Genomic DNA, 70327 nt, shown 5'->3' on the forward strand with positions numbered 1-70327 from the left:
AGTGTGATTTCCATGATATGGATGCATTGAAATGTATTTATCTAATCTCCGTTCCCAGATATGTAGGAAGTTTGCCATCTTTGCTTGGCAAACAGTGCTGCAATTTTGTGAGATATGCGTGGCCTCCCGGAGCTGGCGTGCAAGATTTCTCTAGAAGGGGGATCACAGAGCCACAGGTGTGTCTGTCTTTCACCTCCTGGTCCACACCCTCACTCGCAATTGGTCTTGTAAGGCTTGGACACCTCATTGTGGGTTTATTTACATTAACTTATCCCTGGTGATGTTGAGAATCTTGGTATGTATTTATTGGACACTTGGGTTTCTTTTTCCATAAATTGTCCTTGTCAACGTTTTGTCCATTTCTCTAGTCGCATATTTACTTGAAGTCCTTTGTATATTCTGATTTCCAAACTTAAATTGCTATATGTACTGCAAATAGGTTTTCCAGCCTTTGCGATGTCTTGGATCAGTTGTGATTTTTAATAAACAGAATTTTTATTTGAATGTAGTTTAATTTCCTCTCTAGGGATGTGCTTTTGGAGTGAGTCCTGCTTACAAAGCGGTTGTTCCTGGCTCCTAAGTCCATACATTTTCTTCTAAAGCTTTTAAAGCTCTGCTGTTGATAGTCAGGCCTTCGCACACGTGGGGTGGATCCTGGTTGTGGTGAGATATGGATTCCACTTAGCCCTCTCCACGCCCGGGAATACGGCGCATCTACTGGGGAGCTCGGCCTGCTCCCCCGGGAGCTGCGCTCCAGCTTCCCTGCCCCTCGGTCGCTGCCTTAACTGCCGGAATCCTGTGCCAGGTCCTTAAATCAAGCAGGGCAAGTTCTCTCCCGAACATTTTCAAAACTGTTCATGTTCGCTGACCATTCCCTCTTCCATATAAATTTTAGAATAAGCTTGTCAAGTTCCAAGAAAAACTATGCCAGGTTGTAATTAGAATTCTGTTCAATTTGTAGGGGAATTTGGGGACAACTGACTTCTTTATAAACTCAGCCTTCCTACCCACGAATACATTCCATTTCTTCTTTATATCTTTCTATAAGGTTTTATCATTTCCCTCCAGGAAGGTCATGCACATTTTTTCACAAGATTTATTTCTTGATGCCGAATCACATCCAGTGTCATTGTAACACACACTTTTTAAAATTGCATTTTCTGTTGGTTGCTTACACGTAGGGAAAATGTCAAATTTTGCATAATGGACTTATACATATGGCAGTTCTCATTATATAATGTGAAAATTCTTATCCGGAGATTTTGGTGCTAACAAGCCCACGACTGTCTTTGTAGACAGCCTTATCATTTGTAAAAAATGGCAGTTTTATTTCTTCCTTCCCGATTTTTATAACATTAATTCCCTGGGCTGCCTGGAGCCTTTACTGCCTCGTTGAAAGGCATCAGGGATGGCGGGCACTTTGCCTTGTCTCTGATTTCAAAGAACGCTCCGTGCCCGCCAGGGCCCGCGCTGTGAGCTGTGGCCGGCGCATTCCCAGTTAGAGAAGGTTCCTCGCTATTCTTAGTAACAGTTTGTTTTGTTTTTATCTTAAGTGTTTAATCTCAGTGAATGCTTTTTTCTGTATCTATGGAGATGTTGTGAATAACACTGGTACGTTCTCTAATGTTCAATGGCCCGTCCTTCCCGCAGAAGCCTGACTGAGTCACTCCGGGGCTGAAGGGCATATTTCTGCCCCCCTTGAAGCGAGGTGCGGCCCATGATTAAGTCGGGGGGCGGGGGGGGGGATGGAGGAGATGTGCACAAAGCCTGAGTCATCATCTCCCTGGAAGCTAAGCCACTGGTCCTGTGCATCCTTTGTCCCTCTCCGAGGCTGGCTAGGAAATAGAAATGCTGGGGGGAGGGGGGGTCAGGACCACTCACCTCGGACGGAAGAGCGAGATCCACTGTGCTGTGAGGTCTTTCTGTTAAAACGGCTTCAAGTCCACCCTGACGAATGCAGCCATGATGATTGTCTCACAAATCGCTGGCTCCAAATGGCTAAAATGGGGCGGGAGGCCCGGGGGGGGGGGGGGGGTCCCATGTCCATCGGTGAAAATGGCCAGCAATTTCCCTTTCTCATAGTGCCTTTGTCTTGGTTTTTTTTTGGGGGGGGGGGTGTATAAAGTTTCATTAAATGAGCTGGCAATATTATCTCTTTTTCTATTTTTAGAGAAGTTAGGATAATACAGATTTAGCTCTTTCTCGAATATTTTATAGCATTTGTAAAACCATCTGGGCCTGGTTTTGAAATTATGTGGGAGCAGGAAGAGGTAGATTTTAAACGAATTCAATTTCTTTAAAGGATATAGGACCATTTGGATTCTATTACTTCTCAGTCATCCTTTATATATTCTTCTACAAATATTTTATATATTTTTCTCTTTTGCTTGGGCTTTTAAATTTGTTGCTGTGAAGCTGTTCACAGTACTATCACACATCTTGTTAAGCTCTCCTTTTTTATTTTTGTTCTACTCTTCCTTTTCATCCTACGTTAATTCTTTTTGCTTCCAGCATTTGTTTTTAGTTGCTCTTTAGTTTATTAATTGTACTAATCTTTTCAAAGAACCCACTTTTGGCCTTGTTAATTCTTTCTACTATACCATTTTATTCCATGTATTTAAATTCTGTTCTTCTCTTTATTATTTCCTTTTTCTTTGGGTTTCTTCTATTGTTTTACTGTACTTCTCAGTTTTGAATTCTTAGTTCATGAATTTGAAACATTGTTTTGTTCCTAATATAAGCTCTTAAGGCTATAAATTTTCCTCAAATACTACTTTAGCTGCAACCAACTTTTTAAAAACTGTGGTAAAATATACATAACATAAAACTTACCACAACCTATGATTTTGATATGCAATATTTTATTATGTTTTTATTCTAAGTATTTTAAAATTTTATTATAATTTTCTTTTTGATCAATGAGTTATTTGAAAGTGTGTTATTAATTTTCAAATGTTGGGAAATGGGATTATCTTTTTGCTATTGTTTTTTTAATGCTATTGTGGTTAAAGAATTTGGCCTGATTCTTTTAAATTTGTTGAGATTTGCTTTATGTATGATCTAGTATGGGATTCATTTTTTTCTTAAATGTATAGATATTCAGCGTTCCATAAATGTCTAATAAATCAAGATGTTAACTGTGCTGCTTAAGTCTTTTATATCATTACAAATAGTTTTCATTTGTTTCACTTGATCTATCAGCTATTGAGAAAAGTTTATTAACTCTCCCACCTTGACAGTGAATTTGTCAATTCTCCCTTTAACTCAGTCACTTTTTATTTTTGCTTCATAAATCTTTAGGCTCTATCATCAAATGCACACAACTTTCGAATGATTATATCTTCCTAAAAATGTTAACATTTTATTAAAATAGCAGCCAACATTTTTTAAGTCTTTACTATAGTCTAAGATCTGACACAGAGGGGCACTTACTAAACTGTTATAGAAATAAGAGCTTTAAAAAACAAAAACAAAAACAAAAACAAAAGCGAAGCCCCTGGGGGGTGGGGTTGCCTTTAGGGTCTCTGGCAGGTCCCCTGAAGGCAGCACTGGGAAGCCCTTTGAATAGAGGTCCATTCTGCCTTTGGTCAGTCCTGCTAAGCATTACAACCAAGGTCAGAGCAGAGAGGGGTGGTCAGCTCGGCAGTCCCCAGTGGCTGGAGTTTGGTCCCCAGCCTGATAGGGTCCTCCCAGAGTCCAAATCAGCTGAGCTCTGGGGTTAAATTCCTGGGGGGCTGATTTGGACAGACCCAGTGATGATTCCCTGCCCCACCCCCACCCACTCCCTGGGCTGATGGCCTCAGGCCACCCTTTAGTTCAGTAACCTTTCTCCTTATGAGCCATACTGTGTCCAAAGGCTCCATGGGGCAAATTCAGGATTCAGGGAGGGGATTTTCTCCTAGGAAATCCCCATGAAGCCCTGGATACAGAGCGCAGGCACTTCCTAGTCATCATGGGGCTTTCCTTCTGCCCCTGGATCAGGTGCTGTGCCCCAGACACACCCAGAGACCATGCACAACCCGGTTCCTATTGCCCCACTTTCAGACCCCAAGGATCCTTCCCTGCGGCCCCCGCAGGCTACCCTCCATGCAGGTCCCCACCCAGGTGCACCTTCTCCCCCTCTCCTTCACACACCTGCCCCTCAGGATGCTGTCTTGGCCTTTCTCTTGACACCCTCAGTGGCCACCCCAGCCATGCACGGCTCCTATCCCCAGGCCAGGCTTCCCGGAGACGCCCCTCACCCCCACCCCAATGCCCATTGGCCCCTTGGGCTCATCATTCTTCCCCACCTCCCATCCCAATACGACACAACTGTCCCTCTCCCCTAAATTGGGACCTAAACAGCAATCTTTTTTTTGAAGTTTTTTTGGTTACATTTTAATATTATCTTTGAATGAGTCCAAAATTTGAAAGGTACGGAAAAGCCTATCACACCCTGGCCGGTTTGGTTCAGTGGCTGGAGCATTGGCCTGCAGACCAAAACGTCTCAGGTTCGATTCCCAGTTAAGGGCACGTACCTCGGTTGCAGGTTCGATCCCCGGCCAAGTTGGGGCTCCTGCGGGAGGCAACCAGTCGATGTGTGTCTCTCTCATGTTAATTTTTTTTCTCTCTCTCTCCTTCCCTTCCACTCTCTAAAAATCAATGGAAAAAATATCTTTGGGTAAGGATTTTTTTAAAAAGCCTATCACAATAAATTAGCCTTCCAGCCCTCCTCCCAGCGCCCCAGCCCCTCAGAGGAGGCGTCTCCTTTGCCTGTCCCTTGCGTGTCCTTCCAGAGACATTCCAGCAGAAGAAAAGCTTCTTGACTTCCTTCCTCTCACCCCGCAGGGAGCAGGTGCCAGGGCCCCGCGCTGCTGACTCCCACCTACTCTTTGCCGCATGTTGCTTCTGTTCCGCTCACAAGGAGCTTCCTCAGTCACTGCTGCAGCGGAGCAGAGCTCCCTGTCCAGGCGGGTGACAGCCCAGCTCCGTCCTACTGAAAAAAGGTTGGGCTCGCCCCACCTTTTGCTGCTCCAGCTGCGCGGCCCTGAGTAACGGGGTGCACACGCTGCTTTGAGGGGGCGGGGATCTGGAGGCTGCCTCCCTCGGGGAGGATCCCTGGGTGACAGGGTGCACCACTGGTGCCAGATACCCTCCCCGGGGGCTCACCCGCTCACCCTCCCAGCAGCAATGCGTGGAAGCTGTTTCCCGCCTTCTCACCAACACAGTCTTGGGATAACTTCTCAATGTTGCTACTCCAGCAGACAGGGAACAAAGAGATACGCCATGGGATTGAATTTGCATTTCTTTTCATCTGAGTTAGCGGTTTTTTTTCAGAGTTAAAAGCCATCTGTATTTCCCTTTCCTGTGAACTGCGATTTCTTTGGTGAGGGTGTTTTTCATTGATTTCCGTATGAGGCAAATTAGCTTTTGTCTGTTTCACGAGGTACAACCATGTTTGCCCAGAATGTCACCGGCCTTACTCACAGTGGCTGCAGGCGCTCAGACTTCACACTTACGTCCCTTAGTGCTCCGGGCTTTCCTCTTATGGCTCCTGGGTTCTTCGTGATTCTTGGGCCCCTGTCACACTCACATTTTAAAAACGTTCTTCTATGGTTTCTCCTTGCAGTGTTATGGTTTCATTGTCTTATATTTGGTTATCTGACACCTCCCATCTTACCTCCTTGTACAATGTGAGGTATGGATCCTACTTTATTTTTCTCCAGATGGCTGCCCAGCGACCAACCCCATTTATTTTAATAATGTATTTTCTCTCCACTGACTGAAAAGCTACCTTGATCTCATACTAAATTTGTACATGTCTTAAAAGTTATTCCAGGACTGGGCATTTGCCATTCCCTCCACACAGAAGTCCCTGTCGTCCCGAAAGGTTGCAGGTTCGATTCCTGGTCAGGGCACATGCCCAGTTTCAGGCTTGATCCTGGGTAGGTGATGTGTAGGATGCAACCGATTGATGCTTCCCTCTCACATCAATGTTTCTCTCTCTCCTTAAAAAAAAAAAAAAATCAATAAAAAAATCTTAAAAAAAAAAAAGACTCCGTAGCCCAGCCCCTATCCTTACCATGGAGGGGAGGAGCAGAGACCCCAACCCTAGCTACTTGTCAGCCTTCAGACGTGCACATGAACCGCACAGAACAAGCCAAACTGCACAGAACTAGCCAGACAGAGGCAAGGAGCCTCTGGGCATCATCTCCACTCCCTCCAGGGCCCCCCCCCACCTCCAAAGGAAGGGTCTTGGGTTTTGACTCTCAACGTCTACTCCCTCCTCCATGGACCCCCCAGGCCCTCTAACTTCTTCACTCTGGCCTTTCTCCTTGTGCCCTGGCCGTGGGCGCTGGTCCTCTGGCTCTGCCGGCTCTGATGTTGGATGCGCCAGCAGCTCCTGATGCTGAGCAGGGTGGAGAAGACACCTTCAATGGGTCCTGGCCCAGGGGGGGGGAGGATGGCCTCCCGCCTGCCATGTTAGGCTGACATGCACAGTTCATCGTTTAACTCATATTTAACAAGTTAGGCTTGGGTGCCAGGCCCTGGCGAAATGGCAGCAGACCAAGTGAAGTCCCTGTCCCCAGAGAGCTCACATGCCAACAGGGACAGAGACAATAAACAAAATAATGACTGGAATGATGATATAGGCGGTGAAAAGTGCCATGAAAAAATCACAAAGGGGGCTGAGAGGAAGGAATGGTGGAGAAGGGAAGAGGCAGACCAGACTGAGCTCTGCAAAGATCGGGGAAGAGCACTGCCGGAGAAGGACCTGCCAAGGGTAAATAAAGGTGAGAAGGAGCCTGGAGCGTTTTCAGGAGCAGCAAGAAGGCCCGTGGGGCAAGAAGTGCCGGAGGCAGAGTGGCGGTGAGGGCCTGGAGAGAGGAGGAACGACCTTGCATTGGTTCTGTGAGCCTGGAGATCAGCATCTCGGCGCCCTCTGGTGGCCATGTGAGAAACAGACCGCACTGGACACGGGCAGGAACCGGGAGAGAGCCCTTGCGGAGGTGCCCCTGCGAGAGGGGACCCAGGAGATGACAGTTGAGGATGTGAGAAGTTGCCAGACCCAGGGTATGTTTTATAGAGTCTGTAGGATCTGATGGAGTCAAAGATGGTGCCAATTTCCTTCTTAGCTCCTTGGCAGGTGGAAGTTCCATTTAACCAGGATGGCAGTGACCAGCGGGGAAACCAAAGCTCCCACTTGGACATTTTGGTGAGAAGCCTGTTGGACAACTGTGCGGTCTGGTGATAAATCCAAGGGGAAGGGTCCAGGGTGGAGGCAAAAGTGAGGAGTTGTCCAGATGTAGACAGTATCTAAAGCAGCAGAAGGCCCCCCTGGGAAGGACCAGGCCATGTTCTTAGAGGGAACCAATAGGGCTCCAAAACGGATGGCCGCTCACCACAGGCAGGACCAAGCCCGGGGCCCTGCCTCCTTCTCTGCCTTGAGCACATGACCAGAACTTCCACTGACAGCTTCTCCATACCAGACCGGAGAAACTGAGGGGGGGACAGAAGGCCGACAACCTCTTTCTACCACATATCTGGGGGCATATCTACCCCCCTGCGGGTTTCCCGGCCTTGCCGTCAGCCCCACCCCTGCTTCTTGCACTTGCTTTAGCCACATGCTCAGGTTCCCCATCCCCCTCCTCCCTCTGCACCCACACCCAGCAGCTCCATCTCAGATCACCTTTCCTGCACAAGTTACCCAAAGCACCCTTAATTCCTCCTTCACTGGGACCCACACCCCAGATCTACCCCTTTGAACTCCACCTTCAGCTCAGCCAGGCGGTCGTTCTCAGCCACCCCCTTGCGGGCGCCTAGAGGGCGCTGTTTGCACCCACCCCTTGCCCCAGACACTAGGTTCTGGAACCACCAGTCCTGTTCTTCAGGAGATGACCTCAGCTTCCGTGCGGCCCAAACCCGTCTAGAGATGGCCCAGGCCCCTCTCCAGCTTCCTTTCTCCCCGACTCAGTTGTGTGTTCACACCCTGCCTCCTCCACTAGCTGGAGAGCCGTGAGCAGGAGAGTGACCCTTGTAATGCACCTGGCCCTTGACTGGCGCGGGGCAAACCCGGGGCGATGCTGCCGTAACTGCAGCTGCAGGGCTGGCTCCCCCTGGCCATCCCGCTCCCTTTCCCCAGTACTCTGTCCTGCTTTCTCAGGTATCTTCTTTCTCACACGGACTCCTTCCTACGTGGAGCCTCTCCCATCCTGGAAAGAAACAGACTGGGGCCTGGTCTTCACATTACACGCAGGGCCACCCGCCCACGCTCCCCTCCCAGCCCACACCATCTCCTAGCCCTCGGCTCCCAGGAACCCCCTCACCCACTGCAATCTGGTACCCTGCATTGCAAAACCAGAGCCAGACTTTAATACACAAAGATGGGAGTCTAGGCACTGGACCTAAAGGACTGGGGACCAGGGACCCCAGCGAGCCAAGGACACATTTGGGAGCTAAATCCATATATCTGGTTCCAGGGCTCAGCCAATTTAGTGGATTAGCCATGCTCTTAGAAGGCACCGATAGGGCTCCAAGATTGATGGCCCCTGGCCGTCACCCCACTGAAACCACTTCCTCCAAGGTCACCTGTGACTTCCGGATTCCCAGATCCAAAGGCCACCTCGTGATCCTGTGTCAGACACATTTCAGCGTGGGAACTAACAACCCCTCTGGGAATCTTAAGCAGAAAGGGATTTAACATGGGGAATTAGGTGCTTATAAAATCCCAGGACATGAGCTCTGAGCGAGTGGGTCCCCAGGACCCCGCAGAACTGACCAGGGGGAGCTGCTGCCAGGGCCACACGCAGGACACTGAAGAGTCAGAGGCCACCCCCAGATGCCCGACTGTGGCTGCCGCCTGGGCTTAGGAAGCCTCTGCCCCCACTGCTCCTGTCTCTGGCCCGTAGGAAGCAGGCGAGGGGACACTATGGCACAGAGTCCAGCCATCACTTCCTCGACACCCACACCCGCCAGGAGAGGCAGGAAGACAGCCACCTTCCAAACCTCACATGAGCAGGTCTCACTGGCAGAACCCAGTTCACATCCAGAACCACAGCTGCAGGGACCTGGGGGCGACGGTAGGTTTTAGCTTCCAGGCTCCGAAGTGCACGGAGGCACCGCGGAGGGGGTTAGAATGGAGGTGGGTGAGCCAGCCCCTGGCCTTCCGCAGGCCCATTCTCCCAGCTCCCCGAATCACTCGCCTGCGGCCAACTCCCCCTTTTAAGTACTTCGTGAACACTGCCTTGCATCGGTTTGGGCGGTTGCCTGGCTCTGTGTCAGGGACTCCACTCCGCCGCAGGCAGGAGAAGCCAGCAGCAGGGCCTCGGACAGGCCGGGGTTTGCCGCCTCGTTCAGCAAGGCTCATCTGGTCTCACATCCCTGCACCCACAGACCGTGCGACCCCGGACAAGACACCTTACTCTCTGGGCCTTGGTTCCTCATATCTGTTTCACTAAATGTGTCGAAATTAGAGAGCAATAAATACTTATTAGAAAGCAATAAATGTTTTTTAAGCAATATATTCAAGTATTATTTGAATAACTTTTCTGTGCGATACTCTACCAAACGGAAAGTGTGGGTGTTGAATGGATGTCACGGGTCACCCAGGATGGGCCGCCAGGATGCGAACTCAGGCCATCTAAATGCAGAGGCAAGTTCTTAACACTGTGGCAGATGGACCGACGGACAGGTGATGCAGGGAGGGATGGAAGCATGGATGGTGGGAGGTGGAGGGAGGCCCAGACAGTGGACCAGTGAACAGCCACTGGGTGGTCGGGAGGATTCCATGGGCGGCTTTCCCCACACTCCCCACCTTTCCCCCCAAAAGGGCTGGGCTGGGCAGGGCTGAGGCAAGCAATGTGCTCACCTCAGGCGCAGAATCTAAGGGGAAGCTAAAAATTCACTCATCAAGACAAATAATACTTTATGGGCTATCTTTTTAAATCAAAATCAATGTAAAAATATCATGATGAACAAAATATCAAAAATAAAGTTAAATTTATTCATTGAAATTTGAATCAAGATTAAATCTAATCCAGCAGTTGCACAGCTCATCCGCCCCACCTGGCCCGGGCCCCACCTACCACCCCAGCACTGCCCTGCTGCCCCCACCCATCGCCCCCAGCCCACTTCGCACCCCCACCTCCACCCTGAGGCCACCGTGGAGAGTCTGGAGGGTTCCCTGAAGAACGAAGAGGAGGCAGGGAGACAGACCGGGCTGCCGGGGACCCCTGGGGGGGTGAAGGGCCCTCGGACGCCCAGGCACACAGGGAGCCCAGGCGGAGGTTTCCTGAGTGGCGTCCCCGAGGCCACCACAGGGAGGAGCCCGTGGGCTGGTGTTTGGTCTCAGGAAACAGACTGGGGAGGGAAGGGGCCAGACCCTCCTGGGCCACCCTGTCTGACCAGGACCCACCCCTCCTACTCTGCCCGTGGCCACGCTCTGTGCCAACTGCCTTCCGTGGGCTCTGTCAGGAAATCCCTCACACCTCCCCTCGTGGGAGGTGCCATCATGATCCTATTCTTGCAGAAAAGGAAACCAAGACCCAGAGAGGGTAAGTCCCTTTGGGTGGCAACTGGTGGCAAGGGGAAGGACCTCTCTAACGTCCGCACTGACACCCACTGGGTGCCCTGAGCCCCTGCGTGGGTGTCCATGGCTCCTGGACCTCGCAGGGAGCATCCTGAGCAGGTCTCAGGAATAAATGAGCCAACGGTACCCTTTGGCAGAGTTGGAGATGAAGGCCCAGAGTGGTTGAGTACTTTAGCTCCAGTCACACAGCTGGAGGGACAGAGGCAGTGAGAGAGGCCTGGGTCTGCCCAGCGTGACCCCCACTGAGGCCCCACGGCCTGGCCTGCAGACCCAATGGGGCCCAGATAGGGACTCTAGCAGGGGGGAGTCAGGAGTCCTCTGTCCCTCGCCCTTGGCGCAGACTCTGCACGTTGCACCCCCTGTCTGTGCCTGGGGTTAAGTGGAGGACCACCATGCCGGTGTGGGAAGAAAGTCAGGGCCCGAGGGGCAGCGTGGGGACAGAAAGGACAGTAGGCAATGAGAATGAAAACCAGACACAGGGCGCTTAGGCCCGCCTCCCCACCCACACCCCCCGTGGATTTCTCCTCTGTAACCATGGGGAGAGCTCTCAAACATGCTAAAGGTTCTTTACGCCCAGGGCTCAGGGGTTGCAAGCTCACTGCAGTCACCAGCTGCTCCATTTCACCGTCTCCGGACCTGACTGCGCGCCCAGCCTGCCCAAGGCTTCCAGATAACTGAGGGTTCAGGTTAATGGAGTTGCCATGGCTTATGGAGATGACCAAGCTCAGAGCAAGGGCGAGGAGCCCAGGCTGCACGCTAGACAATGGGCGGAATGGCTGGTGGGCTCAGCTCTCACTTTATCCCAGGTGACACTGGGAATAAGTGTCACCATCTCCGAAACTGGGGCTAGTGGGTGGGGAAGAGATACCAACTTCTGTGGCCACTGGTCATGTGCCTTTAAGGTAGACAGAAAATGACTGTTGGAAGGCGTAGAAAGACAGGGGTTAAAAGGCCCTTAGAGTCGATTTGGTCAAATCCTGGGCCCTGGCCCCCTCAGCCATTTATTCATTCAACAAACACTCAGCACCCCCGTGTGCCACTGGCTAACCAGATAGACCTGGCCCCATTCCTCACAGAGTTTATGATCCAAATAATGAAAACAAATACTGAGCAAGCAATTACGGTGCTGGGTCCTAGAGCGCTGGGAAGGTGCCAGGAGCCAGGAGCACTTAGTTTAGGAAAAACTGCTCAGAGAAAACAGTTAAGCCAAGACCTGAAGCGCCAGCAGCAGCTGGCCAGAGACGGTGAGGAGACAGCGTTCCAGGTGGAGGGAGCGGCACGGACACAGGGGGTAAGTGGAGGGCGTGAGGGGCCGTGGCCTCGTCAAGATAAGGAAAGGTGGCCCGAAATGCTGTCGCTTAGACTGGCAGGGAGAGGGGGCTAGAGCGGCAGGCGGCGCCCGGCTCCGGGGGCCTCGGGGTCACGTTTTGGAGAGGCAGTGCCACCCAGGGGACAGTGCGAGCCACTGAAGGTTTGTAAGCAGAAGAAAAATGTGATTAGACTCACGTCTTAGAAAAACCAGTCTGGATACTACGAGGAGAAGAGTCTGGCTGGAAGTGGGGCAAGACGGGAGGCCACAGGAACAGGGGCTGTCACGCGAAAGGTGATGGTGCCCATATAGGGAGGTGACAGCAAGGGGGCCTAAGGAGTCCGTGGCTTTGAGAGGCATCGGGAGCATCAGGCTCTAACGGGCATTGGCTCTCTAGGCAGGGAGCAGGGAGGGGTCTCAGTTGGTTCCCAGGGTCCCGCCGGGTGAGGGGTGGGGCGCTGGGGACAGTGCTGCGTTGCTCAGCCGGAGAACACAGGAGAGAAATGACAGGCCGGTTTGGGACCTACTGAGCTGAGGACCACTAAGGCAGGAAACTGGAAATACGGGTCAGGAGGTGGAGGAAGGCAAGGATGTGGGGGTGTCTGTGTGGAGTTGTGGGCCCTGAACAATAAAGAAAGGTCCTGTGACAGGCCTGGGGGACCCCAGCATCCTACACACTATTGTGTCCGTGTGCCCACAACCTGGCATGTTGCTTGGCATGAGGAAGAATGGCAGGCAGTGTTTTCTAAAGATGGCAGCACCAACATCTCCCATGCCACATGCTCTTCTTACAGTGTGGCCCTGTGACTGCAGCGGAAGTGACACTGAGAGACTTCTGAGGCCAAATCACACAAGGCGACACAGTTTCCCCTGGGCTGTCTCTCTTGGGGTGTGACCCTTGGCTCCCAAGGCCAGCGGTTACCCTGGAGCTGCTGGAGGGACCACGTGCAGAGGCCGCAGAGAGCAAGAGAGGGGCGCCTGAGGAGCTCCGGGTGTGGAGCCCCAGCTGCTAGTCTCCCAGACCCGCCACCAAACGTGCGAGAGCGCGAGCCTGTAGAGTCCAGGCCCAGCCGACACCAAGAGGAGCAGAGACCAGCTGTCCCCACTGAGCCCTGCCTAGCCTTCAGGTCCATGAGCAAAAGAAATGTTAAGCCCACTAAGAAGTTTCTGGGTGGTTTGTTACACAGCAGGAGAAATAGGGAGGTACTATAAATATGTGGTGAGTGACCATTTCAGGACAGGAGGAGAAAGGGGAGCCTGCAGAGGAGGCTGAGAAGCGGTCAGGAGGAGGGGGTTGCGGGGAATCAGAGAGTGTGCGTGAGTGGTCTAAGGACACACAGCAGGCTGGTGTTGAAAACCTCCCTCCTCAGCCCAAACTTTAACTCAAGTTAATCGCTCCCTTCCTTAAAAACCCCCTCCTCAGCCCAAACTTTAAGTCTGGTCTCCCCTAGCCACTGCACTTGTATTTTGCCTGAGGTTTTCTTCCTTCCTTCTTCCCTCTCTCCCTTCCTTCCTTCCTCCCTTCCTTCCTTTCATATTGAGAATTGTATCTCCCAGACCATCGCACATATACATTAAAAGCTAGGAACATAAAGGTAGAAAATCAAGACCAAGGAGGGAAAAAAGCAAATATGCCAAATGATGGGTTAGAATAGCTGAGCTTCAAATTTGCCTGAGTTTCCCGGCACTGGGAGTGAAAAGGGAAACAAGGCAAATGAATCAGTTCTCCTTACCAGAAAAAGGGAAACACTCCAGTTCCCTGGTGAGCTGGGTTTTTCTGACACCAAGCTGCAAGCAAGCTCTCATGTCCTCTTAGTGTAAGGGGCACTGAGTGACATCAGGCCCTCGCCAGCACAGAGGCAGCACAGATGCAGTTTGTTTCTTGTGGTAACCTGTGTGCCAAAGGCTGATCGCAGAGCTCTGAAGCCCAGGGTGGGTCCGGACATTCTGACAGAGAGGAGAAGAGAGCTCTCTTGGGGGGTCACAAGCACCTGAGAATATGTTCAAGCAAAGGTCTCAGGCCTCTCCTTCAGAGAAGGGGCTCAGGAGTCAGAGGCCAGTGGTTTGTCTCCTAACAGTCGCCCAGGGTGACGCAGGTGCATGTCCAGATTTAGGGTTTCCTGCCTAAGACCATGTTTCCTAAATCTCAGGAAAACAGACAGTAAAGCAAGGCCCTGCTGTCCACCAGATCCCAGAGCACTTTGAAAACCAGCCGAGCAGCACAGGGACTGACAAGGGACCAGTGGCGGCCACCACCGAGGCCCTCTCCAGGCCAGACAGTTTACCACTGCGCCCTCTGGTCTTCGCAGAGGTGAGACACAGCGCAGTATGTCCTGTTACAGATACGAATGCTGAGCCCGGGAGGAGGCTGAGCCCCAGAGGATGCGGCCACGGCTCACAGGTGTAGGCGCTGGGGCTCAAAGCCAGTGAGCTACAGGCTGACACGGAGAAGAAGCCAGTCCTCCCAGCTGTGACACACATCTGCTCTTCACAAAACACAGCTTGGGCCTCACAGGTGACAGTGTAACATTCATTCCTTCGAGAAGAATGTATTGAGCATCTACTATGTGCCAAGTCTGTTCTAGGTGCCTGGGGTGCCCCAGAGAACCACACCAACCATACCAATATATTTAACCATATATTAACCATAGTTCATTATTTTCTGTATTCTTGACACTCAGGCACCTGAGGTCTTTCTGCTGTGGAGCGTCTGCCCCGCCCAGGGTGAGCTGATTTCTAGAGGTGGTCAGTGATTGGCCTGCCAACATGCCTTTCAAATGCAAACCAACCGGTCTGGAATCTGTACCCCCAACTTGCTTCCTCTGTCTGGCTTTACACTTCAGGAGGCAATATAACCCCAGGGCCCTAATTCCAGGGCCATGCACCAGGCAACTAGAGACCACCCCTATAGTCCAAAGCCCCCCAAGTTATTCCAACTAGCCAATCCTAAGCCTGCTCAGCTGCTTACCCTGCCTTGCCTATTCCTTCCCTGGAAAACCAGAGTGAAGACTTTTGTCCATGCTTCCCCCCCACTCTTCTCCCTCCTGACCGACCCTGGTGCTTCCCCATGTGGCCCTGCATAGCCTGCCATGCCTGATGCTCTTGGGAACTGGGAGTAACAAACTATCTTTTCGGGGGCAGTCATTTGTTCTGTAGGCCCCGAGATACCTGGATAAAACCCAAATCCCAGGGAACATTTTAGAACACCTAACCCTCCCCCTCTTAGCCCACAGAAATGATTCTGACAAATTGATTTTTTAAAACAAGTGTCCCAGGGAGCCACAGCACAGCCCTAGGGTGGGAGCGATCCTAGATGGTGTGGCAACCCCGGCACCAGCAGCTGGGTAGCCCTCATCTTCATGCATATCACAGGGCCCATGAACGTGGCCACAGGGGCTGAAGAGATGGAACCAAAATGATGGCAAAGGGGACCGGGGGATCCAAGACAACATGTGGGAAAAGGAAAATTAGTTCAAGCTCTATAATCACACTTTTGAGCAAAACATGAGACTCCACAGTAGCCCCAAACTAACACAAGTTTAGATACTGAAGAATCAGATTTCAGTCTTTTGAAGGACTGCCAAACTCTGGAGGAGTGGCCTGCACAATACCAAGAACTGATGTCCCAGAAAAGTGACTCAACCATAACCACAATAATGCAAAAGTCAAGGCCAAGCTCCAGGCCGGAATCCCTGCCTCCTGGCAGCGTGTGCGAACAGCCTGTGCAGCCCTCCCAGCCTCAGTTTCCTGCTCCGTGCAATGGGGAGTGGAGAAACCCTCGGGCCCTTCCCCCAGGCTGCCCCACCCTGGGCCCTCCTCCCCTCCTGCCAGGGACCCTCTCCAGCCACAGACACCCTGGGTCTCTGATGCTTTAACTCAAGTCAGTTGGTCCCTTCTTTAAGACCCCCTCCTCAGCCTGCCCCCTCCACCCAGCGGACCCCACTTCTGGTTTCTTCTCAGTGCCTCCCCATTGCCTCCACTTCCCCAGCCCTCCCACCTGATGCCCCCGCCTCACCGCCTCCCACACCCAAAGGCCCATTTGCTAACACACTGGCTGCACAGAGACCTTCGCCTCCCCCCGAAAGGGGACGCTGCTGATCACTTCTTGAAGGACCCTCTTCTCGGGGTCTCTGACCACGCCTGGGTTTCCTTCTGTATCTCTGGCTGCTCCCCATGGAGGCATCTCCCTTGAGGGCCCCACACACTGCCTTGGTTCCTACCAGTGGCCCCCTCCCTGGCTGGGGAGCCTACCTCCCATCTAGATGGGACAAATGCCAGGTGCACTGTTTCCCAGGATCCTTTGCACCCCGGTGTGAGCATGGACCCTGGACAAAGGAGGTGAATGGAGCCCTCGTGAGCTTGGTCAAATAATTGTAAGACTCCTGGAACTGTGCAGACAACTGGAGACCATGAGGGAGGTGTGACTCAGGAAGACACTGCCCCTGGCTTGTCTCAGACCTCAGCCCATCCCACCCCACGGCCCAGCCACCTGGACCCGCTAGAAACCTGCTTCCTCTAGGCCCCTGCTCAGTGAGCTTGGGAGGGGGGCAGAGCCTGGAGCCACCTCCTTCCTGCACATGACATACACACACGCTCTTGGTGGGCAAGGGTGTATTTCTGTCCCCAGCAGAAACTGTTGTCCCAAAACTGCTGCAGCTTGGTCTGGAAAGGGGAAGTGGGAGTCAGGGAGCAGCTGAGTGGAGGGTGGAGGCTCAGGAATGGGGGGAGGGGAGGGAGAGACCCCAGACAGAACTAGATCCAGGCCTGGACTCATCCCAGTGCCACCTTCGTCCCACCTCAAGCAGCAGCCTTTGCTGGTGCTGTTTCTTCAACCTAGACGCCCTCCCCTCCCTGCTCCAAAGCACGGACTCCTGCCTGGCCGTCGGCAGAGTTCTTCCCTTCCTTGTAAGAATATCCAAGACTCCAGACGGGCATCCACTCCGTGCAGCCCTCACTGAACGGGCCAAGAGCCCCTCCACCACCCAGGCTTATCGCCGACTGTTGGTGGTAGCTGTTTAGTTTTCTGTCCCCAGCATCCAGCACTCTGCTTGGGACAAAGCTTGCACTCAGGACCTCCTGGCTATCTACTCAGCGTGAAATGGCAGCGTTCACCTGAAATCTCCCCTCCCCTCGAAATGCCACCATGCACGGCCCGCACATGAGTAGAAACACTTGGGCATTGGAGAGCATGCACGCAAGCATCTCCGGCACTGAGGGGCCAGTACCTAGATGCTGAGCTGGGCGGCATGCCTGTGATCCTGCCCACCTGTGATCCTGCACACCTGTGTTCCTGCACATCTGTGATCCTGCACACCTGTGATCCTGCACACTTGTGATCCTGCACACCTATGATCCTGCACACCTGTGATCACTTGCGATCCTGCACACCTGCAGTCCTGCACACTGGGCTATGGTATTCGCATGTCTGTGCTGCAGCCTCTCCTCCACAGAGAAAAGGAAGTGTCCTTATCTTCCTTTTGCGGGTAAGAAGTAGACTCACCGGGTAAAGTCATGTGCCCCAGGCCATACAGGGATCTGAGCCCAAGTCCAGGGCTCCTCAGGCCAGAGAGGAGTTCACCTGCACCGGCCACCGGGCCACCATTATTGAGAATACAGCTTTGGTCACACCCTGCTCAGCCCAAGCACACCCACCCGGCTGATATCCTCACTACCATACCTTCCCACTTGCCCCTACGCAGTTCCTTGCAGCTCCTGCTATCTCTTTGCTCCTGTTGATGTTGTTGGATGAAACAGTCAAATACATAGAAAATAGGAAGAAAGTTCAATCCACCTTAAATCCCACGACACCATCTGTTAGCATTTTGGTGATCATTCTTCTGTCCTGCATTTACATCTGAGGCATCAAGTGAGTGAGCCAGGAGCCAGACCCACCCATTTTGTTGGCTTACACCTGTTCTTCAGCTCAGCATTTGCAATTTTTAAAAACCTAATTGATTATTAATATCACACAAAAATTTATAACTTTACCTATTCTTGGAAAACTGAGCTCCTCTATCTTCATGGTGACAGTCAGCTAGAGCTGAGGACCAGCTGCCCACTTTATGTGGAACAAGCCACTTCATTTTGCCACAGTCCCCACCATTCCCTGTTGTTCCCCAAGTATGTCCACTTCCTTCATTTACTTACCTGCCTGACCCCCGTGAGAGTTCACACCCTGCTCAGCCCCAGCACACCCACCCGACTGATATCCTCACTGCATTAGGTAGGCACCTACAATAGCTAACATTTATCAAAAACCTACTCCATGTCAACCACCATTCAGACATGCTTGATATGGGTTAACTTGCTTAACTCATAGGAATGATATGAAGTAGGCACTGTTATTATGCCCATTTTACAGATGAGGACACTGAGGCTCAGGGAGGTTATGTCAACTGCCCAAGACCATGGTGAGAAAGTGGCAATGTTGGGATTCGAACCCAGGCAGTCTGGTTCGAGTCTGCCACTGGTCCCCATGCCATAGACACATACACTCAACTATATGTTGAGAATAATTTTCCATATCAATAAATATAGTCTAGGGTCACCTGTATAATAAAAACAAAAGACATGAACTTACCCAGAAACAGCAAGAGTGAGTATCTGCTGCTCTTGTCTGCCCAGTTTCCCTTCCCTTAAGGAGCCATCCATCTCCTGGTGATTCTGGTAGGGCTGTCCTCCCCTCACCTCCCTTCTGCCAGCTGGGCTGGGCGTGTGACCCAGGCCTGACCGATCACCGTATTCCTTCCATGCTGTTGCTGTGATTGCTCCAGAGATGGGCACATGCCCCAGGCCCAGCCAATCAGAGTCTTCCCTGAGAATTCTTCTCTAGCCCTTTCCAAAGTCACAGGAGATTTGACATGAGCCTAGAGCTGTCTGTGGCCAGGCTGACTGCCCCATGGAGAAAGTCCATCTAAAGAAACAGCTAAGACAGACTGAGGGACTGAGATAAAAAGAAGGGGGGAGACAGAGAGACAGAGAAAGCACAAGGATATCCCCAAGGCCAACCCCATCCATGACTCTCCAGGAACTGAGCCAGTAAATTCCAGTTTAAGCTAGACTGAGTTATGTCCATTTGAAACCAAAAGATGTTTGAATTCTGCATCATCATAATTCTTTTTAATGACTCGCACTGGCCCATCATCTGAATGCTGCATAATTTATTAACCAGCCCCTGATGAGCATTTGACTCTTACCCAATTCCCTGGCCATCAATGACACTGGGAGGGGCAATTATCTCATTGGGGGAATATTCTGTGAACTTGAACATCAAAGTGTGTTCCACTGCCCTTGACCCTGATCCCTGCCTTTGGCTTCCTGAATTATGGACCCGCCCTAGGTCTAGCCTCCTTCTGTGTCTCTGTGCTACAGGCCCCCAGTAAGGCTTGTGACCAAACCCAGACAAGGAAGACAGGTCTGGGGGAAAACAGGCACATTTTAAAAGCCCCTGGGTTCTGAAGCCCTGCTTGCTACTCGGGTCTCACAGGCCAGATGCAGGAACACTGGGAAGTTCAAGATGCAGAAATGCTCCATCTGCCAGACAAAGGCTGTCTCCAGTTCTGAGTCACTAGGAAAAATGAGAAATCCGAGAAAATTATGAAGGGGAAGGACTCTGAGATTATTCACCCCAGACACACACTCTGCCAGCAGCCTGCCACGTCCTACCCAGCTCAAATGCCTCAACCATGTGCTCCATGAGGGGTGCCGGCCAGTGTCACTCAGTGGTTGAGCACCAAACCATAAACCAAGAGGTCACCAGATCAGTTCTCAGCCAGGGCACATACCAGGTTGCAGGCCGATCCCCAGTAGGGAGCATGCAGGAGGCAGCCAATCAATGTTTCTCTCTCTCATTGGTGTTTCTTTCTATCCCTCTCCCTTCCTCTCTCTCTAAAATCAATAAAAAACATTTTTTTAAAATGCCTAGGTGAAAGCCAGAGGAAGCCAGGTGCGAATGTGGTCCTCTCCCAGTGGAGTCACCCGGCAGGCACTTCATTCCTCCAGCAACAAACTGTGAAAACACATGAAAGGTGTTGTCAACCAAGGATCTCAGCAGAGATCCAGTGCCCACGGTTTTTACTGGGCACCAGCCACGTAGGCCGAGTTTGTACCAAAATCCCAGACTTCCAGGTGGAAAGCAGGTATCTAACATAGACCACATCATTCACACGAGCAACATAAGCACAGTGAGCCTCTTACCAGGGGGTGGCAGGAACCCTTCTACATCCCAGTTCCCAGATGCCAGCCGAGGGCCGCACTTGCAAGCAGGCCTCTCTAAGCCAGACCTGCTATTCTAACACCTTTCTGCACAGGGATTACACCTTTCTCCCCACTTCTCTTTCTGAAACGACCTGGGAAATGTTTTTTCTTGCCTCAAGCCCAGATTTGTTGAGAAAAACTTAGCTTGCCATGGAAATAATTTCAACAAGTTTCCTAGAAAATACGCTTGAGTTACGCAAGGACCAGAAATGGGCGGGTTTGAGGAGTCCCGAGAGCACCAGGCTGCAGTTAGTAGGCCTGGCTTCTAGTCCTAAGCTGGCCACTAACTCAAGTTCCTTCTTGGCCAAGCATGTCCCAGAAATGAGCCTCAGCCTTCTCTTCAATGAAATGAGGGCTCTGGATTTCATCTGTATCAGTGAGCTTTTGCTGCATAACAAACAACCCCAAAAGTTGAAGCTTGATACCACAAATGTTTATTATTTCTCACAGTTCTATGGGATAGGAATCTGGGTTGGGCTCAGTTTAGTGGCTCTTCTAGCATTGCCTGGGCTCACTCAGATGGCACTGAGGACAGCTGGGCCTTCCTCCATGTGGTCTCCCATCCTCCAGCAGGCTAGCCCAGTCTGGTTCCCATGGCAGCTGGGCAGGGGTCCAAGAACAAGGATGGGAGCTACAAAACTGCTTAAGGCCCAGTCTCAAAAGTCACATTTTAGTGGTCCAAGGACACAGCCCAGTCCAGATTCAAAGGGTGGAGAACTAGCCTCCACATCCTGATGGGAGGAATGGCAGGGTCACAGTGTGAAGGGGTGTGGGTACAGGGAGGGGGGAAATTGTAGCTACCTTTTGCATTGACCGCCCCATTTCCCCTGTGCTCCTTTCATTCTCTTACCCATTGTTTGCACACTTGAACACCCTCTGTCCCCAGCATTTGCCAGACACAGGCTGATGGGGAAACAGATGAATAAATCAATATGTGCCACAAAGTTATAAGGAAAGAGCATTTATTTTATAGATATTTCTTTACACCATACTTTTTTCCACAAAGGATTTGAATCAAACTGCCAGAGAAAATTCAAGCAATAAAACTGAATTTTAACCAAAGAAGAAAACACAAACCAAAAGGGGAGAGAAGGTAGTGTTTACTGAGCAGCTACTATGTCCCAACTTCTTTCACATATTATCTCCCCCCCATCTTTTCCACAGCCCCTTCCAGGTAAGCAAACTGAGGTTCACCACAGATAAGTGACTTGCCCAAGTTCAAACAGGGCTGAGTGGCAGAGCTAAAAGCCACACACCTGAGTTTGGCCCCAAAATCCATATGCTGCCCTAGAACAGCTGCAAAGGAGCTTCCGATTTCACTGTGAGTTTCCCAGCATCCCAAGGGAAGAGGGAAACTGAACATCTTGCCCAAGAGGTCACTAGACAGGAAAAAGCGAAACATTTCAGTGAGGGGAAGCAAAGCCCTTCCTAGCACTGAATTAACTTTCTCTCCTCAAGGGAGAATTGACGAAAGAGCTTGTGGGGTGGAATCGGGGCTCAGCTTAGACTCCAAGTGGAGTGGCCCTTCATTTTATATGTGAGGAGGCTGCTGAGTGCATGCCCACTGTCCCCCAGAGAAGGTCCTGTCTTCGGGTGACCATCTTCCTGTGTGTGTGTGTGTGTGTGTGTGTGTGTGTGTGTGTGTGTCCCATTGTCTTTCTCTTTTCCTCCCCACCTCTCCCTCTCTCTTTGGCCTCTGTCCCTCCCTTGCTCACACCCACAAGGTAAAGAGAGCCTGCGACTTGAAACTCTGTTTTTTAGGAAGTGCTGCTGCTACGTCAAGAGCCTACGCACAGACCCCGCAGGACAGGACTTCCTCCCCACAGGAGGCGGGGCAGGGCTAGCGGGAAGGGGCCTGTTGTAGCAGAGGTGACACATCTCTGGCTGCCAGGCTGAGCAGCAGCTGGGTCAGCAGTTCACGGGAGCAGTGCTCACCTTCCCTGGAGGCTTCAGCATGGACCTGTGCCACCCAGGTAAGCACCCGGTGCCAATCTCTCGGGCCTCAGTTTCCTCTTCTGTAGAATGGGGCTAATAGTGTCTGTGTCTCAGGATCCTGGCAGGAATCAGTGTGCAAACAGATGTAACACAGGCGGGACATGCAGAAGCATGCAACCCATGTTTATGGGCTCAGGCCAGCTGCCAAGCCGTGCCCCAGGCTGGGAATGCAGGGAACAAATCAGGCACCGCCCCTACCCCCAGGAACTTACATTCCAGAGGAGAGACAGGCAGTAAACACATTCATGTCCTAGGTCAGGTGGCAGCAAGCAGAATGAAGGAAGTAAAGTAGGGTAGGGAGGGTGGGAGAGGGTAGTGGAGAGGCCTCAGGAGCAGAGACCTAAAGAAAGACGGAACGGACCGTGCAAAGGCCCGGGACTGAGAAAGGTTGCTTGTGTTGAAGGTGATGGTGTTGGTCACTGTGACCCTGTCTGGGTGGGACTAAGTCCCTGAAGCCCCTGTTTGGCCTTTGGGAGGGGCCAGGAACAGGCAGCTGAGACCATCCCCAGCAAGCAGGACCGTGTGCTCAGGGAAAGAGGGAGGGAGGATGCGCACTGGGAATGGAAGAGATGAACAGCTCTGTGTTTCTGTGAGACAGAGAAGAGGGGCCGAGCCTCTGCCCCCAGTCGCAGAATGTTCCGGCACTGCCCGGAGGTCCCGGAGACCAGGGCTGCCTGGAGCTGTCCAGATCCCCAGGCCCCGACGGTGCCGGCCTGTTAGCAACAGAGCCCTTTCTTCAAACCAAACCTAGCATGAAGCAGCCTGACCTGCGCCTGGGGACCCCTCGCCCCACAGCCAGAGAACCACAGATCCATTGCAAACCCCGCCCCTCCCCGTTTACGATGGAGCAAGGAGGCCCAGAGAGGGAGACAGCCCTGCAGGTCACTCCCTGCCTCTGACTCCCTGCCCAGTGCTCTCTCCCTGACCCCTGGCTTCTCCTGGGAGCTTTCGGGGCAGGGGGCTCACAGACAGCACGGGTCAGTAAACACATCTTGGGCAAGAGGAGACCCAGCCAGGAGCAGCGCCTGGCTCAGGGTCACCCGGCAGGTGCGAGGGCAGATGAGACAGTGAAGCCATTCCCCCCATACCTGCCTTTCCGTCATTATCACTTCATTCTTGGGAGTCTTCACCTACACAGGTCCTTAGCTACAGGGATGCCTGTCCCCATGATCAAATGAGGAGCACGAGGCTCATCAGGGTAAACCGGAGAGGGCGCTGACTTGCCCAAACTCAGGTGCCAATAAACGGCAGAATAGGGACAAGTCCCTGAGAGGAGAGAGAGCCCAGGTTACCTTGGGCTGGGGACGGGGGCAAGTGGCACAAGGATGCCAGCCCGGGAAAGAAATGGATTCACTGAGGTCAATGAAAGCAGGCTGCTGGCGGGTTTGAGGCCTCCACTGATTGGTCCTTCTATCTGCTCATTCATTCTATAAACAGTCCTCCGGTGGGCAGGCCCTGTGCTGGGCAGTGCTGGGGACAGCCCTGGGGAGCTGCTGATGGTGGAGAGGGGGACATGTCTGCAGGGCAATGACCCAGGACAGATGTGCAAATGGGCTCAGACCTGGAGCATGGGAGGAAGCCACTCTTTCCACCTGAGCAAGGGAAATCTGAGAAGACTTCCTGGAGGAAGCAGAAGGAGAAAGGAAAGATCATTCCTCTGTTACCCAGACTGGGTCTTAACCAAAGCATCTCCATGGCTAGGTGATTACGTCTCTGAGCTCAGGTTGGTCCCCTACCCTGCCTGACCTAAACTAAAAGGGGATTTGGAGTCAGCCAGTTCCCGGCTCTGTACCAACCTGCCAGTGGTCATGATAGGCCTCAGTTTTCCCACCTGTACAATGGGCAGGACAGTGGTTAAAGTCCCCCTGGGGCTGCCTTTCCTCCTCTAACCATGGATGTGTGACATGCAGAAGCAGGTCAGGCCCCTTCCCCACGGCCTGCCAGAGAGGTGAGAGGCCCAGGCAACAAACCCCCAACCTGACCAATGACAGCACGGGGTTGGTGCATGGAGGCCGGTGCAGTTAAAAATAGAGTAGAGGCAGCTCAGCTGTGGGTAGGAAGCCACACGCTGCAGGCACCCACAGGGCTGGCGGGGGCAGGAGCAGCTCCCCCAGGCAGCCCCTCCTGCCCCAGGGGCCTCCCACCAGCCTCTGGGATGCTCTGCCCTTCAGGCCCCAGGACAGCAGCCTCCCTCTGCCCTGGAAAAGGGGAAGCCAGGCCAGCTGTCCTGGAAGCAGGGCTGCAAGCAGAATGGTTTCTAAAAATACAATGGGAAAGAGGAAGGACAAAGGGGAAGTGGGAGGAGTGGGGCAGATGGCGGGCAAGGGCCACACACAGCCGCTGGGCAGGGGGTGCAGAGGGCAGCCCCAGCCCGGGCGTGGGTGTGGTCAGAGCCTAAAAGTGGCCTTGGGGAGCTGCGGAAAGCACAGAGCCAAGTGGGGAGTAAACAGAGCTTCTAGGGGTGATGGTTGTTATTGTCATGTTGTTAATTTTTGTGTTTTATTACTGTTTATTATTATTATTATTATTATTAAAAACCTACCCCTTGTGAGCCACACCAGTGTCTGAAACAGGCCTGGAATCAGAGGCTGCCACGCTCAGGCTCTGTCCTTCTCACACTCCCTGAGCCTCAGTGTCCTCGACTCTAAAATGGGAAGAAACCCCCACTTTTTAACAACTAGGTGAAAGGTGAGAGGCGCCTGTACACCACGCGCTGGGTGCTGCAGTCTAGGGGCTGTCAGCACTGTCCCGTGGGTTCAAATGCACTTGGCCAGCTGCCACCTGCTGGGGGCAGGGCCCGACAGAGGGGACAGAGGACCGAGAGGAGAGTGGACCGAGGGGACTGTGGACCAAGGGGATCCCTGAATCTACCTGTCAAACAACAAAGGAGCTGTATGGAGAGAAATGCAAAGAGCCCCCCACTCCCTCCGCGTGGTCCCACTGTCCTGGGAAAGCTGCTTCCATCCACACCCGTGCCTCAGTGTCCCCAGCTCTGTGCTGTTGGCTTTGTTTTATTTCTTAACCAGAAAGGGAAAGGGGCTCAGACTGTAGGCGACATCCTGAGCCTTATCTTCATTCTCAAACACAGGCACGGCCCCCACTACCGTGCCAGAGAACCCGGGTTAGCATCTGAGGGGGTTTTGATGGTTTGCATACTGATATCTGGCTTTGGGTGATTAACGTCAGCATTGAGGCCTCAGAGCCCCAGAGGGGCCTGGGTGTGAACTGCAGCTCCACCACCTTCCAGCTGTGTCATGTTGGGCAGGTGATTTAACTGCTCTGAGCCTCGGGTGTCTCGTCTGCAGAATGAGATTAGAAATGCCTTCCTTCTTCCAGAGCTGTTGTCTGGTTCAAAGGAGACAGTGGATGGGAAGAACCTAGGGCACACAGGGCTTGGCACATAGTAGGTGCTCAACTAGCATGCCTTTCCTTCACCAATGGCTTCGCTTGGTCACTGAGCGGTGACACGATCCCAGACCTGCTGCAGAGTGGGAAGGAGGCGGGGAGAGGACGATGCCCAGAGGAGCACAGGAGGCACCGAGAGGGGCTGGAGAGGAAGAGGAGGAGTTCCTGGGCAGAGAGGGGGAGGAAGGTTATCCTAGGCACGGGGGAACAGCATATGCGAAGGCCTGCGAGGGAGAGAGCACATGAGAGCCAATGAAGGGTAGCCAGAGAGGCCTCAAGTCTAGGGCAGGGGGCTGGGTACAGTGTGAAGTGAGGATGGGGGTGCATCAGCAGGACTACTGGGCCCAGTAAAATGTGGAGTCTTTATCCCCAGGACAGTGGGGTGCCATGGGAGACTGAATTGGATGGGCAGAGTAGAGGCAGGGAGCCATGGGGAGGCCCTGCATCACCCAAAGGCAGGAGCCAGTGGTCGAGTGAGGGTGAGGGCTGTGCAAACAGAAAGGAGACTCATGGGGCCGGGATATCTTAGGGACCATCCCAGACCCAGGGAACTCAGGAAGAACTGAAGGGAAATTCTAAGACTTCCTTCAAAATGACAAACAAGATGATGGCCAGTGCCCAGGGGGATAGCTGGGTCTGAAACTCCTGGGGGGGTTGGAGCTGAGGGGGTGTGTGTGGCCATGGGAGCCCATGGCTCACCCCTTGACCGTCTACATTGGTGATTGTCTATAGAAATGCCAAAACCCAGCCTGGACTCTCTCCAAGCAGTCCCTCTGGAATCACATGGCCTCCACCAGCAGGTGTACCCAGCCAGGAACCTACTTCAAAACACAACCCAGCTGACAGGAAGACAATAGGAAGTAAATAAACAAAACAAAGTCTGATCTTTCACCCCAAAGTCAACTAGAGGTGGCTGGGTTTTTCCACGATGGCACTCAGTCCCCCTCCCACTCCTGACAGGAGTTCCAGCCTGCAGTGCTGCCTCCCTGCCGTGTCCCTGCTCCTGTCTCCACATGGATGGCCCCTCATTCCTTCCATCCCCACATGTCTCCCCCAGCTGCAGAATCCTGGGACATAGTCTTGGGTACCTGCAAATCAGAGTTCTGATCCTAGCACTGTCATTTCTTGGCTGTGTGACTTAGGGCAAGTCACTTCACCTCTCTGAGCCTCAGTGTCTTAAACTAAAAAAATATCCACTTCACAGAGTTGTCAGGATTAAGTGACACAATTTATATGAAGCATGAAGTGGGTGTGTTTGAGCTTAAAGTTTAAAGGAACTCTTGCTTTATCCCCTGGTGTAAGGGCCACCTCCCCCACCTCCTAAAAACCAGGAACTCTAGGCCTGCAGAGCTCAGAGCTGCAGGAACAGAAAGGAAAACTTCCAAGTGAGTCACTAGGGGATGGCTGTGGAGCCCCTCCCCCTCCTTGTTCCTGGATCTGTGTAGATTACCCACTGGGGCCAAAGCACCATCTAATGGTCATTGATTTAGGGTGTGGAGGGCGGTGCCTATCCAAGCAGGCCATCGTCTCCAAGCTGACACCTCAGCGGCACCTTCAAGCAGGCCAGCATCCACCAGGCCAGCATCTTCTTGTGGTGGAATGTTGAGAGGACCAGCAGGACCCATGCCACATGCTCCTCCCACACCTCCTTTACTGCAAAGAGAGCCCCTCGGTCTAATGCGACGCCATGCGGTGTCCTGCGTCAGAGGACCAAGCCCTCTGGATGCCCTTGGACACTGATGCTGGCCGAGGCTCTGCGGCAGGAAAGGCCACCAAACACAGAACGTGTGTGGATTCCGGCCCAGACAGATTGCCGGCCTCTGCAGAATAGATGGGATCCAAGATAGTCAACTTGCTACCAAGTTGCTGGGAGGTTTTCTCAAGAAACAATGGGTCTCTGTTGCTGGCAAGTCAGATATTGGCAGTGGCAGGAGCTCAGGAAGCCTGGGCGATGGGTCTCCCCATAGCCTCTGCCCAGGCCACCCGGCCACTTCATTCATGTGCCATTGTACCAGCGCTGGGCTGGCCATCAGAGACCGGCCATCCACTGGCCGAGTCACTCTGTCTGCTTGGTGATTTAGTGCCTCTCCTGTGATGGGGCCTGCTGGGGGACATTAGGGTGCTTTACAAAAACCTTCCCACTCTGTGCCCACTCCCACAGGGCCGTCCATTTGCCTCTCCGCAGATCTATCTGCTCCCAACCTTCTAATCTTTCTTCTTTTTAGCCCCCGACCAAGAAGTGAAGCTGCCCTCTACTGCCCACGAATGCATGTATATTCTTACTTCCAACGCTTCTCTTTCCACATGAAATGGATGCCCTGCCCAAAGCCCTGTCCCCTGGGAGAAATTCTCACCACTGTCTTTCCAGAACACCTTTGAGCAGGGCTATAGTTCCATAGCTATCCAGTTTTCACTTGTACCTAAACACCAAGCCACCCATCCTGGAACCAAGCTCAGGCATTTTTCTCCTTTGTCAGAAGGTCACAAGGGACCCACCCATGCAGACATGGTGTGAGCCGAGGGACACGGCTTGGTGCAATAGCAGTGGATGGCACAATGGTCTAGGCCATTTGTCCATGGAGCTTACTGGAGTCCTCTGGTTCTGCTCACACTTGTTCCTAGGTGAACCACTTACAAAGAATTGCTCTTGGGCTCACTTGACTTTATGACTTGAAGGGTCAGATGGACACATCTAAGCTGCTTGGCCAAGGAGATCATTATCATATACTATACTTGCCACAGTGTTGCAAGACCCTTCCCTCTGGGGACACAGCCTCTTCTTCAGTCAATAGATTTTGGGTCTGCAAACGGGTTCAGGTCCAGAAACAAGGCAAGGGGTCTTGACTTTTTCTGCTGTGGCTGACCTTTGGGAGGGACATATCCTTAGGTGAGGCAGCTCCATTTGACTGAGGTAGTTTTCTGGGGAGGCATTCAGCTTTGAGCAATCCCCAGAAGCTTAGAGAATGAGCACCTTGGACCTGAAGAGGAGAGCTGTATGGCACAGCATAGCATCCATTATATACATGTTGGACCCTTAACATATGTCAGATACTTGCTGGGTATTTAACAAACTTCAGTTCTTTTAATCCTGACAACCACACTCTAGGTAAGGGTTATGAGTCATGATTCCCAGATAAGGACACTGTATTGGTTAAGTTTCAGGTTTGATTGCTGTAACAAAGAGAATGACGGTGACTGAGACATTCTCAAACCTTATTTCTCTCTCATTGAAAAGTCCAAGAGGGTAGCTGCTGGTCGAGGTAAATATGATGACTTTTCTCCACACAGTTGCCCAGGGCCCAGGCTCCTTCTAGCTTGCTGTCCTGCCATCTCAATACCCAGCTTCCATCTCAAAGTCCAAGATAGCTTCTCAGTCAACAGGACGGATAAGTAGAGAAATAGACTTGATATTCTCTCTGCATTCATTCAGGACAGATCCTATCTATCTGTGTAAGGCCTTTAGTTAACGTGACCAGACATTTCCCAAAGCTGGGACTTGAAAGTCAGGGAGGATTTGGATAGGCAAGCAGGAGAAGGCATGTGGGCGGAGCAGCTGCACAGGCAAAGGTGGGGCAGTGAGACTGAGAGTTAGACAAAGGGGACAGTGAGCAGCTGGCAGGCTGGACTGGCAGGCTCTGGTTGAGAATGGTGGGGAGAAGCCTGGCTGGAGAGACCAAGGAAACTGTGGGGGATCAGGATGAGGACTTCTTCAAACAATGGGGAGTCCATGGGGATTTTGACTAGGAGAGTGTTGGGGATGGAACAGGAAGCACAGTGGGGGACAGAGATAGGCCAGCTGACCCAGTGTGGGAATCATCATAGCACCTTGCACAGAATTCTGACCAACACACACTTATCTCCTTGAATTCATTTTCAGGTGAAGTGGAAAGGGCTTTTAGAGTCAGCTCAATCCAAGGTCAGCCCTGGTTCAAGAACTTGTCTTTGTGGGACCTGAGCCAGGTCACCTCACCTCTCTGAGCCTCAGCGTCTGGGCAGAAATTCAGATGTCCCCCAAAATCTAGTCTCCCTGTCTCACCATAGTAAGGATGTCAGGACCACCCTACTACAGGCTCATTTCCCAGCCTCCCTTGCAGCTAGGTGTGGCAATGTGACTACATCTGGCCAGTGGGGTATGAGGCAAAATGATATACCACTTCCTAGTTGTGCAAGTAAATAAGTGAATAAATAAGTGATCCAGTAAAAGAATAAACGAAAGTTCCAGGGAAGAATGAATGCCTCCAGCAGGTATTTTATTGAGTTCCTGCTGTGCGTCAGGCTCTTCTTAGCTGCTGAGGATGCCGCAGTGAACAAAACAGTTGAAGTACTTGCTTTTATGGAGTGTAATGAATGCAATAGAAAAGATGTGAGTACACAAGATAATTTCAGGACATCTGTGCTGGGAGGGTAGGAGAAACAAAAAGCTGGGTAGGAGGGAAAGGTGGGGAGGGGCTGACTTAGATAGAGTGGTCAAGGGAAGGCCTCTTGGAGGTGGTGACACCTGATCCCAGGCTTGAGTGAAAAAGGCTAGCAAGTCATGGGTTTCTGGAGGGAAGAGTGCCCTGAGAGCTAGCCAGTGTGGCAGGAGCTGAGTGACAGGGGGGTGGGCAGTGAGTGGGACAGTGACCACTGGTTCTCTCTCCAGACCCAGGGGAGCTGAGCACTGGGGAAACTGAGGAGCTGCAGCGGATCAAATGGCACCGGAAGCAGCTTCTGGAGGACATCCAGGTGAGTGCACGCTCACACACTCACAAATACACATGTGAGTCCACACACACGTTCACAGCAACACACCCTGAAACCCTACTGTGTGCAGAACCCCTGCGGCTCTATGCAACTCATCCCATGGTGGCCTCTACTCCCACTTCAGTGGCTCCAATCAGCTCTCGCCCCCGTGCCAAGCCTCAGCTTCATCCCCCCTAAAATGGGGATCATTTGGTCAACATAATACCAATATGTGCCCGGAATTTGCCAGTTCACCAGCTTTTCCGACGTCAGCACATCTGATTCTCAACAGCCTTCTGAGGCAGGCCCTGGTTCTGCTCCTGGAGTCTGAGCAGAGCAGGGCAGGCACCAGTGTGCTTCAGAGAGATGGCCGCTGGTAGACGAGGGCTGGCAGGGGGGCTTGGCTAGAGGGCAGGAGACTTTACAGCTGCACAGGGGGGAGATGGGAAGGCCGGGAATAGGGTGGGGGCTTGGGGACTGTCCCCCAAGTCAGGAGATGGTGGAAGAAAAGTAGAGACAGAAGCAATAGTCTGGTCTGGGGCTGGGAGGCTATGAGAGATCTGGGGAGGGGGTCTGTCAGGAAAGATCAGTTTGGGAATCATGCCCAGGGTGGGAGTGGGGGTGGGAGAGGATTGTGAAACTCTTTCTATCCCAGCTTCTGCCCCCCCCCCCACTCACCCTAGTCGTGCCCCTCCTCCCGCCACCCCACAGAAGCTGAAGGATGAGATCGAAGATGTGTTTGCCCAAATCGACTGCTTCGAGACCACAGAGGAGAGGTGAGGGCCTGGCCAGGGGGCCCCGGGAGGCTGCCATGGCATCTTCCTAAGGATGTCACACATCATGAATTAGCAGGGCCTGGTCCGGAGCCCTGGTGAAGTCAGGGCTGGGGCCCGGGAGGAGCAGGGGGCAGCGGCCTTGAGAGAGGAGCAGGGCGGGCTGCTCCTTGCTCCCGGAGCTCTCTCCTGAGAGGCAACCCTGTCCCTCCACCTTCTTCACCCAAAGTCTCTTCAACACGCCCTGACCCGCCCCTTGACCAACTGCTACCCAGGAGCATCCTGGGATGGGCGGGGGGACGGATGGGACAGGGAAGCCACAGGCCTTAGGGGAGCAGGAGCCTGGCCTGTGGCAGGGCTGAGGCTGGTCCCCTTCACTCCGTGCTCAGGGTGCCATTCACCTGCCCCTTCTATGGGAAGACTCCACTGGCTCTGTGACCTGGGGTTGCTCCCCTCCCCTCTGTGGGCCTCAGTTTCCCCACTTGTGAGATGAGAAGGTTGGTCCTTACATAATCCCCAAGGGCCCCGGGGCACTGACTCCTATATTCAGTGTCCCAGGAAGTGCCCACCCTGCCACTGCCACCCCTAGCCCTCTGCCGCCTTGATCTCCGCCTGTCTAGCCCCCGCACAAAAGTGCTCACAGGCACACGCCCACAAACTCCCACGAGGTCTCTCTCCAGATTCCCTAGTCAGGCCCCAACAATAACGCATGGCATTTCCAGAGCACCTACCTCCAGCTATTTTCAGGGCTTTAACCTCCCAACAGTGCTGGGACGCAGGTAGCGATGTCGCCCCATTTTACAGATGAGGAAACTGGGTTCCAGAGAGATGAAGCGACTCTCTCTAAGTGGCTCTGACGCAAGGGGTGGGGCGGGTTTGCACCAGGAGGCTGGCTCCACCTGTGCTCTCACCCCCAGCCTTCCGGTCATCTTGCCCACACTCCAAGCACAGGCCCCCAAGTGCTCCCGGAGGGCTCTCAAGGCCATGCTGCTGGGCCCTTGGGAAAGTCTGGTGAGGTGGCTCTTGGGGAGCCCAGGCCCTGCATTTCTCACACTCACAAGGCTTGGGGCAGCCCCCCCTTGGAGGCCCCTAGGGAATACTGGCTCTAGCTGAGGGGAATCCTCAAGGTGTCTGAGGTCCTTGGAGGCTGGAAGAGGGTGCCCCGGTCCTGGGGCAGCCGCACTGACATCTTCCTGCCCACAGCCGGCTGGCCCAGAAGGAGAAGGAGCTGTGCACTGGGCGCAAGAAGTTCAACATGGACCCTGTGAAGGTGGGCAGTGGGGGGCTCGGGCCATGGGGCCGGGGTTGCTGCATGCCAGGCACCTTCATAGTGTCCTCTTGTTCCCTCAACTGACACAACTACCCACCCTACAGACGAGGACACTGGGACCCAGCAGGGCTCGGCATCCTGTCCAGTCAGGGCTGGGGGCTCTGTCACCCCCAGCACAGCAGCCCCAGACATGAGGTGGGAGCCAGGAAGTGGGGTGGGGTCTGTGATGTCCATGGACTTGGAGTCCCTGGGCACTAGGCCTGTTTCCTCCCCTTAGATTCTGGGGCTCCGTCTCCAGAAGTGTCTTCTAGTCACTGGGCCCAGGGAACCAGATCTGGGGTGTGGGCACAGAGCACTGAGGGTTCACCTACCCTCTCCCCATCCCGGCACCCTCCCCAACCCCACTGGTCTCAGAGCAACTCCGGCCCCCAGGCCGCCAGCCCTGCCCCCACTAGGTGCTGTGGGCTCCTCTCCTGCAGGAGCACAGACAGAGGAAGCCACGGCTGACACACAAAGGAGCCAGGGCAGGGCAGCCAAGGGGGCCTGGAAATTTACTGCTCTGGCTTCAACAGCTGCCTCCCTTCCCTGTCACAGGTCCACAGTATCACACACCCACTCACCTCCCACCGCCCCAGAAATCAGACCCCTTCCCCCATCCTGGGGACCACACACAGAGACTAACTCACCGCCCCTGCCCCAGCACCTGCAAAGGGCCACTCACTGAGGGGTCCCCAGGACCCTCTGCCTGTCCTTCAGAGCCCCCCTCAAACTGTCCCCCATCTTCCAGAAGCTTCTTTCTCCAAAAGGAACAAGGACATGAAGGAACCATCATAGAAAACCAGGGGCCAACCTTTCAAATTCCTGTCTACCTCCAAGTGGTAGGACTTGGGCAATTTCTTCTTTTGATTTTGCTATTTTTTCTAATTTTTATGAGATGGACACAGATTACTTGTATGGAAAAAAAAAAAGAAACACTATTTTTAAATAATGTGAACTTTAAGGGGACAAAAGGAATGGCTGAATCATTGAATCTTAAAATTTTAAATCAATAGAATCATTGAAGCATATAATCAGAGAATCAGACTGAAGGGAACCCTGGGGAGTACCTGGCATAAACCTGGTTCATTGCAGAAAGCATATCTTTCTTCGCACGCCTCCAGTGATGGGAAACTCACCACCTTACAAAGACAGTTTTTATTTAGGAGCGACATGCCCTGGTCAGTGTGATTCAATTGGTTGAGCACTGTCCAGTGCACCGAAAGGTTGCTGGTTCAACTCCAGGTCAGGGCACATGCCCAGGCTGCAGGCTCGATCACCAGTAGGGGCCATGCAGGAGGCAGCCGATTGATGTTCCACTCTTACATCGATGTTTGTCTCTCTCCCTCCCTCTCCCTTCCTCTCTCTCTAAAAATCAATAAAAATTTTTTTTAAAGAAAGGAGGGGCACAACTTCCCAGAAGAGTGTGTGCCAATGCCAGAATGCTAGGCCACAGGGCTCTGGCCGCAGGGGCTCCCTCCCTTCCTCCTGCCAGGCTGGCTGCTCGCGGGGGCTGCTCACGGCTCTGTTCCACTTCCAGGGCATCCAGTACCTCATTGAGCACAAGCTGCTGACCTCCAATGCCCAAGACATTGCCCGGTTCCTGTACAAGGGCGAGGGCCTCAACAAGACGGCCATTGGCACCTACTTGGGGGAGAGGTAAGGGGCCGGGGCCTTAGGGAGGCAGGGAATGAGGGTGCTCGGGGTGCTCGGTTAGTGTATATGCGCGTGTGCAGGTGAGTGAAGGAGTGCCTTCCCTCTTTCCCTCCTTCCTTCATCAACAAGTAGATATTTGTTAGTATCTACCCTATGCCAGGCACTGTTCTAGGCCTTGGATTTACACCAGCGATCAAGACAGATGAAACTCCTGCCCTCAGGGAGGTGCATTCCAGTGGGGAAGACAGATTCCCAAATATGTAAAACGTGTTAGAAAATGATAAATTCTTTGGAGTACAAATAAAGCAGTGAAAGGAGGTGAGAGCGCTGGGGACCGCAGGTCAAGGGCTGTGGCTTCAGTGTGGACAGGAATGGCCTCACGGAGAGGTGATACTTGACTGAAATTTCAAGGAGAGCAGAGTAGACATCTAGGGGAAGAGCATTCCAGGCAGAGGGAACAGCACGTGCAAAGGCCCCAGGGCAGAAGCATGCACAAAGCACAGTAGGCTGATGAGACTGGAAGAGAGCAAGGGAAGGAGGGAGGAGGCAGGAGGCGGCGAGGTGGGGATCCGCAGCAGGGTTCTGGGCAGAGGAGTGCTCTGAGAAGACCCCTCCAGACGCTGGGTTGGGGTCTTGGGCTGTAAGGGACCAGGGTGGAGCTGGGCCAGCGAGCTAGCAGCCCTCCTCCCAGGCTCCCCAGAGGACACATCTCTTCTCCCGAGTGAGCAGGGAACATAGGTGGCAAGAAGGGCAGCACCTCCCGTCTAAGAGCTGGGAAGAGGGAGCAGCATGGTTGGCACAGTTGTCTCCATTGTGCAGATCAGGACACTAGGGCTTGGGGAGGTCAAGTGGCTTGAGTGGTGTCACCAGGCAGGCAGTGACAGAGGAAGGATTTGACTCAGGGGAAGTCCCTCCCAAGCCAGATTCCTGTCCCGGGTGAGAGCGGTGCTGGTGAGCCGGGAGGGAGGGGTGCTCATGTGTGGGAGGGCATGCTGTGCACATGGGGGGGATTTGCTGTGGGGTCAGATAGCTGTGAGCAGGCCAGATAGTGACTGGATCCAGAAGGAGGACATCTGTCCCCTCCTGTTCTTCCCCCACCTCAATCCCCTCCAGGAGGTAGGTACCAGCAAGTTCCCCAGTGCATCCCTCCCTCCCTTCTGCCCCCTCCCCAGGGACCCCATCAATCTGCAGGTCCTCCAGGCCTTTGTGGACTGCCACGAGTTCGCCAACCTCAACCTCGTCCAGGCCCTCAGGTGAGTGAGTGGTCCAGGGCCCGGCCCTCGATGGTGGCACAGCCAGGGTGGGGGATGTTGGAGGCATCACAAGCCACATGGCTGATAGCACAAAGCGTCGGGAGCAAAGATGAATGAATGACAGTGCCTGCCCCACACTGGGTTGGGCGAGACCATTGGCGTGGACTGCCTGGACAGCAACTGTTCATTATTGCTGCTACCCCTGGAATCAGTATACGGCAACATCGCTATAATAACATTTCATCATTGTAATCATTGTCACTGTTATTACTGCCATTGCCACTACTTTCCAGAATAGTGCTTATGCTATTTATTTTATTAACACAGCTTAGCATGCATTGCATCATTATTATTTTCTAATTCGAATATTATTGTTCCTACTCATATTTACAACTATGGGAGGCATTGTAGTGTATCGGTTAAGAGCACAAGCTCTGGAGCCAGACTGCTAAGTTCATATCCCAGTTCTGCCATTTGTCCCCTGTGTGGCCTTGGGCAAGTCACACACACACACACACACAAAAAAAAAACCTCTCTGTGCCTCAGTTTCTTCATCTGTAAAATGGGGATAATAATAGTACCAACTTCATACAGTCATGAGAACTAAGTGAGAAAGTGCTTGGAGTTGGGCCCACAGTAAGTGTTTAGGAAATCTTGAGAAACTGGCTCCCAAAAGGGGGCATTTGAGCTGGGCTTTAAAGGGTGAATAGGAGTTTTCAAGGCAGAGAAGAAAGAAGCCACCACTATCCGGGTAATGTGGCCTTCCCTCCGACTACCATGCTCTTTGGGGGAGAGGGCGAGTTTCCAGTATTCATTCATTCATTCACTCATTCAACAAGCCTTTTTGGAGCAGTACCTGGGCGTCTATGCGAGGCCCAGAAAGAGATGTGGCAGGAACAGGAACAGCCCTTGCCCTCAAGATGTGGAATTTAAAGCTGTGGAAATCCTCGCCTTCCAGAGCTGGAAGCTTAGGTTCCAAGAAAGGGAGTCCCAGCCAGGGGAAGGCACTGGCCCAGGGTCCCACAGTCAAATCATAGGACCTGACAGCGAGGCAGGAGGTGCTGTAGAACCTGGGGCCTGCAGAGGCTCCAGGCAGAGGGCAGCATGAACTCAGCTGTATTCTGGGGGGGGGGGGGGGGCATTTCTTAGAAACCTCCTGCATGCCTGGTATTTGCCAGTACAAATCCCACTAGAGCTTAAGGAACACGTTCCAATTCACCCATCTATGGGATAAAGAGACTAAGCCTGGGAGAGGCAGAGAGGCTTGTCCAGGTCCCCCTGACAGCCCCACCCACCCTGCCGCCCACGGCCCCGTTCCTCCCCCAGGCAGTTTCTGTGGAGCTTCCGGCTGCCAGGCGAGGCCCAGAAGATTGACCGGATGATGGAGACCTTTGCCACTCGATATTGCCTCTGCAACCCAGGCGTCTTCCAGTCCACAGGTGCCAGTGGGGGGGGAGCTGGGCTCTGGAACCCCTGCAGCATCGCCAGGCACAGATCTGCCTCCCAAAGCACCATGGCTACCCCACCCCCTCTGGTTTTCTGCAAGTACCCAGACTCTGGGAGCCCAGATCATTCTAAGCCCTCACTGAGTGCCAGCCCTGTGCCAGACCCTCTGTTGGGTACTTGTTGGGCAGAGCTGCCTTGGGGCATGCTCCTGGGCAGAGGAGGCAGGAAATGATGGCACAGGGCACTGGGGCAGAGGCACACCTAAGGGCGGGAATGGGGGAGTCAGCATGTCCAGGGTGGCTTCCCAGAGGCAGTGGAGTCTGAATGGGATTTTGAAGGATGAATAAGAGCTCTCCAGGAAGTCAAGGGGAGAAAGGGCCTTTTGGGCAGGAGTTCTAGTTCGAACAGAGGCCCAGAAGCATGAAACAGCCTGAGCAGGACATAGGGGGCAATGAAACATGGAGGGATATCAACAAAGGTCAGCTCTCCATACTCCCCACACAGCACGGATGAGAAAACATCTTAGCAGACTTATCCTGGCCTCTTCTCAGAATCTGAAGTTACCATAACAACAATAGCCACTTTTATTTACTGAGTACTCCCCATGTGCTGTGCTTTACCCATATGAAGTCATTTAATCCCCACAGCCAGTCTCTGAGTCAGCAGTACTCTCAGCCCTGCGTAGAGTACAGGCTCAGAGAGGTGAGGCGACTTGTCTACTGACACTGCTTCAGGCTGTGTCTCCAGGGACAAGTTCTACAGAGCCTTCACCCTGGCTGCCAGTTATACATGATTTTAGTGTTTGCTTGTTTTGTTATCTGCCAGCTCCACAAGTCTAAATGCCCCACAAGGGTGGGACCATATCAGAGATAGGCACCAGCTACTTTCCAGCCCAAAGCACTTAGTAGGTACTCAATAAATATTTGTAGGAAGGAAGGAATTTGAAAGCATCAGATGTGAATCACAGTCCAACTATTTCTTATGTAACTTGGGCTTGTAACTTAACCTCCTTGTGCCTCAGTTTCCTCTGTAAAATGGGGGCGGTGACAATACCTGCTTCATAGGATTGTCATGGGGATGGGAAGAGCTTAGCACAGGGTGAGCCCGAACATTAGGTGCCACCGTCATCAGAGGTAGAATCATCAAAGTCCTAGAATATGAAGCTGTTTCAAAGTTAAACCTCCAAATGTCAAATGGGGAAGCAGAGGCTCAGAGAGGTCAGGGACTTTCCCAAGGTCAACCAGAGAGCTGGGGACATAGCTAGACTTCCCTGGCTCTGGGTACCCCCCCCCCCACCCCCCCCACCCCCCACCCCCGAGCAGCAGTCACTTCTCTCCCAAATGCTCTGCCCAGCAGCCCAGCCTCCCTGCCCTGCATGGGGACGTCTGAATCAGAGAACAGGAGCTCTGGCTCCAGAAGCCCCACAATGCAGTCAGATTACCAAGCAGCATGTGACTAAGCCCTGAACAGCGGTGCCAACAATAAGTGTTCCTAAGATCCAGGAAGGCAGAGAACAGAGTGGGCAGGGGGGCTGGAAGGGCTCCGCGGGAGGAGGGCTGGAGCTGTAAGAGAAGGAGGGTTTGAAGGGGTAGAAAAGGGAAGGGGAGGGATGCCCGGCAGGGGACCCAACAAGTGCACAAGCTCAGGGCTGGGAAGGCACTGAGGGCTCACGGACATGACTACTGAGTTTCTTTGGAGCAGGGAGTCCAGTAGGAGTGGAAGGGAGGCCAGGCCTCAACTGCCGAGCCAGGGGGACAGGGTGGACCTCTGGGCCCTTGAGATGGCTGATCCTTGATCCCTAGAAGGGGTCAGGGCAGAGGAGGGGAGAGGGACCAGGGCCAGGACTCTGACCCGCTGTCCCAACCCACAGACACCTGCTACGTCCTGTCCTTCTCCATCATCATGCTCAACACCAGCCTCCACAACCCCAACGTCCGGGACAAGCCGCCCTTTGAGCGCTTTGTGTCCATGAACCGTGGCATCAACGATGGCAGCGACCTGCCTGAGGAACAGCTACGGGTAAGGGGCATGGCCTCGCCCAGCCCAGTCCTTGGGCATTGGGAGGGGACTGTCTTAGATGGCGGCCCAAGCGGGGCTCCTCTGAGATGACCCTTGAGACAGAGACCACCACGAAAGAGGCTGATCCCGAGATGGCCCTTCCCAAGTGGCCTCTCCCCTGAGAAGGATGTCTAGAGATAGCCCACCCAGGAGGTCCTGCCAGACTTCAAGTTCTGGCTCCCATCATTCACATCATCCAGAAAGGTACCTCACGCAGCCCAAGTCTATTTCGTGGAATCCCAGGTACTTAGATTCTTAGTGTGTCAGAGCTGAAAATCCTCACGCTGTGCCCAAGTCCTCCCTCCTTCAAAAGGGAGGAAACTAAGGTCTTCCACCAGGGCTGGGCAGAACCAGGGCCCCCCGTCTCCTCATCAAACAGCCCCCACCCCTGCCACTCTGACCAGGCCCTGTGCCCAGCACAGAGCACCCAGGGATGAATCAACCCAGGCCCTGCCCAGACCAACTTCAGAGTCTGGTGGGAAGATGACAGATACATGTGTGAATTACAACCCTGGGTCATTCATGCTATGCTAGCTATGGGAACACAGCCATGGAGACACAGAGGATACTACATCACTCTCCTGGGGGCAGGGGAAAGGTGTCATCCTAGAAGATTCCACAGAGGAGGTGACTTTTGAACTGGGCCTTGAAGGTTGAATAGGAGTTTCCCCAAAGAAGTAGAGAAAGGACACTTCAGAAAGAGGAAGTGGCCAGATCCCAGGCCTGGCCTGGTTGGGAAACGGAGGGGAGTCCAGGGTGGATGGCTGGGCTGTAGGTGCATATGGACAGTGTTGGGTGACAAGTGGGACCAGAGCGTCCAGGGCTTTGAATGACAGCCTCAAGAGTTTGCCTGTTTTCTATGGGCAACAGGGAGCCAAGAGCAGTTTTGTAAACACTGGAGTGAGATCCAGAGCCTGGCTCAGCAGAAATGAATTGACAGTTCGTTTCTAGGACCAGAGATGGCCCAGAGCTCAAGGGAGCTTCAGTCCTTTCCAGGTCAGAGCCCAGAAGGAGGGGGGAGAGAGTGTGAACCCCACGCTCCCAGCTTGGCACCCGCAGAAGTGGGGGGGGGGTCTGAAATGATTCTGGTGCCCCTCCTTGTTTGAGAAGGGCCCTTAGCCTCCACCCTTCTTTGTCCCAGAAGGGGAAGTTGCCCATGGTGGGGAGCTCAGGTCAAATCCCATCTGCCCCTGTGCTTGCCGAGTGACCTTGGGTAATGACTCACCCTCTCCCAGCCACCGTTTCCTCAAACAGAACAGGGATAAAGACGCCTGCGTCACAGAGCTTCTCTGGTGGTAAATGTTTTAAATGTAAAGGGCATCACCCATGCCAGGGACATAGCACAGGCTCTAAACAGTGGCTTAGGCCACGGTTAAGAATAATGAATAATAATTTAACACCCTGGCTCTTAGTAAAATGCCAGAAACATAAAAGGCACTTGAGAACTGTTGACTCATCTCATTGTGGTCCTCGTGGCAGGAGGCTGGGCACACTCTGTCTGGCAGTTAATGAGTTAATGACAAGCCGGCGCTAGTCTTCCAGGTGCCACATTACAGCTCGGCCCCCAGTGAGCCTTTTTCAGCATCTCCCTCCTTGGGTATTTTTCTCAATTTAAGGCTTTTGTTGATAACAATGTGTTGCATTTGTATAGCGCTTGTAACTTTCTACTCCTAGGGCTTTCTGGTCTATTATCTCTATTTAGCTTCAAACTCCGCCTGGGAGGTCTGGGAAGAGTTTCTTATCCTCCCTGGCAGCCAAGAGAGGCAGGGACCGAGCAGGGAAAAGAACCGAATGCTCAGAGGTCAAGCCACATCCAAGTCCTGGTCCCCAGCTTTCTGGCTGTGTGACATTAGGTATGTGGCTTGACCTCTCTGAGCTCCCAGCTCAGAGGATTAGTGCTGAAAGGTATGGTGTTCAGCAAAGGGCCTGGATTATTTGGAGGGGCTAATTAATCCAGAAGCTTCCAGGGGCACAAAGGGAACCACACAGACCCGGTCCCTCCCTGGTCCTTGCTGTTCATAGGTAGCTGCTGTGGCTTGGGGCAGTGGTTTGGTGGTGGCAGGAGCAGGGGTGTTTTCGTGAGGGGGCGGGGCTGGTATTTACAAGGCACAGGAAATGTGGGTGAGTGAGCTGAGCGGCTTTCCTTGTGGGGGCAGAATGTGCAGACAGATACGGCGCCCGCAGAAGCTGCCAGGCCCCCAGTGGGCATCGTGGAGGCTCCCCTGCCCGCCTCTCCAGCCTTCCAGATAGCCGCTTTGCTGACAAGGCCTTCCTGCCGCGGGCCCTCGTTTAATCAGCCTGGGCCTCTCGGGAATTCCCAGGGCCAGGCTGGGCAGGGTGGGAGGAGCGACGGGGCTTCCCGGCTGCTCCAGGGAGTGCAGGGGCTCCAGAAAGAGCAACGGTCCCCGCTCTTCCCCACGCTCAGCCACCACGGCAGGGGCAGGCTGAGCCCGGGGACTCTGGTGTCCACGGTAGGAAGGTGCCCCTGCCCAGCCCAGGAAAACCTGCCTCCAGCCTGCCTCAGCCCCTCCCCCCAGCACTCAGCTCAGAAAAGACCTTTAATAAGCAAACACCGTTTCTAAAACTTTGGGGGAATCAAGCAGCACTTGCGAGATTTTTCATTTACAATTTTGAGGAAACCATCTGAACAGCAGCGCACACAAATGCAACAGAAAGAAATGATTTAATTATCTTAGAGACGGAGAAGCAGCACGCGTCTGGTTTAATAAGCAGAGAGACAGCTTGGAATGTTTTCCCAAATACTCGGAAGCCTGGGCAGGTTATGCAGGAAACGAAGGGCCCAGAGGGCCCAGAACACACAGGGGTGACCCATCACCAACGGCCACAGCTCGCCCGAAGGGGGGTCTCAGTCCTGGCTTGCATAGCTCCAGGGACAAGGCATTCATCCCCCTACAAGGCTGCTCCTTCCACGTTTCAGCAGCTCTAACTGCTAGAAAGTCCTCCGTGGAGAACTGAAATCTGCTTTCCCGGAACCCCCACCCCCGCCACCGGAGCCCACCCAGAACAGGCCTTTGCCTTTGAGAGCCAAGGTCAGCTTTTCACCTTGAGCGTCTCCTTCAGCCAGACCAGTCCCAGTTCCCCACAGCTCCTCCGTGTTCCCCCACCCACGGTGCACCTGAAGTCTCTGGGGCTGCACCTAAGCAGAGGGTGTTGCCAAGGAGGCCTTGACCTTGGCCGCTGTGCCCCAGAGTGTGTATCTATGTGTGTGTGTTTCTATGTGCATATGTTTCTGTGTGAGTGTGTTTCTGTGTGTGTGTTTCTATGTGCATGTGTTTCTATGTATGTGTGTATGCGCACACATGCATGCACTGTTGAACATGTGTCTGGGCACACAGGTGCCAGCCAAGTGTCCTTGTCTCCAACACCCTCAGACACAGGGGTGACAGTCTTCAATTCGCTCATCTGACGTAAGAGCAGCACTTGGTGGTCAGAGTGCAAGCGGGGGCTGTTCTCCTCCCTCCTCACACCTTCCCTTGACTTGGAGAAGGGCTCCGACCTCTGTGCAATCTATTTATTACCCCCCAGAACCCTGGCCACTCAGCCTCGTTCTTTCCATTTATGGGATAAGGGCACAGCAGCTCAGAGAGGTTGAGGGACATGTCCAGGGTCACACAGCCATTGAGCGACCAAGCTGCAATTTTAACCCAGACAGCCTGATACCAAAGCCAGTGCTCCTGTCCCACCCTGTCATGACATTTTCATGCCACTGGCTGGAATTCTGGGTAGGGGGCTGGGAGGTGAGCAGCATGCATTCAGTCAGGAAACAGTTGCCAACCTGCTTTAGGCCAGGCCCTGGGGGAAGCCCTGGGGTTGTGACACCCCGGCCTGCCCTAGAGGAGCTTCCCCATTTGGGAAGGTCAGCAGCAGCAAGCAAACAGGTTGACACACTGACAGCATGGGGGCCCTGCGTGAGGCAGGCACATGCTCTGCACTGGGGGAGCCATGACATAGCGGGGCCAGGGGAGCACGAGTGGGCCTGGGAGAACCACGGAGAGTTTCGCCGAGAAGCGCAGGGACCAACAATGAGCTAAGAGGAGAGGAAAGAGTTTGCCCAAAAGCCCAGTGACCTGCCTGAGGCCACACAGGTCAGGCCAAGGCCGGGCCCCAGGGTGGGACGCACGTTACAGCCAGGTCTTTCCCTCCCTCTCTCGGGCAGAACCTCTTCGACAGCATCAAGAGCGAGCCCTTCTCCATTCCTGAGGACGACGGCAATGACCTCACTCACACCTTCTTCAACCCTGACCGCGAGGGCTGGCTGCTCAAGCTGGGTGAGACAGCACACACTCAGGCAGCTCGGGCACGCTGGGCACACAGCTATACACGCAGGCACATACAAGCACACGCATTTACATGCCCGCGCACTTGGGCGCACGGCGGACACACACACAAGCTGACATGTAGCCTCGGGGTGGAGTGGAGCCGGGCCCAGGTCTGACTCCCAGTGCAGTTGTCTGCCTGCCCCATCTCTCCATCTGTCTGTCCTGAGAAGGAAGGGGGCGGTGGGGAAGGGGAAGGACAAGCGGGAAGGGGGGACAAATGCAGACAGATCCACAGACAAACCCTTCAACTGCAGCCTGTCTCTCTTTCCCAAAGGCTGCCGAGGAAACTAAGGTCCAGGGAAGTCAGGGCACCTGCACAGGGCCACGCAACCAGCAAAAGGCAGATTTGGGTGGGCAGAGAGTTGGGTGTCCCCAAAGGACAGAGGAAGGGGGGCTGGTGACAGAGGGACAGGATGTGACTCAGGGGAGCTTCCCCTCATATGGGGGCAGGGAGGGCCTCAGGCCTGCAGACAGGAGCTGTGGTGGGTGCTGCGGTGGGGGGCCAGCAGCTGCAGGAGCTGGTGGGGGAACCGCAGGACCCAGCCGCCTGCCCCGCCCCCACTCACACTGCCGGACGCCTCCAGCAGGGACGGCTTGGCCAGGCACGGTGGCCTCCTGACACATGCTGGAGCGGGGACCCGGGCCGGGGTGCCTGCGTGAGCCCGGCACCTCTCCTCCCACAGCCCACACTGCCTCCTTTCTTGCCCAGCCCAATGTTCTCGGGCCTGGGGAGGCTCTAAGCCGCAGATCCCTGCTCCCCCGCCTGTGGGCTGCTGGTCCCGTTGCTCAGCCTCGGCTTCTGCAGCTGTGAAATGGGGAAGATAAATAATCACTAGGAGGGTAAACTGCAGCAAAACGGCCGGGCACTTGCCTCCGGAGCTCGCCCACCGGGGTTCGAATCCCTGAGCAGATGGCTTGGTCTCCTCATCTATAAAGTGGGGTTAATACTGATCTCCTCGTAGGTGATTCTAGAGATAAATAAGTGAATATTTTTGTAAACCCCCTAGAACGTTGCCTGGCAAATGAAAGATGAAATGCTTGGCCCGGCGCCAGGCAGGGAGCAGGCCAAGGGATGGACCGCGGGGGAGGGGGGCAGAAAAGCTCACGGAGTGACCAGCCACTGTCTGGGGCCTGCTCACGGAGGAGCCTCAAGTGCTGGGTCAGGCAGCTCAGGGGAAGCATGGGGGTGGCGGGAGCAGCTAAGATTTTTGAGTAAGGAGGGAATAGATCTGGGGGAAGTGCAGCAGGGTAGGCGTTGGGGGTTCAGGTGGGGGAAAGCATCCAAGGTCCTGGTCCTCCGTGGAGGGAGTGTCGGTGGCCCCGGGAGGAGGACTGACTCTGTCACTGACCCCATACAGGAGGCCGCGTGAAGACGTGGAAGCGGCGCTGGTTCATCCTGACGGACAGCTGCCTCTACTACTTTGAGTTCACCACTGTGAGCTGCCCCGCCCCGCCCCTTACACCCTTCTGCACCCCCACTAAGCAGTCCCCTCACGGAGCTGGGCCCCTTTGAGATCACGCAACCCACCTCCACACCCATTTTACAGATGGGGAAAACTGAGCTACCAAGAGGAGGAGGGGCTGGGCCAAGGGCCCAGGGACTCAGTTGGGTCTCCTAACTCCCAGCCAGTGCTCTCTCGGTGCTGCTCCCCCTCCCCCTCTAGGGCTGGACAGAGTCTGGGAAGATAGGGGCACTCCTCTTGGGTTTGGGGAGCCCTACAAGTTCACTCCCCTGTCCACAGTCTTTCAAGGCTCCAGTTGCTGATCCTGACCTCCCCTCTCCTGTTCCCCTGCAGGACAAGGAGCCACGGGGAATCATACCCCTTGAGAACCTCTCGGTGCAGAAGGTGGACGACCCCAAGAAGCCAGTAGGTGTTGGAGTGGGGACCTGGGAGGCTGGACTGGCTGGGGAATTTCTAAAACAGGGTGGGAGGAGAGGGCGGCTGGGCTGGGCTCTCCAGGAGGCTAGGCCAGGCCCAGCACACCTACCAGGGGGCTCAGGGTTGCCTCCGTCTCCCTCCTGAGGTCGTGTACCCTTTGCCTGCCCCTTCGTCTCACAGGAAGCAGGCCTGGGGTGGAGTGGAGGGGTGCTGCTGCTTGTTGGGGTACAGGTCTTGTCCTCTCTGAGCCTCCTGGAGAGCCCAGCCCAGCCAACCTCTCCTTCCACTCCTGCCCTGCCCTCACCTGGCTGCCTCCCCACAGTTCTGCCTGGAGCTTTACAACCCCAGCTGCCGGGGCCAGAAGATCAAAGCCTGCAAGACAGATGGCGACGGCAAGGTGGTGGAGGGCAAGCATGAGTCTTACCGGATCTCGGCCTCCAGCGCCGAGGAGCGGGACCAATGGATCGAGGCCATACGGTAAGGGACGGTCAGCTGCTAGCGATGGGCCTCCCGTCACTTCCCAGAAGCCCCTGCTTCTCTCGGGCCTTGTTTCCTTGCCTGCAAAGGAGGACAACTCCAGACTCTCTCTCCCTTTTCGGGCATGCAACTCCCTCCCACCCATATTCTGTGAGCACCTCCTCTGTGCCAGCACAATGCCAGGCCCAGAACACAGGGCAGTGAGGCACCAACTTCTTGGGGCTGGTGGGAGGAGCAGGTGAGATGTCACATGTAAAGCTCTTTGCCCAGCGCCCAACACGTGGAAAGTGCTCGGGGATGGTGCTGTAGTTGACATCAGGATCCAAAGCGGCCCTGGAAAGACCTAGTAGAGATGAAGGGAAGGGTTTTCCAGGTGGAAGGACCAGTGCAGGCAAAGATGAGAGAGCAAGTCAGGGTGTGGCCTATGTGGACAGCACCCCACAGTCCTGGGTGGCTGGTACTGGGCAGTGTGGGGCCTGGCAATGCCAGGCAGTGCAGGGGCCTGGCTGTGCAGGGACAGGGAACTGTGGGGGCTGAACAGTGGGAGATGAGGCTGCAGAGGATGGCAAGGCTTTGGCTGCCATGGCAACAAGCTTGGATTTCTCGGTGCCACAAGGGAGCCACAGACTGGTAAAAGAGAAGGGATGTGGCCAGGTGAGAGAAGCTACTGTGTAGGGGCAATGGAGGGACAGGCCATGCAGAGGCAGGGGCAGATGAGGGGCAGGAATAACAATCTCAACTCTGAACCAGTGGGGCGACGCAGGCAAGGGCGCCTCCTGGAGGCCAGAGGAAGACATAAGAGCAGTCTTTGGACCTGGGTCATGTCCCAGGGACTTGAAGGGTCTTTTCCCACAAGGTTTGCAGCAGCTCTATTAAGCTGCCAGTTCAAATCCACTCTCACATCCCTTATACTGAAGCCCAGAGAGGGGAGGGACTTGCCCAGGGTCACACAGCCAGTGAGGGACAGAGCCAGGCCCAGCAAGCAGGTCTGTTGACTCCATCCCGGTTCTTTCCACCTCCTTCCAAGTCTAATGGGAGCCTGAAGAGGATTCCAGGGACATTTGGGGACAGTTCTCAGGCTCATTCTTTCTGGCCCTGCCCATGGGCCTCTGAATTAGGCCAGCGAGGCTAGACACACCCGGTTGGGGCCATCTGGCCTTTCCCCCCGCAGTGGGACAGGCCCACCCCTTCCTGGGAAACCTACACCCCTATAACAAGCCATAGGAGATAAGACCCCCTCAATGGCCAGCTCAGCCCTGAAATCCTTTCACCTACTCTCCTTCCAGAGCCAGCATCACCCGCGTTCCCTTCTACGACCTGGTCTCTGCTCGGAAAAAGAAGATTGCCAGCAAGCAATGAGCTTCATTAGAGGGGGTGCTGGGCCAAGCATTCCAGAAACCCCATGACTATGACATCTGGAGACCCACCTCCCAGTCCAGGGCACCCTTCCCTGGCCTGCAGACATCTACCCCCTCCCCCCATTCAAGCAGACTGAAGGGGAAGGCAGAGCTAAGGAGGGTGGATGGGAACAGCTGAGGCCCAGAGCCCGCAGTGAGGCCCCTTGGCACCCAGCTGCTGCCAGAAAAGGCCTGAGGAAGCAGACGAAGAGACACCAGCCCCAGAACCGGACCCCTGTTCTCTCTCTGGGCCTCAGTTTCCTCTTCTGTGAATGTCTCCTCGCACTCTGAAACTCTCAGTCCTCCCCATAGGAGGGGCCGTGGGGTTCCTAAGCTCCATGTCCAAGGCACTGTGTGCCTTCTGCCCCAGTCTCATTCCTCCTCTGGTTCTTGGAAAACTACAATGTTTGGATGGGAATATTTTGGCCTTCTGGCTCTGTGCTCCCTGCTATTCCACCCAGTGAGGGGAGCCACAGCCCCCTCAGGTCCCAGCAGTCAGTGAGCTGGCTGCCTCCCTCCTCTCAAACTGCTTCCTCCAGGCAGAAGGACAGGATTGCACCAGGTCTCCCTGAGGAGCTTCCAGCTGGAGATGTCTGCACTTGTTTACTAAGCTGGAGAGGACTCTGGACTGAACACTGCTGGGGAGCCAAGAGCAGAGTGGGCTCCACCCTCAGGATGTCCATTTCTGGGGAGGAGCAGGCAGGACTCCTCAAGAAAATGGCACAGAACATTCCAGACAGAAGTACTCAAGCAGGACTGGTGGTATAACCAAGAAGCCAAGAAGAGAGAGCTTTATGGGTGTGATTGCCAGGAGGGCTGCCTGGAGGCAGCGGCCAAATCAACGAGTGGAAAAGAAGCCCATGGCAGAGTCTCAGCCAAGGCTTCCCTTCGAGACCACTGAGCAGGGTTCCTTCGGTGGTGAGGGGCAGCCCAGCTGGCTCCCCGCATCCTAAGACCCTCTACCAGCAGCACCAGGGGGAGCCGAGCTGAACTCCCAGCAGACTGGCGTGGCAGGTGGCCCTGTCTCCAGGGAGGCCCCAGCCTGGAGGAGGATTCCTCTAACAGGCTTTTTCTCAGAAGTACTTCTCACCCCCTCACTCGGGTCCTGGGGGAGCCCCTGGAGCGAAGTTCTCTGCAGGAAAGCAGCCTATGAGGTTGCCTCCGCCAGCCTGAGTGGGAGCAGGAGCTAGGTGGGTTCCCCCGGGGAGGGGAGGCAAGCTCTCCTCCCTCCACCCCCACGCTATGTGCACACCTTCCACGGCGTCAGGATGGGGCAGCTCCTGGTAGAGTGAGACCCCCGCCCCTGGGAGTGTGCTAGAGCCTGGGAATGAGATTGCACGGAGGCTGGGCAGCTGCAGGAGGGGGCCTCGCAGGACGTTTCAGGGCTTCCACAGACCATGTGCCAGCCTGGGAGCTGGGCACCACCTCTGCCACCTCACTGGCCCGTGAAGGGGCAGCCAGGGGTCGGAGGAGCACTGGTCTGGGGGTCATGGGGCCTGAGGTCCTCTTCTGCCACTGCCATACACGGGCTGTGTGATCTTAGTCCACTCCCGTCCCCTCTCTGTCCTCAGCTCCTCCCCCCTCACTGAGAGGGAATCAGGGATTTTCTGGGATGAGCAGCATGAACCACTCAAAAGAGGGAATAAAAGTCATGATCCACCTCATGAGTGGGCTCTGTCCTCTCCCTCTGTGACCACATCTGCCATCTTTGACCCCCACCTTAGCCCTTCACTTCATCACCTTCCCAGCAGAACGCAAGAGGGCCAGACAGGGAAGAGTGGGCCCTTGGAGGGCCCTGGACCCTCACCCTCAGGACACCTGAGGCTGCCACACTGGATAGATGTCCCCAGGGGCTAGATTTGCCACAGGGCTTCCTCAGGGCAGGGATGGGGTGAGCTGTTTCTGCCAAGGCTGGGGAAAGGCAAAAGATCTTCCAGGCAGGCAGTGCTGTCTGAAGAGGAAGAGCTGTTGCCTTGGGAGACAGGTAATAAGTTCCCTGTCTATGGAGGGATACAAGCACAGGCTGGCTCCAGTGATCACTTGAGGTGTTGTAGAGGGGCTTGAATTCAATAACCTTCATTTACTTGTACTTTCCAGAATATTTATTAAACGCCTCCAGTGTTCCAGGCACTGTTCCAGACACTGGTGGAACAATTCAGAATCCCTGCCCACATGGGGCTTACATCCTAGTGGTTTTGAATTCTAACACTCTAGGCAGCCCCTTCCAGATGTGTAGGGCACCCAGGTGGCTCCCACACCCTCACCCAGCCCCCTGTCTGAAATTCTACCAGTGAGTCACGAAGACCCTAAGGCACTGGACTGATCAACTTAGCCATATATTTATTCATTCTGCCCCTGCTTATTGAGTACCTACTGTGTACCAGGTTCCACACACAGACAGGAATCCAGAGATGATCAAGACATAGCCCTTGTCCTCCAAAGGAGCTCAGATCAGGTTGGGGAGAGGTGTGAAAGAGCAGGGACAGCCTGGGCCAACCTGTGCTGTTATAGGGGGCACAGGGGCTGGGCTGAGGGGTAATCTGGGGAGGCTTCTCAGAGGAGCTGTGCTGGAGTGTTGACAGCCAGGTGGGGGAAAGGACACATAACTGAGAATGCAGCGAGCTCACCTCATGTCTGTTCCCCAACACACACACACACACACACACACACACACACACACACACACACACAGGCCAAACTGTCCCTGCTCCAGTGCCTAGGACACAGTAGATGCAAAACAATTGCTGGTTAGACTGAAGTCAACTGAAAAGTCAGCATCAGCAGGTGCAAATGTCTGCAGGCACAGGGAACTGTGGGAAGGGGTGGTACTGCTAGGGGGTGGGGGGGAAGGGGAGCTGGGCCACATCGCAATCCAGGAACAGTGGGGCCTCTGGCTCACTGGCGCCGGCCCCCATGCTCCTCCCCGGGGAGCCTCTGCCCGCCTTCCCACTGTTGCTCCCCTCCTCGCTCCGGCCGCCAGGGGGCTCCCACCACACGTGGATGAGAGGTTCACAAGGGGCAGCCAGACTGGGGCCCAGACAGCCTGCCCCTGGCAGGAGTGAGTAGAGCCCTGGCCTGGCAGCCGGGGGGTGCGGGGGTGGGGCCTCTTGTCCACTAGACCCACAGGCTCGAGCAGCCCAACAGCCAGCCCGGCAGATCAGCACAGGCCTCCCCGGCCTCACCTTCATGCCAGGCTCCGCCTGGGGGCCAGGATACCCAGCTCTCTCACTTTCTGGCCGTGAGCCCCTGGGCCAGTTAGTGGCTTACCCTCTCTAGGTGTGATCTTCCTCCCCGAAGGGCTGGGCCAGGTGAACTCCACCGCACAAACTTTTAACGGGACTTCCATGTGCAAGGGTGTCTCGGACATGGGTACAACACAGCCCCTGCCCTGGGGTGGACGGATACAGGTGTGGGAGAGGGGACGGCAAATGAGGAGGTGCCACAAAAGTGCAAAAGGCCACAGAGGGAGTCCTGAGAGCCACCCAGAGGGCCTGGGTTCAAGGCCCAACTCTACCCTGTGTCCTAAGCAAATTTCCTAAGTTATATGAGCCTCATATTTCCCATCTATAAAACAGGAATAATTGAATATATGCAAAAATACTTAGAACGGCGCCTACTCAAGGTTATGTTAAATGTAATTATTTATTATTGTTGTTATTTCAAGGCAGAATGTGTACATGCCTTCCTGGAGATACAAAATAAGCTGAGGCCATTGGAGGAGGAAAGATTCATGGAGAAGGAGGGGAGGGTGAAGATCTGGGAAGGCTTCTTGGGAGAGATGCCCATTAAAGCTAAGCAAAGTGGAAGCCTAGCTCTTCCAACCAGTGGGACCAGGAGGAGCCAAAACAAGGATGCATGACAAGGCAAGGGATTTCTTGGACTCTTTGGACCCTCAAAACAAGCCTCAGTGGACCAAGAGGATACAAATTTGAAGAGGGCTGGGTCCTGGCGAGAGCTGAGCTGTGCACACAGTGCTGTAATCCCTGACATCTCCAAGGCCACCGTGCCCCTTGTCATGAAGCTCTGACTGGGGATCCAGTGACAGGGCTGCTGAACAGAGGCCATCGCAGAACTGGGGAGAAGCAGCTTGGCACAGGGTGTCCTGGGATGGAGTAGAAGAGGGGCTCTGAGAAGGCAAATGGGACCCCTGCCCAGTGCCTGCGGAGTGGGAGCACACTGGGGAACCCAGGGCTGGCAGGCGACGGGGATGGGGGGCAGGCAGCCAGCAGTCAAGCGGCAGGTGTGAGAGACCTGGAGAAATTGATTTATTAGGGACAATGAAAGGAGCTAAATATGTTTGCCGGCTCAGTGATGACTCAGACGCTCCCCCAGGGGTCCACAAAGCGTGAGCATCGAAGAGGCAAAGACAGGCCTCCTCCCACCAGGGCTCTGCCAGCCTTGAACTTGTCCTTCCCAGTGATGGAAGGACCACCCACTGAGTGTCCTGCGGGCCTGGCCTCCGAGGGGCAGCAGAGATCCAGCCACTGCATCCTGCCCGCCTGCCCCCTTCCCCCCAGACCTCCCCAGAATGGCTGCAGGGCGAAGCCTCCCAGTGAGGCACATCTGGGTTGAAGTCCTGGCCTTGCCCCAAATTGCTGTGTGATCTCAGGCAAGTGGCTGGCCCTCTTTGGACCCACATTCACCAGGGAGGACAGATCCCCACATTCACCAGGGCTCTGCCCCCCCCCCCCAGTGCCATTCCCATCCCTTTCAGCTTCTCCCAGACCGCAGGGCACAGCCTCCCGGGCCTGACACCAGCAGCTTCCGTCCAGGGGAAAGGAAAGCCAGCTCCCACGGCCCGGCGGGAGAACGCGCTCTTCCGGCGCGGGTGCCCGGCGGTGCGGCTGCGGGAGAAGCGGCGTGAATCAGAGCCCAGGCCCGCGGGCGGCAGAGCAGGCGGGGGAGGGAGAAATGACCTCCTTCCTCTGGGGCAAGGTGCTGGGGCTGCAGCAGGGGTGTGGGTAGGGGGCCTGCAGGGCAGGCGGGCTGGGAGGAGCAGGGGGGGGCCGTAGAATCACCTGAGACCCAGGGCCCTCTGGACGGCACAGGCTGGGGGGCAGCTCACCCCCGAAGCCCAGGGAGTTATTCAAACCTCAGGCCTGCCCAGGAGGACACTTCAAGGGGTCACAGGAGTCCCTGCCTCTCCCAAGCCCCCCTAGCTTCTCCCGGACCCACAGTGCAAGAGGAGCTGAGGCCTTTGCTGCCTTTGCCCCCGCAGGCGACGTTTATGGAGGTTTCCCTTTATGTTCTCCTGTGAGTTCTTAGCAGCAAGTGACCCTCAAACAAGCCCACAAAGACCCAGTGCTCCAGATTTCACCCGGACACCACCCTCCCCCCCAGCATGCCCAAAGCCACCAATCATGGGGCACTAACTAGGACCAGGGCTCTGCCAACGCGCTGCTCCCAACCTCCCGCCACTCTCCAGAGTGGGCACCGTTATCCTGACTCCACAGTAAGGGCTTGGGCTCGCAGGGGCACCCGGCCCAGCTAGAGGGCCCGAGCCAGCAGGGAACCACGGCCGGCCGGCCAACGTGAGGCCTGTGTAGATTAGGGTGGCCACAGGACCGTCATCCAAAATGGGACCCTTTTGAGAGTGCTGAATGCTGGGCTAGAGAGGATGTTGGGACAACAGGAGTAAACCAGGGCAGCCCCAGGCACCCCGAGCATATGGTCACCCTAGAGATTGGACATATGGACCAGAGTCCAGCAAGGAAGTGGGGGCATCCTAGGTGGCTCTGTGGGCTGGAAGGGGTGTGACCCATGGCTACTTAATCCTGGAGAAGCAAAGGGCAGCTACTTTGTCCAGAGCAGACTGGGCTCAAGGCCGCTACCACCATCCAATTCCAATGAACACTTCCTTCCCCTTTATTAGTCTACACAAGTCCTGCCCCAAAGGTCCACCACCTGTCCCCTGCAAATATTAGTTGGCACTATTAGAGTCTTTTTTTTAAATATGTTTTTATTGATTTTAGAGAGAGGGGAAGGGAGAGGGAGAGATAGATAAACATTGTTGAGAGAGAAACTGCCTCCTGAACGCCCCCTACTGGGGATCACGCCTGCAACCCGGGTATGTGCCCTGACTGGGAATCGAACCAGCGACCTCTTGGTGCATGGGTCACCACTCAACCACTGGGCAACATCGGCTGGGCGCCACTATTATATTCTTGATGGGGTTTCCCTTGCGGTGCTAAGAGCAAGGGCTCTGGACAGAACCACCATAGGGACCAGGGGCTGTCCATCCTCCCATGAGCAGCAGAAGCCCTCCTCCTATAGGAAGTCCTCCCTCACCACCCCAGCCTCCTCTCTCTGCTTCTGCAGTGTCCTCTAGCCCTGTCCAGGAATGCCTCAGCCTGTAAAGGCATCCTTCCCCTTCCTCACGCGGAGACTGAGGCTCACAGAGGTTATGGGACATGTTCTAGGCACCCAACACGGAGGAAGCGGAGGCAGAGGGCATCGACTGACCATACTTCATCTCATCTGATCCTCCCAACAGCCCCCAAGGCAGACAGGATTACTCCCATTGAACAGAGAAGAAAGTGGAGGCCCAGAGCCACCTGGGCCAGGAAGTGGCAGCCGATCAACTTGTTTCCATTGAGTTGTTGAGGCCAGGAGGGCCCGGGGACCACAGGCAGTCTTCCGCTGAGGGGGAGGAGGAACTCCTGACCTTTACAGTTCCTTTGATCCTTTGAAGCTGAAGCTTAACTCTCTTCTCTTCCTCCAGCCTCTGAGGAATTTGCACTTCATAAGTAAGAGTCCAGGGAGGATCCAGCTTTGACCCAAAGAAATTACATTTTGAAGAAAATGTTCCCTATTTTAAAAATAATAAAACATGCTCATTGGAGGAAATTGGAAAATGCAATAATCAGGAAGAAAAACTTAGATCAAGCATTCTTCAACTTGATATATAAACATTTCAGGTTATTTCCAGCACACCTGTCTGCTTTCTGTGTCACATCACTGCCCTCTGACTATATAGGCAAGTTTGTAACATGTCTTTAACACCATAGAATCCATATTTCCCCCTGTGTACCAGTTAGGACAGGCTAGGTTATGCTGTGGTAAATAAGCCTAAATCTCAGCAGCTTCACACACAAGACTTACGTTTTACTCACACTGTATACTCAATGAGGGGTTGGGCAGGGGTCTCTGCTTATCACAGTCACTCAGGCACCCAGGCTGAGGAGGTGTCAGCCTGACACAGGCCACCAGGAGCACTGTCTTGACTTGACACATCGCTTCCGCTCACATTTGGCCAAAGCAAGTCACATGGCCACCTAACTTCCAGGGGGCAGGGAAGTACCATCTTACCACCAGCCGGAGAAGAGAGAACAGAAATACGTGGTCCACAGTTCTGATGCCGATTATATCCAGGGTGACTCATTTGTTGGGACCCTCAGGTTTGCAGGGCTGTCAAAGCCGAAACTGAGAGGTCTGGGCAAACAGGAACACATCGTTTACCCTCAGGGGATGGTGTTATCCACTCTTCACAAAGTCACGCCTCAGTGACTACACAACAAACAGTCTGTCTAGCAGAGGAGTCATGATTTCTCTCCCCAATCCCCAACTGTTGGAGACTTACATTGTTTCCAGTTTTACATGTTTATAAATACCCTCCCTGTCTTAAATAGCTTCATGACTAAAACCTTGTCCATCTGTCCTCTCAGAAGTGTAGTTACTGGCCATTCTTCAGGCCCAGAATACCTGCTGTCCATTCATATTTCAAAAGGGTTGGCCCACGTACCTCGCCTTCCACGGCATAAGCAGGCGCCCACCTCTGAACGCTCATGGGAGCCGGGAGCCGCAATTCTCACATCTTGGATCTGAACTAGCAGGGTGGCTTGTTCAACACTGATTGCTGGGCCCCAGCCTGAGTTTCTGATTCCGCAGGTCTGAGGTGAGGCCTAATATCTGCATGTCTAACAGGCTCCCAGGCAATGTTGGAGGTCCTGGTCCGGGGCCACACTTTGGAAGCACCGGCCTGATGGTGAAACACCCCTGCTTTGTAATCTGACGGGTCATTCTGCTCAGCTGCTCACCGGTTGTGTAGCCTTGAGCAAGTTATGGAACCTTTCAGCCTCAGGCTCCTCACCTGTGAACTGGAGCCACTGCGAGGATCAGCCCGGTTAACACTGTACAGCTCTGAAAGTCGTGCCGCAGAATTCAGTTAAAGATAGCTAGTTATTCAGCGGTAGATGAAAAAACCCCATGTTTTAAAATATTTGTTAATTTGAATGGAATCACACTTATTCAAGTTCTCATGCCTTTTATGTCCCTGAGTGGGAATGAATTTCTTTCCATGTGGTGGTTAAGATTTGATTTTCCTTTTCAGGGTGAATTGTCTGCTCCTGCTTTTTGCCTGGTACCTGCGGCTTTCTGTCTTCCTCGTGGCCTGTCTGGGCTCATTATGGAGCAAAGATGACAGACCCCATTTGCTACAAAATTTTCCAAGGTTGCTGCTTGCCTGTCTACTGAGGTCATTTTTGTGGCTTACGGAATGGCAAAATTCATCTGACTTCCCCACTTTTATTTCCTCTATCACTTTTAAGCTTATTGTCTCCCTTCTCCAGAATGTGAAAAATATAAAGGAATTGGATTTTGAATGATGGCATTTTGTGCACCTTGACAGTTGGGGGGGGGTGGAGGTGGGGAGAGTGCCCTCCTGGCTCACCTCAGCGCTACCCACCCCTTCCCCGGGCCCAGCTCTGCCCTGTCCTTGGTCTCCCAACTGCAGAGGCCCCTGCAGAGAGGCACCGGCAAGGTCAGAGTTGTCTGGGGAAGGTCAGAGTTGGAAGGTCCAGGGGTCCATCCTCCAGCTGGAGACAGGATAACCAAGGATGTAAGAACTGGGGGGGGGGGGGGGGGGGGGGGGGGGGGCGGGTGTTCAGATCTTTCCTCTGGTGCTTTGCCCTGTGAGCTTTGCCTCTCTAAGTCTTTCATTTCTCATCTCTAGAATGGGAATGATAATGCCCAGATGGGTTTAAATAGATCAACAGCCACAGTGCGCCTAGCACAGTGCTGGATGCAAAGTACAGGCTCAATAAATGGGACTTGTCTTTGTGCCCAATTCTATCCCCCGGGGAGGGGTGTGAGCCCCACAGCCTTTCCCTCTCTTTTGCAGCAAGGCTCCCCGTCCCCAGATCTCAGGAGATGAACCTCAGCGCCTCAAAGCCCTGGGGGTTCAGGCTTGGGAGGACGACCCCAGAGCCCCCCCAAGCAGCTCAGCCCGGTGGTCCGAGCGGGAACCGCGCCTCCGCGCTCCCGGGCTCGGATAGGCCGGGCTTGTGCCGGGAGCGAGCGCAGTGGGGGCTGCGACAGGCACCCCTGCCCGCCCCCAGGCCCCAGATCCCCGCTGAGGAGCCCCGCTGGCTGGCCCAGCGCCAGGCACCCCGAAGCTGGGCCTCGTTTCCATAAAAATCAGCAACGGCCCTTCTGACAGCGCAGCAGCCAACTGGGGTGCCCCCGCCCCCGGCAGCGCCCTCTCTGGACCACTCCCGCCAGCCGCGGGGAGCATTTTTAAAAGCTTTTTTAGAAATAATCAGCGCCAGAGGCCCCAGGACTTCATAGTTCTTGTCTTCAAGGCGGAGGCGGGGGGGGGGGGGGGGGGGGGGGGGGGGGGCGCAGGCAGGTCTCCAGCCACATCCTCCAAGGGTGGGTTCTCCACTAAGCCCCACTTTACAAGTGGGGAAGCTGAGGCCTGGAGAGATTTCGGGTCATCCCAGATGGTGAGTGGCTGGGCAGGATCCCCTCTAGGTTGGCAGATCCATGGCCTCCTCCGCAGTCTCCTCCCCAAGACTGGCAGCCGGGCGCAGGATGCCCATGTGCATCCGGAGATGATCAGACAGCAGGGAACAGCGAACAGATGAGGGACAAGACTGAGCCGAGCCTGTGGGAGGGAGGCCGAGGCCGAGCCGGCACTTGGAGCTGGTCTGGTCCGGAAGCCCATGGGTTTGCACAGCGAGTTCAAGCCCAGCTCTGCCGCCTCCTAACCAGGGCGGGGCGATCTACAGCCCACCAGCCAAATCTTGTCCACCAACTGTTTTGGTACAACCTGAATTAAGCATGGTTTTACATTTTTAAATATTAAAAAAAAAAAAAAATCAAAAGAATATTAGCATTCCATGGCATGTGAAAATTATATGAAATTCAAATTTCAGTGTTTACATATGCATTAGTTTTATTAGAACATGGCTACACCCATTAATTTTTGGCCCTGAATGCAGCTACTTTTCTACTACAGTGGCAGAGTTGAGTAGTTTTGACCCAGAGATGTGGCCCCCAAAGCCAAAAATATTTACTGCCTAGCCCCTTCCATGAAAAGTTTGTCCACCACTGCACTAAAGGGACAAGTGCTGAAGTCTCTGAGACTCAGTTTCATCATCTGGACAAATGTGAATAATAATAATTGAGGATTGAATTTTAAAAAACTGCAAAGCACCACGCAGTTAGCTCCCTTCTACTCCCCCTCCGGAAATACTTTTCTTTTCTCCTAGCCTCTGCCCCTGGCTGCCTCCCAATCAGTTACCTGGATGAAGACACCTTGAACTCATAGATAGTGTCAGTCACCCACCCCTAATCCTGTTGTACTCATTCCATGCTCACCAACTGAACCCCCAGCCGGGTGACCAAGCTGGCTGGCTCCACCTCCACCGCAGCATAGTCCCTGGCACATAGTAGGTGCTCAGCAAACATTTTCTAGATGAATGAATGGGTGGCTACTTTGTCGTCTCCCTTTTCTCCATTCCCTCTGCTCTTACCTTCATCATCTCCTGCCGGGTCTCCCTGTCCCCCTCAAGCTCTCTCCATTTCATTTCCCACCCTGCAGACAGGGTCACCCGCCTATATCACGCCTCCCTGCTGGCATCTCCCTGTCCTCTCCCTTCAGGCCATGCTCCCTAGTGCGGTACACAAGGAGCTGAGCTGGCACCCTTCTTCAGTCTTACCAAATACCCAAAGCGCTAGCATCTCCTTGAACCCAAGAAACTGGACCAGGCCTCCAGGCGGTTGCTCATGCTGTTCCCCTGCCTAGAATCTTCTTCCTTATCTTCCAGGGGGCCCAGCAACCTCTACTCGGCCCCCCAAGACACAGCACAGGCCCTGACTCTATGAAACTTTTCCAGATCTCTCCCCCACCTCCCCCACCCCCAGTATACAAAGCTATTCTGGCACGGGTGGGACGTCAGTGCCATTATGAATATTCATGAATATAAATGCATGATTATCTGGGTGAGCCTGTAAGACCCTTGAGGGCCAAGAGTGTGATGGTATTTCTGTATCACCAGTCCCAGCAATGGCCTGGCCCAGAGAAGGCACTTAGTAAAGGAAGGAATTAATACAGATGGGATCCTGTCCCTCCCTTGCTCAATGACTTTCAGTGGTTCCCCAGTTCTTGTCTATAAAGGTCAGCCACCCAGCCTTGTCTTCAAGTCCTCAAGCCCTATATGAAGTGGCTCTGTTCCACCTCCTGGGCTTGTCTCAAACTGCATCCCCCAAGCTGTCTCCCCTAAACAGCCCCAGCCTCCAAGCGTTTGTTCAGGCAGTCCCCCTCCCTGTGTGTCCTTCTCAGTCACTGCATCTGTGCCTGTGGGAGCCCTGACCATCTTCGGAGACCCACAGGGCTTCAGGGACCCAGGAGCCAACTACTCTCACATTCCCAAGTCCCACAGCAAAAATCAGTGAGTAGGGGCTCTGAGTAGGACTACCTGCGTCTAGGGTGAACCCGGCCAATGTTCACAATGGGGACATCGCTGCACCTCCTGGGGTAAAACGGGAACTAACATCTGCCACCTAAGGCTGTTGGGAGGTTAGAGATGCCGTTGTCCACAGTTCCTGGTACACAGTAGGTATTCAATAAACAGCAACTATTTCCAGCCCTGGCCAGAGCCCTCCTGCCCAGAAAGGAGGCTCAGGAAGCAGACCTGCAGCTCCCAACCTGCAGCCCCACCTCTCTCCGGCTCTCTTCCTCACCCCCCCCCCTCACCCCCCCACCCCCACCCCGCTGCGCCTGCTGCCAGCGACTGAAGCCGCCGTGGGCAGAATGACAATGAGACCGCGACCTAAGTGAGCCCATCTGGGAAGCTGAGGCTGGGACAGGGACTCAGAATGAAGACAGAGCTGAATGGGGACGGGGGCTAGCAGGGCTGAGGCAGGGGTAGGAGAGGGGCAGGGGCTGGGGTAGAAGCTCTGGATGGAGATGGGGCAGGGTTGGGCTAAAGCGGGGACAGGGAAGAAACAGGGCTTGGCGGGGACCATACATACCAGCTGGAGCAGGGGGTGGGTTTAGGATGGAGATGGGGCTGGGCCAGGATCTGGGGGGAAATATCACCCCTAGGGGGCAGGAAAAGAGGCTGTGAGAGAGCTAGGGTCACTCCAGGCCAGAGGAGAAAAGAAAGCAGTTTAGGGAGCTGGAGAGAAAGAAGGAATTGAAAAGGGATGCGTGAGCCAGAAGATCTGGGAGTCACTGAGGCCTAAGTTCTGGGGCCGCCCACCCGTGCCAACCTCCTCCTTTGGCGAGTGGGAGTGGTGTGTGGCCGGAGAGGGCCAAGGACTCCCCAGCCCCAGCAAAGGGGAGGCAGATTCGAGACCCGACTATCTCCAGCCCCAGAGAGGAGGCAAGAGGGAGGGGTGTGGGAAGGGGAAGGGGGGGGCAGGGTGTGGCCAGCACAGACTTCTGGGGCTGACAAACCAGGGAGACAACTGTCATCCCTCCCAGCGTACTCAAGCCCACCTCACAGCTGGGGGGTCCATTTCTACCACATGCCCTGCTCATCCATCTGCCTGCCTTTGCCCAGGCCAGTGCCCCCCCAGCGACGCCTTTACTCCCCCACTCCAAACACTTACCCTCCCAACCTCAGCTCCCCCCCAGTCTGTGTACCCTGACTCCTCGGGCCCTCAGACACTCCAGCCCTGGCCTCACTCAGCAAGGACGGTCTCTCCCTCTCCCCCAGGGCTTCATGCTCCCAGGGCTACGTTCCTGTGGTCAAGGGTATGCGCTGGGCCCCCATAAACGTGCTTAGTCCTCGCAAACATCACAAGGAAGCTTCATAGCCTGATAGTTAAGCCCATGAACTTGGGACTGCGGGACCAGGTTCAAGTCCCAGGAGCTCCATTTTCATATAGTCAGTGCCTCATAAATTCTAGGCCGCCCTCTCTTCCCGTCCAATGGGTAGCTCAGGACACGCTCAGAGCAGGTGCCCAACAATGGCTCCTGGGCTGAGCTGAGCCGCCCTTCTGTTCCCAGTGAGAGTCGTAGGTATCTCCCCTGCCCTGGCCTCCCAGCCCAAGCCTGAGCTGTCCAGCTCGGGAGAAAAGCCCATTGCTCATTCCCCTTGAGTCTCTGCAGCTCCAGCAATCAATCGGTCGCCATGGAAACCAGACCTCCAGTCAGAAGCAGGCACTTCTTGGCTGAGCCAGCACCACCCACCCACCCACTTGAGCCACTCAGGCCAGGCTGTGTGGGCTGCTCACCTATGACTGCTCTGGGAGAGACAAGAGGCACCCTAACATAATCTGGGGGTGCCTGCCTGCATCCTCACAATTCTGGGATCTCCAAAGAGAGAGCATTTGGGGGAGAGAGCAACCCACTCCAGTTGGCCTCCTGCATTTTACAAGGTTCATCCCCATACATCACTGCCCTTGCTGCTCAGAACGGGCCTGAGGGGCGGGGCTTATTAGCCTATTGGGCAAAAGAGAACGCTGAGACCCAGCTGGAGAGCCCGCGGAAGCTGGGCAGGTACCCATCCCTGAGCCCCCACCTCACACATCTTTCTTCCTGGCCAGAAGATTGGGAGAGCTTCTCTTGTCCCCACTAGCCAGCATCCACCTTCGCTCTAAATCTGCCCCTGTCACTTCCAGTGCCCATTAGTGCCAGGCCCACCAGGGACCATGAGCCAAGATCGATGGCCCTACCCACCCACCTGCCCACCCACCCATGCCTGGTCCCCCATTTTCCCGCAGTGCCAGGCACGGTGGATAGACCCAGACTCTGAGTCAGAGAGCTCCAACTTTGACAGCCCCTCATTGATGAGCTTAAACAAGCCAGGTAACCTCTCTGAGCCTCAGTTTCTCTGTTTGGAAAGTGGGAATAATTATCCCTGCGCTTTAGGGGAGTGTAGAGTCAAACAAAGGGTGTAGAGACCTTAGCCCAGGGCCTGGGGTGTGGCTCATACTCACCCCATTGTCTCTTCTTAGTGCCTAAAACTGTCCCTTGGAGCTGGGCTAAGGCTCCCGTAGGGTACCCTGGCTGGGAGGAGGCAGGAGGCATTATTAATAACCAGCTCAGGAAAATGTAAATTACAGATGAGGTTTAGAGAAGGGCAGCTACTTGCCCCCAGACACAGTGAGGAAGATTGGAACCCAGGTCTGTTGACTGAGACCTGAGCCCTCTCTGCCGCAGCCCAGGCTCTCCTGGCCCATCCAGCTGCAGCCAGAGCTGGTCACCCTGTGCCACTGCTGCCCAGCTCTCCACAGAGCTCCACACTAACTGAGGACCTGCTGTCTACCTGGCACACTGGGCACCCACCAGCACATGCAGCCCCATCAGTGCTCAGGGCTACAGGAGAGGAGTCAGGGAGTGGCTGAGGGTGACGGGAGACTGCTGGAAGGAAGAAGGGGGTGATTTTCACTCTTCAGCCAAGGTCTTGGCCCTCCACAGCTGCCCCTGCTGGCCACTGTTTAGAGTTTTTGCCCTCTGCCTAGAAGTCCCTGTTATCATGCCCTGTCTGGGCCCAAAGGATGCTGTACAGGGAACCATCTGGCCCGGCACCCAAGTCCAGCTCAGCAGGGGTCAATTGTGCCAGCCCCACTCAACCTGACTCCACCTTCCTTCTCCTCCCTGCAAACCGGACTTCAAGCCCAGTGTTCTCTCCCCTGTCACCTTTATTGAGTGCCTACTATGTGCCAGACACTGCATAAGGTGCATTTATAAAGGTTAACACAGCCACCCTACTGGGCTATCCCCCTCTTAGAGATGAGGAAATGGAGGCACAGAGAAGTTAAGTGGATTTCTCAAGGTCACACAGCATAAATGCCAGAATCAGGATTTGAACTCAGGTTTGCAAGACTTCAAAGGCCATTACATGGGTGTAATTCCTGAAGGAAGACATTGAGGCCTCCTCTATTAGATCTGCCTCTTCTCCCTGACCCTTTCCTAATAACTCCTGTTCCCAAGGGCAGGAGGGAACAACTTGAGTCCAGCTATTATCATGTTTCTACTGCCCTCTTCCCTCCTCTAGAAAACAAACTGATTCATCAAATTACCTTTAATCTGCCCTGGGGAAGGGAAGGGATGTGCCTCGGCCCCCCAGGAGGAAGCAGGGCTGGTAATCAGCCGCCCTTCCATGTGTTGGGAATGCTTCCCTATGCTCTGCCCTCCTGTGATTAACTAATTGCCACCATGCTCTCAAATTGAAGACTTTAATTTCCTGAAACGAAAAGTACATTTCAATGAGTTCCTCTACCAAGCCATCCCTCCTAAGAGGAACCAGATCCAGAACACAGCCTCCTCAAGGGCATGGACAGATGTGCCCACTTCCTGCATGCCGGTCTTTCCCCTCCCCCACCACCCTCACTTCTGTCTTTCCCAGGTACCTGTCCCTGGCAGAGGGGCCCTGTGGGTGCTTGAAGTGTTCAAGAAGCACCCAAGACATTCTTACAATCTTGGGCTCAGAAAAGTGAGACATGGCCCCCAGTCCTGGAGTCAGAACCAGACGAGGGCACAAAAACAGTCAGCCACAGGCAGGGTCGCAGCTGCCAGCTCCCCTGACACCCCCAGGTCAGCCTCATCTCAGTCCAGGACAATGGGCAGAAGGCTGGGCAGGGGCCCAGTGAGGGAAGGGACTGGGAAGGTAGCTGGGTCTCGGGAGGGGGCAGGGGAGGGGCTCAGAGTCAAGAGCTGGAAGGCCCTTGAGTTTGTGCCTCCCAGGCACAGGTCCGGGGGCTTGCAGATTCCCCTACTTGGATGCTGGAGGTGCTGGCTCACCAGGTCTGAAAAGGGGTCCAGGAGCTAACATTTTTAAAAGCTCTCCAAATAACTCTAAACACAACTAGGGTTTGGGAACTGCCAAGCGAGTCTAGCCCCATCAATTGACAGCTATGAATGTGGGCCCAGGCAGGGTGAGTGTCTAGCTCAGGGTCACACAGCAAGCCAGAGGGTTAAGTCAGATGACCTAACAGCCCCTCAGACACTTCAAAGAAGGGGACAAAGACAAAGAGTGAAGAGGGGTGTGCTTAGGTGTGGCACCCACTGGTGGGAATGAAAGGGTTGGTAAAAACTAATATAAATGGAGCTACTTTAAAATGGAGCCAGAGCTGCCATCCTAGAGAAACTGCCTTATACATATAATGCCTCAAATCTTTGGAGTGTTTAAAGTAGGGAAAATGACCTTTGGCCTGAGCCTAAGCAACATTGTGTCCCAAGGAACTACTTGCAAGGGTAACAAGCAAGCAGATATTATGACTACGGGACTGGACATGAAAAACATCATTTAGAATTAGCCTCACTGTGTTATGTTATCTGCACCAATAGAAATGCCTTCCTTCTATTGAGTAATTGTCCCCCTTCCCTGTCTCATCAATACCCCTGGCCTTGGTCTCCTAACCAGGACTTCTGCCTGAATCAGTGCATCCTGAATAGCTATTCTTTTTTCTTTTCTTTAAATCTCAAGTAAATGTTTGTTGCCTCTCACTTTGGCGTTTTATTTTATTATTTATTGATTTTAGAGAGGAGAAGGGAGAAAGAGAGAGAGAAACATCAATGATGAGAATTCATCCATCGATTGCCTCCTGCACGCCCCCTACTGGGGATGGAGCCCCAAACCCCCGCATGTGCCCTGACCAGGAATCTAACCCCGACCTCCTGGTTCATGGGCCCGGCTGGCCCGGCTGGCCCGGCTGGCCTTTAATTTTTAAGTTAACTTGTTGCTGAGAGGTCCAGAGAGGAGAACCCTCAAATTCCCACCTGGAAACCACACTCCCTCCCCAGCATTGGTTGCAGACCTTGAACAAATTACTCCTCCATCTCCGATGTAGAGGGAGCTGGGGACCTATTTGCAACCTGTCCAGGGTCCTCTAGGGCTCCGGAACCTCCAGCCCAGTCAGCTGGAATGCTTATCATGATCACCATCATCACCACTATCATCACCATCATCATCACCACCATCATCACCATCATCATCACCACCATCATCACTATCATCATCACCATCATCATCATCACCACCACCCTGGCAGACGTTGACTAGCATTTACTCATTTCAGGCACTGAGATAGCAATCGGCATGATTACTCTTTTCTATGCTCTCAACCATCCTCGGAGGGGTTCTCTCCCCGCCCCACCCCCAGCCCTTACGGAGGAACCGGGTGAGGCTCAGAGTATCTCTCGCTGGGAGGAACGGCCGTGTGGGGATTCGAACCTGGGTGAGTCAGGGGCGCAGCGCTTCGTGGCCCGGCGGGCGCAGGGACCGGGCGGGGCGGCGCGCAGCCGGGCTCGGGGCTCAGTAGCAGGACCCGGGAGGAAAGGGGGGGGGGGAGCTTCCCTAAAGCTCAGTGACGCGGAGGCTGCCCCCCACCCCCACCCCCACCCCCACCCCCCGCGACCCCGCCTGGGGCTCCTCGCTTGGGCCTGGGGCGTCGGCAGAAGAACAGCTGGGAAGAGAACGCGGGCACGGGGCTCCCTACGATGGGGGGCCGCCCCTCCTCCAAGCCAGGGGAACGGGGGGGGGGGGGGGGGGGGAGGGTTGTGCGAGTGCAGTGTATGTGCGTCACCAAAGAGGGGTGGCGCAGTGTCAACACCGAGAGTAGGTCAGAACCTCCCAGGGGGAAAGGCCCCTCCTCGCTGCACACCCATTTTACAGGTGGCTTGACCGAGATCTGACCGGCAGGGGCAGCTGCTCTCCGCAGGGTTTCCAGACCTGTTGAGAGCCTAGGAGTTGGGGGGCAGGGGAGGGGACAGACCTGACTGGCCCCTGGAGGAGAGTTGGGAAACGGACGTAGGAGGACAGCCAGGACATGCCCCCCGCCGCACCGCCCGCGCCCCCCCCCCCCCCAGCGGAGGCGGCGGGAGACACATCCCCGCCCGCCCCAGAGCCTCTGACGCTTCCCTCTCCAGCGCCCGGAGCCTCGGCGAGCGGCTGCCCTCTCCCAGCCTCGCGCCTCTGCTCGCTGCCCCCCTCCTGGGAAGCTCCTCTCCTCCTCCAACCTCTCTTTCCCCAAACGGAACCTGTCCCCGCATGCGACCTCCTTCCCACCCCACATATTGACCGCGGTCACTGCCCACCTCTCCATTCCTGCTGTACGACCCTAGACGAGTGTCTTACCCTCTCTGAGCCTTAGCAGTGGTCTCCAGTATAACACAGATTTAAGGGGGGCAGAAGAGCCAGGTGATGGACTGCCACCTTTAATGGGTTAAAAGGGGGACCCTGTGTGTATGTGTTTGCTTTCCTGGGCATGTTTACTTGTCTCTGTGCAGACGCCCTGGAAGGGAAGCTGAGTGGGAGTCGCAGGCGCAGGCGATGCTGGCTGCTTCCAGGGAGGGAGCCTGATCCCTGGGGATGGGGGTGCGGAGAGGGAGATCCAGTATTGCACACACTTATCTTTTGAATATTGAAATATATAAATGCATTAGCAATTCCATATAACAGATTAAATAAAATGCAAACATTTACCAAACTAAACTTTAGAAATCATATTAGTACCTGGAGGTGTTGTGCGGCTTAAGCCAAGTAATGTGTGTGAAGCAGACGGGAAGTTTCAGTAAACCACCCTGTTTGTCACCGCTGGCTCACTGACTCTTTCCTGCCCTCAACTTGCCCCGCTTTACTCCCCCACCTTCTCCCAGCTCCTCTGACTCGCTCCCCTTCTCTCCTCCCCCCGCAGCCCCTCCCTGTGCTGAGGCTACTTGCAGCCCAACCCCCAGCCTGTGTCCCGGGAGGGCGTCCAGGACAGGAGACAGTGGAGCAGGACTGTGGGGAGCCATGGAAAGGAATAGGGGCAGCTTCGCCTCCCACCAGCTCCCAGGACCCCCTGGGCAGGGGAATCCCAGCCCGATTTCAGGGATACACCCCTCTTGGAGTTTGTAGGGTCCCAATTTAACCCTTGATGGGTGACAAAAGGGTGGGAGGGGATAATAAAATCACCAGGTGCAGCCCCTCAGTGGACCACTAGGTCCCCCGTACACCCCCTTCCAAGACATATGCCCCAGATCACACACACAGCCTGTGACAGCATCACCAGGACCCCAACACACTGCACACTCCTGGCCCTCTCCTCGTTGGCAGGCTCCTCCCCTCCCCAGCCTCCGCCAGCTCTTCTCTTCATGTCTAGGCAAGAATGTGACCAGAGATGGCAACAGGTAATCAGTACCTAGGGCCAGTCCGAGGCTTGGTGGTGTAGCCTCAACCAAGGGCACAGTGGGGCCAAGGAACTGGCCTTTTCAGAAGCAGCATCTCCCAGGGCTCCAGGGCAGAGGAAGGGGCTCACCCTAGCAGACCCAGAAAGCAGGTCCAAGGGGTAGGCCTGTTGGAAACCGTGGGAACTGGGTCCTAAGACCCTCTAGAAAGACTCGCCTCGCTAGTGTCCCTGTCATCAGCCTCAATCCCTCCAGGTCACCGTCCACAGTGCAGGTTTTAAGGGGCCTGACACTGGGCTGGGTCTTAACAGGTCTTTCTTTCCCAGTGCACATCTGCTGGGTCTGAATCCCTCCCTCTCTCCAGAACCATCAGTAACTCCCACAGCCTTGAGGATCATGTCAAACTACTCAGCTTGGCATTCTAGGCCCTTCAGACCTGGCCCCACTGGGCTCCCTCGCACTGTCTGCAGTCCTGTCCAGAGGGTCTTATCCCACCCCCCCACACTAGCTTATTCCTAGTTCCTGGGACGTGCTGTATGCCTCCTCTACTCGCAGTGATCCTCCCTGGCCTTCAAGGTGCAGCCTCTTACCCCAAGAGGCCTTTCTGAAGGTGCAACACCCTCCCCCCCACTCTCCTGTCTCCATTCTGGAAGCTAAAGTGCTAACCTGCCCGCCTTCGGTGAGATCAGCCTACAGTCCGCACCCCTAGCTCAGTGGAGGCTGCGGGCTGACCCCTCTCTGAGTCTACAGGGGCACCAGGACAGAGTGACCACTAAAGGATCAGAGGAATGACAGCAGGCAGGGTCCAGGCCACATTCAGTACCCCCAGTGCCCAGCAGAGAAACAGCCTCCCTGCCTTTATCTCCGGCCATTACCACAGACCTGCAAGGCCAGGTGATTGGCCCCTTTAACAGATGAAGAAACTGAGGCCCAGCGAGATTGAGATACTTGCGCTCCCCTGTTAGTTGGCTTCCAGCTCAATTTAGCCAATGGAAGACCCTGCTGGGAGCCTGGAGAGCAGGAGGAAGCAAGGAGCCAGGGTATTTCTCCCCTCTGCCTGCCTTGGGCCAGCTCCACCTTCTCCAAGGCTCAGCTCCTGGTGCAATGCTCAGTGCCATGGTCCTTAGGCTCCCTCCCTCTGTGCCCCTGGCCCAAAGGGACCTCTCCTCCTTGTTCCCGCCTAACTCTTCTTATCACCTGTGCAGGCAGTCCCCAACGGTGAGTCCCCAGTGTCCAGGCCCCAGCCCCACTGCCCCTACTCTCCTCTCACTCTCTATGGCTGCTGCGCCCTCACCTCCTCTAGCTTCCCCAATCTCACCGTGCTCCTCTGCACCTCTGGGCCATGTCATATGCTGTTCCCTCTGTCGGGGACACTTCCTGAAGCCCTTTGCCTTTTAGGGAAGGCCTTCTCCATCTCCCAGTCTTAACCCAGCTTGCTTCCTAGTCCCTCACAAGGCCCTGACGTCCCCCTTACAGCCCTGGGCTGAGGGTTTGCTTACTGTTCAGTCTTGCCAACACAGGCTCTGAAATTCCAGGCAAGTAGGACTTGCTTGCCTGCCACACAGCTGTAGCTGTGGCCCCAGCGTCTGCTACTGCCTGGCATAGCCATCCTCAGTCAGCACTTGCTGAATGAATGAGCGAGTGAATGAATGAATGAATGGATGAGTGAATGAACCTGTGGAAGGGTTAGTGGATAGAAGGATTCACAGATGCAAACAGATAGGCCAGATCGCAAAAGGCCTACGTGTTACATTGAGAAGGTGAGTGGGAGCTGGTGGGAATCTTTCCACCTTCCTTTCCCTCACCAGATGCCCGACTTGCTTATGTCCCCAAGCTCTCACTGAGAGCACACTAAATGGTACTATTCCCAGTTCCTAAATGCTTCCCAGCCACCTGGCCCTCTCCACACACACACACTGAACCTGGGAAGCCTGAGGGGAGCGGGGGGTGGGGGACTGTGTAGGCAGTGTAGGTCGCCTGGAAGCCACAGCCCCGATCAGACTCTGCTTTGCCCAGGGCAGCCCCTCTGGCCCTGTTGCCTTGCTAGCCTGTCCCCTCCTTACCCAGGGAGCCCCAGGGAGAGGTGATGTCAACACAGCCCGAGGCAACCACAATGTCTGGTCACCTGGGTCAGCCCTGGAAAAGAGACTGGGACTTGCCGAAGGGCATGGGGGTCCCCAGGCATGTTCCCCATCAAACCCTGGGACTGGCCCAGCCCCTGCCCCTCCCCAGCAGAGGTGGGTGGCTCCCCTGAATGTGTGAGCACTACACTTGGAGTCAATCAACTCAGGGACTCTCACCTCCTTGGGGCCTCAGAGCTCATAGCTTTCTCTTCCTCAGCGAAATGGAGGAGTGACGGGCAAACTATGACATTCACAGGGACGTGAGGGAACAGGAAAGAAGAGGTGGAAACGATGTGGCACAGGGCAAGCTTGGGCAAGCCCATGTCTCTTTGTGCCTCAGTTTACTCATCTGTTAAAAGAGCTCATCTGATTATGCTGAGCCAAATAAGCCGGGCACAGAAGGATACTGTCTAATTCCACTTGCGTGAGGTTCCTAGAATAGGAAATTCGTGGAGACAGAGAGAACCCTGGTTTCCAGGGTCTGAAGGGATGGAGGAGGGAACAGGGAATCCATGTGTCATGGGGATGGAGGCTCTCTTTGGAAAATGGAAGTTCTGGAGATGGATGATGGCGGTCATCGTGCAATGCTTTGAGTGTGCTTAGTGCCACAGAACTGTGCACTTAAAAAGGTTAAGCCCTGGACGGTGTTGCTCAGTGGTTAGAGCATCTGCCCGCACTCTGAAGGGTCACAGGTTTGGTTCCCAGTCAAGGGCACGTACCTGGGTTGCAGGTTCAGCCCTGGTCGGGGCACATGGTGGAAGCAATCAATCGATGTGTCTCTCTCCCTTCCTCCCTCCCCCTCTCTCTCCCGCTCCCTCCTTCCCTTCCACTCTCTCTAAAAATCGATGGGAAAAATATCCTTGGGTCAGGATTAACGCCACCAAAACAAAACAAAAAACGGCTAAGATGGTAAACGTTATGCTAGATGATATTTTACTATAATTTTTTTAAAAAGGGGGGATGAGCCACCCCCCAGGGTTGGCTGGGACTCTACCAGGGAAGGATGGGGGCAGGAGCTGAGGGTCTGTTAGGGTAGCGGGAGGGCTGCTGGGAACTCCTTCCTCAGAGCTGGCCCTGAGCCCAGGGCAGGGTGCGGAGCAGGAAGAGCCAAAGGACCCGGCAATGAGCCAGAGAGACCTTGGGGCCTCTGCCAGCCAACCCCTTCACCCAGCACGTCATCTGGTCACCTGGGCTGCGCCTCCATCTGCAGCTTGGGGAAGCTCTGCCCCTTCCTCTGGAGGCAGGGCGTGGATCATCAGGCCCATTGCCCAGGAGAGGAGACCAAGGCCCAACAGGCTCAGACCCCCAGAGTCAAACAACCTGGGCTAGGGCAGGTGGAACCTGCGACCCACTCCTGAGCCTCTCCTGCTGCGTTTAACCCCCGCCCAGCACCTGGGAGCTGATTTGGAAACAGGCACCGCCTGGTCCAAGTCCTGCCTGGGGTGGCCCCGCTCCCATCCCTAAGCACCCCCCTTAGTGGGCAGGTCTCCTCTCCTTCCCTTTTCCATGAGAAAATCCTCACGGAGAAGAAAGTGGGGGAGGAGAATCAGAAAAAAAGCCAAATATCCCTGTGGGAAGCTGCTCTTAACCCGCTGGGAGGCTCTGGAGGAGAAATCTCAAGGGGGCTCAGCGCCCCCTCGCAGTGATGGAGAGAGGGGAGGAAGGCAGGGCTCGGGTGGTGGGTGGGCTGATTCCTACCCACCACAGATCCCCATGGCTGTCTGCAGCTGCCCCGAGGGAGCACCAGCTGGAGGCTCGGGGCCCCTGCAGACAGGGTGAAGCCTGCGGGGCACCACGGGTCTGCACCCTATTGTACAGATGAGAAAACGAGGCCCGGGCAAGGTAATGGGCACGTGGACGTGGCTCACAAAGGTCATACAGCTAAGAAACGCCTGGACTGGGCCTTTGAAACCACATCTGTCTGAAGCTAAATTCTGAGAGAGAGAGAGAGAGAGAGAGAGACAAGGACAGGTGGAGAGAGAGATGGAGAGAGGAAAGGAGGAAGAGAAATGGAGAGAGAGA

General features: G+C 54.6%; 1 protein-coding gene across 1 annotated transcript; it reads left to right on the forward strand.

The window, feature by feature from the left end:
- Positions 1–22086: 22086 nt before the first annotated feature.
- CYTH4 (cytohesin 4) lies at positions 22087–47616 on the forward strand. The gene is made up of 13 exons (XM_016223294.2): positions 22087–22105; positions 30175–30257; positions 30966–31030; positions 32231–32297; positions 33874–33992; positions 35162–35242; positions 36569–36681; positions 38559–38707; positions 42924–43035; positions 44445–44521; positions 44883–44954; positions 45289–45443; positions 46730–47616. The coding sequence occupies exons 1-13, from the start codon at positions 22087–22089 to the stop codon at positions 46800–46802; spliced, it is 1185 nt and encodes a 394-aa protein (XP_016078780.1). The 3' UTR covers positions 46803–47616.
- The last annotated feature ends 22711 nt before the right edge of the window (positions 47617–70327 follow it).

Source organism: Miniopterus natalensis, chromosome 2 (genome assembly GCF_054644295.1).
Source record: "Miniopterus natalensis isolate mMinNat1 chromosome 2, mMinNat1.hap1, whole genome shotgun sequence".
Classification (NCBI taxonomy): domain Eukaryota; kingdom Metazoa; phylum Chordata; class Mammalia; order Chiroptera; family Miniopteridae; genus Miniopterus; species Miniopterus natalensis.

Excerpts from the sequence above, each read along its gene's own strand:
- CYTH4 (XM_016223294.2), top strand. Across the intron at positions 30,258-30,965 it reads AGCTTCTGGAGGACATCCAG|AAGCTGAAGGATGAGATCGA; the intron begins GTGAGTGCACGC and ends GCCACCCCACAG. Across the intron at positions 43,036-44,444 it reads GGGCTGGCTGCTCAAGCTGG|GAGGCCGCGTGAAGACGTGG; the intron begins GTGAGACAGCAC and ends GACCCCATACAG.